Here is a 72,089-nt window from a genome sequence, read left to right as displayed (position 1 = left end):
ATACCTCCATCAGACTAGGAGATCAATCATGGTAAACAGGATCAGACAGAGGTATGGACATGTCCTCTGAATCAAATTTCTCGACAAATGGCTTTAAGCGATGTCCATTTACTTTAAACTCCTTACCATTGTCAGGATCTCTTATCTCAACGGCCCCATGAGGATACGCAGTGACCACAATGTAAGGGCCAGTCCAACGAGATCGAAGCTTACCTAGAAAGAGATGTAATCGAGAATTATACAAAAGGACTTTCTGACCAGGTGTGAATGATTTTCATAGAATACGTTGGTCATGAAACGCCTTCATTCTGTCTTTGTAAATTCTCGAGTTCTCGTACGCATCGTTCTGAATTTCTTCAAGTTCATTTAATTGAAGTTTACGTAGCGAGTCAGCGTTGTCCAGATTGAAATTCAGATTTTTGATCGCCCAGTACGCTTTATGTTCTAATTCCACAGGCAAGTGATAAGCTTTCCCATAGACAATTCTAAAGGGAGACGTTCCAATAGGGGTTTTAAAAGCAGTACGGTATGCCCATAAGACATCAGTCAATCGGATTAATCAATCCTTACGATCAGGGTTAACCGTTTTCTCTAAGATATGTTTGATCTCCCTATTGGAAATCTCAGCTTGTCCACTTGTCTGTAGATGGTATGGTGTGCTCACCTTATGAGAGATACCGTATTTCTTCATTAAGCTCTCGAATGGTCTATTACAAAAGTGTGAGCTCCCATCACTAATGATGGCTCGAGGCGTCCCGAACCACGAAAGGATGTTCTCTTTTAAGAATTTAATGACCGTGCGATGGTCATTATTTTAGCACGGAATTGCTTCGACCCATTTAGTGACATAATCTACGGCGAGCAAAATATACAAATTTCCAAATGATTGGAGGAATGGTCGCATGAAATTAATGCCCCAGCAGTCAAATGCTTCTATGATAAGGATGGGATTCAAAGGCATCATATTTCGACAGGACAATGCTCCCAATTTTTGACAACGCTCACAAGCCTTACAAAACTCATGAGCGTCCCTGAACATAGTGGGCCAATAAAAGCCACACTGTAAAATCTTGGCTGTGGTCTTTTTAGCAGAAAAGTGACCACCACAAGCCTGTGAGTGACAGAAGGAGATGACACTCTGATGCTCATCGTCTGGCACACATTTCCTTAGGATCTGGTCTGGGCAATATTTAAACAAATATGGATCGTCCCAGAAAAAGTTGTGCACCTCGGTAAAGAATTTCATCTTATCTTGTGCAGTCCACTGTCGGTATGGAACCTGTGGCAAGATAATTAGCAATATCAGCAAACTAAGGTGAATGAGAGACTCTAAACAATTGTTCATCAGGGAACATGTCATTGATATGTGTCACCTCATCAGAGGTATTAAGGCGAGAAAGGTAGTCGGCCACTACATTCTCTGCTCCCTTTTTATCTTTAATCTCCAAATCAAATTCTTCGAGTAGAAGAATCCATCTTATCAGGCGGGGCTTAGAATCATTCTTAGAAAGAAGATACTTGAGTGCCGCATGATCTGTGTAGATAATAATCTTGGATCCGATCAAGTAGGACCTAAATTTGTCCAAGGCGAACACTATTGCTAAGAGTTCCTTTTTCGTAGTCGAGTAGTTCACTTGGGCAGAATTTAAAGTTCTACTTGCGTAATGAATGACGTAGGGCCTCTTATCTTTTCTCTGGCCTAGAACTGCCCCAAGAGCATAATCAGAAGCGTCGCACATAAGCTCAAAAGGAAGGCTCCAATCGGGTAGCTGCATGATAGGTGCAGTGGTTAACATGCCCTTAAGCTTGGTGAAAGCTTCATGACATGGCTCAGTCCACTCATATAGTGCATCCTTTTGAAGTAGATTACATAAAGGACGAGAGAGGAGACTAAAGTCCTTTATGAATCATCTGTAAAACCCTGCATGTCCTAAGAAGGATCGCACATCTCTGATGTTCTTGGGTGGAGGTAGGTTAGAGATAAGATCGATTTTTTACCTTATCTACCTCGATTCCCTTCGACGAGATGATATGCCCAAGGACAATTCCCTTCTGAACCATGAAATGACACTTCTCCCAATTAAGTATCAAGTTCTTTTCTTCACATCTTTTCAGCACACATTTAAGACTCTTTAAGCACTGGCTGAAAGATGAACCGAAAACAGAGAAATCGTCCATAAATACCTCTAGATATTTCCCCACCATGTCAGAAAAGATACTCATCATACATCGCTGAAAGGTGGCAGGGGCATTACATAATCCGAATGACATCCTTTTGTAGGCAAAGGTGCCGTAGGGACATGTAAATGTAGTCTTTTCCTGGTCCTCAGGGGCGATTTCAATCTAATTGTAGCCCGAATACCCTTCAAGGAAACAGTAATAGGAATGACCAGCTAGCCTTTCCAAGATTTGATCAATGAAGGGCAAAGGAAAGTGGTCCTTCCTTGTGACGGTATTCAGCTTCCTGTAGTCAATGCACATTCTCCAACCAGTAGTAACTCTAGTTAGCACGAATTCATTATTGACATTGGCTACGATGGCGATCCCGGACTTCTTAGGAACCACCTGAGTTGGACTCACCCATTGACTATCGGATATGGGGTATATGATACCCACATCTAATAGTTTAAGAACCTCAGCCTTAACCACTTCCCTCATGTTTGGATTAAGTCTACGTTGTGATTGCTGAGTGGTCTTAGCATTATCCTCAAGATAAATGCGGCGAGTACAAATCGATGGGTTGATTCCCTTGAGGTCCGCTATCGTCCATCCAAGGGCTCCCTTATGCTCAATGAGAGAAGATATGAGCATACTCTCTTGTTCTTTCTCCAGGTAGGCAGAGATCACCACCGGGTATGTCTCATCTTAACCTAAATAGACATATTTCAAATCAGAGGGCAAAGGTTTTAGGTCAAGCTTCGACGGCTTGAGGTTAGACGGTAGATGCACTACATCAGTTTGAGGTAACTCTTCAAATTGTGGCCTCTACCGGTTAACTTCAAGTACCGGTGCAGTATCAAGCAAGGCACATGTCTCCCTAATCATGTCATCATCAAAATCATGGGAGTGAGCCAAACACTTCTCTAGAGGGTCAGAGGACAAGGTCAGAGGTGTCGTATCTTTCACTAAAGAGTCAATCATGTTAATGTCGTGGAAATCGTCATCATCCTCTAAGTTTCTGCCGTTATTGAAAAAAATGTTTGACTCCAATATCATATTCCCAAAAGACATAGTCATGACACCATTCCTGCAATTGATAATTGCGTTTGAAGTGGCAAGGAATGGGCGACCAAGAATGACGGGAATCTGAGTGCTCATGTTATTGATGGGTTCGATGTCCAGGATGATAAAATCTACAGGATAGTAAAATCTATCAACTTGGACCAACACATCCTCAATTATCCCTCTTGGTACACGAACAGAGCGATCAGCAAGTTGTAGTGGGGTTAGGGTGGGTTTTAATTCACCCAAACCTAACTATTTGTATACCGAGTAGGGAATCAGATTGACGCTCGCTCCTAAGTCAAGAAGTGCATGATCAATTCGATGGTCCCCGATTACACATAATATGGTTGGGCTACCGGGATCTTTGAATTTCTGTGGCACATCTTGCTTTAGGATGACACTCACTTTCTCGGTCAAGAAGATCTTCTTTTGAATACTCTGCCGTCGTTTGGTCGTGCATAAGTCTTTCAGGAATTTGGCATATGAAGGTATCTATTTTACAACATCAAGTAAAGGAATATTGACTTTCACTTGTTTCAACACCTCTAGGATATCTTCAGAGTTAGAGAGAGGTTTTGGTGCGACCAACCGTTGGGAAAATGGAGCAACTGGCTTTTCTAGAAGTTCCGGTTCTAATTTTTGTGGGGCCTCACTAGATCCATTATTGTTGTCCTCTTCTGGTTCTTAAGGCTTTTCGGGCCTAACCGGAAGGGTTTTATCAATGATCTTTCCACTCCTAAGAGTGGTGATGGATTTAGCGTGCCCCATTTGATTTGAAGAGATGGGATCACTTGTCTCGTATTGCGGTTTAGGATTGGGGAGCGGTTGTGCAGGAAGCATCCCCTTTTCTATAACCGTCATACGTGAATCCATCTTTTGCATAAAGTCTCGCATTGCATGGGTCAGCTCTTGCATGAAATTTTGAACCGGTTCTTCTTGAGGTTTCCCCTGATTTGGATTTTGATTAAAGAAACTTTGAGGGGTAGCCGTTTGTCCATTTCTCCAACTAAAGTTTGGATGATTTCTCCAACCAGGATTGTACGTATTAGATGTTGGTCTATTGAAAGGTCTTTGATAATTATTTACGGCATTGGATTGTTCATTCAACACTTCTCGAAAGGCGGGTATTGTAGGGCAATTTTCAGTTGTATGAATGTTGCAATCACAGATGCCGCAAACACTTTCATTAACCTTATCCTTCTTTCCTTCCATGGCCTCAACTTTCCTTATGAGCGTAGTCACTTTACACTTGAGATCATCCTCTTCTTTCAAGAGATACAATCCACCTTTCTCCTTTAATTGAGTCGGCCTAGACGTGGTGTTCGACTTTGGGTAATAGTCCCATGATTGTGTTTTTTCAGTAAGACTATCGAGGTAATCCCATACCTCGTCAACATTTTTATTAATGAATTCTCCATTACACATTGTCTCGACCATTTGGCGCATGGAAGATGTCAGTCCATCATAGAAAAACTTTGTAATGCGCCACATTTCAAAACCGTGTTGTGGGCATGAACTGACCAAATCCTTGAACCTTTCCTAACATTGGTAAAATATTTCATCCTCCTTTTGGGTGAAGTTCATGATTGCTTTTCGAAGGATAATTGTTTTATGATGTGGAAAGAATTTCTTTATAAATTCCCTTTGCATATCATTCCATGTGCCAATGGATCTAGGACGTAGTGAATGTAACCAAGTCTTAGCCTTCTCTTTTAAGGAAAAAGGAAAGAGTCTCAGCCTGACTGTGTCCTAAGACACATTTTGAAAATATAAAGTGGCTCTAATCTCATCAAACTCTTTCAAATGTAAATATGGTTCTTCAGATTCAAGCCCATGGAACTTAGGAAGGAGTTGGATAACCCCTGGCTTGATGTCCATATGTCCTGTATTTTCAGGAAAAATCATGCATGAGGGCGTACTCACCCCCGCTGGTTGTAAATAATCTCGTAAAGTACGTGGCGGGGGTGCTTGATACACCTCATTCTCATCCTGAATGTCCTCCACCACCCTAGGTTGGGGTAGAAGAGGTTGGTTTTCAGCCATCACTTCAATTAACTCAAGAGATTTCAAGTGGTGTCTAGTCCTGCGATGGATAGTCAACCCCTCAACCAATCCTCCTTCAGTCAAGAGACGTCGAGCGTTGTCGCGGGCCCACTTGGGCATGAAACACTCGCAGCCCTCAACCAAATTCAAAACCTAATCCTAAGGAAGGAAAAGAAAATTTAGAAAGAAAGAGAAAGTTGGAAAGAAATTACCAAGTTGAAGTCCCTAAGTTAAAGACCTGCAAAAGGACACAACAAGTCAGTTTCTAAAGAGAAGGTGTAGAATTAGAAAATCCTTAAAAAGAAAGATAGACGTAAACTAGTTTCTAAAAGAAGAAAGTCCTAAACTAGAAAATAAATTACTAAAAGAGAATTGGAAAATAGAAAGTAGAGAGAAAGCTTACCGAATTAGAAATTTCTACCTTAAAAGCCTACACAATAGGAAAGTTAGATTCTAAACAAAAATTCTACAAGTAGAAAATTTCAAAAAACAATTTAAGAAACAAAGTTAGATTCTAAAAGAGTTAAAATTAGAAAATTACTAAAAATAAAAATAGAAAGTTAATTTCTAAAAAGGCAAATAACTAACCTAGTTTCTAAAAACAAAAGAGGAAAGTTTCTAAAAATAAACTATTTCCTACAAATAGGAAAATACTTAGAATTAGAAAATTTCTAAAATTTAAACCCTAATTTTAAAAGTAGAAAAAGTAGAGAAATTAGGAAGGAATTACCAATTTAGAAACTTATGTCAGGATCCTACAAAACAGGAAAACAAGTTAGTTCTAGAAATCAAATAAAAACCTAAAACTAAAGTTAGTCAAATTCTAATCTTAAACTAATTCTAAACCTAATTAATTTCAGAGAATCGTAACCGTCAGTCCCCGGCAACGGCGCCAAAAACTTGTTCACTCCCCAAGTATAGGGTTGTGATATAGTAATAAACTCGGTGAGATCGAGGTCGAATCCCAAGGGACTGAAACCTGTACGTTATCTGAAACTAAATAGAATTAAAATTAGACTAAGATGAAATCTAAATCGAATAGTTTTTGAGGAATAATAGTGAAATATTACTCTAAAACTTAAAGAATTCAAAAGAAGGAAACCAGGGATTCAGAAGATCCACTTGTAGAGATCAGGGAGATCTTATGCCTGGGTCAAGAATTATGAAAATTAAACTGAACTTACTTAATCTAGTTTTCACGAGATGAAATGTATATGAATTAGAATGGATTCCATCACCAAACCATGCCCAGGAGACAAAGCAAACAACAGAATTAAACTAATTACCAACCAATCAACATGCTATGAAGGTTAGGAAGGGTACCGTCATCCGACCATGCCAAGGAGACGATGACGAACAACAGGACTTCCTGATATCATAATCACAATAAGGAAAAAGAAATATTCAAAGCCATTGCAAACCCATTGTAATTTCAGTCACAACAGGCCATTAAAAACTAAAAATATTCCCATAATAAAATTAAATAAAAAATTCCTTCAATCTAAACAAAAGGCACACGCATAAATTCTTCCATCAGACTACAAGCTTCAACTCTTAGCCCTAGCCAAGAGGTTTAGCCCGACATCATCCGGCTAACTCTTTTAAACAGAAACATAAGTACTAAAAACTAAATAATGAAAACTCTGACTATCTCTTTCTCTTGTGCAGCCATCCACGATTTGGATCCCGGTTCATGATCCCTTTACACTTTCTCTCTCTCTCTCTCTCTCTCTCTCTCTCTCTCTCTCTCTCTCTCTCTCTCTCTCTCTTTATAGAACTGTAGTCGGAGCAGAGTTTCCGCACTCTATGCGGAAGTTTTCCGCAGCAATGGGGTCGGCTGGGGCTTGCGTATCAACTTTTACGCAGTCAGTAAGTTACGCAACAGCCAGCGGAAAATGCAAACTCATTACGTTTAGTTTGAATTTTCAGGATGGTGGTCATCCCATCTTCCATTCTGACTTCATGGCTGGGGTCAGGACCACTTGATCGAGCGTGTGGACGGTCCGAATCATGGATCCGACTGTGCCCTTGATCACAGAATGGCCCACAGCGTCCGGTTTTCACGAATGCAGGGCTTACAAAAAATAGAGCACGCTGACGTGTTCGATGGGCCCCACGGAGATGTTTTTGGAAGAATCCACCCTGTTCATTGTATTCAGCTCGAAAAATTAGATGAAAATGGATAGTTTTTTACTGGATTTGGTGTGGCATACTGAGCTTTTTAGACCGCCGTCCGAATTGCGTTTGAACAATGAAAAACCGATTTACGCAATATTTTGAAATTATACCACCTAGGAATGAGATTTTTCTGCCCCACGGGACGAATGGACGGTCCAGATCGTTGATGCGGGTGATGGGTGGGGCCCACTACACAAAAATGGACGGATAGCGTCCGTCCGCTGTCTCCGTGTGTGAGATGGATCGGGTCAGCGGCGCTGACCGATTGTCTCGATCCAGTGTACATCGAGTGCACTTGTGCACTGTGCACTGGCAATATCAATGGGGTCCACTCGTGATGTATCTGTATAATCCTCTCCGTCCATCTTCTTCCCCTTTTAATTTAAGACGTTGAATCCAAAACTGAAGCGTATCCAGAGATCAGGTGAGCCCCATATCACTGTTTTGGTGACTGATCTATCAGTTGTGCCACTTCCAGAGGCATCCAATGGCTGAAATTTTACGTGTACGGTTAATTTATGGCCCTCAAGCCATGTATGAATTTTTGAGCCAAACAGATGATGGAAACCCAGTGATCTTGCATTTTGGCTGACTTTCAGGCCGCTTGAGCTTCAGTTTCTCAATTTTTGTGGACCCCTGGTGTGAAATTCCGTTGATCTCGGTCCCATGGAGTCCGTCCCTTGCCCTTGGTATCGTCAGTGCGTTAAATCTATGCTTTATCATCCTTTTTTTTCAGTCTAAGCTCGTAAGTACACTCTGCATCACAAACATGATTAAATCAGCCCTTAAACAGTATTATGCCTGTAGATCCAGGTAATAACTGAGGTTTAATATGCAATATTTGACCCTCAACAGTAGTACTTAGAGAAAAGGGAATACACTTACTTTTTGAAAGACAACAGGAAGAATAAGAATAATCCAAATCATTTTTATTAAGAGAAATATTCTCTAACATGCCAAACGAAATTAACTGAAGTAACCGATTGGAATATGGATGACCCAGGCGAATTAAAGTGCCACAGCTTCCACAATTTATTTCCTGAACAAATATCTGATGAAGATGGAGAAAAGAAACAACGAGCCAGAGTAACAGATAGATCAAAATCCAGCATATACAAACGACCATGCCGCCTACCCCTCCCAAGTACCTACCCCATTACCAAATCCTGCACAAAACAATAGTTGGGAAGAAATATGACTAAGCAGTTATTGGATGTGAGTTGACCAACTGAAATTAAATTGGAGGAGATGTTAGGGACATAAAACACATTACGAAGGGTGAACTAGCGATGAGCAGAAGGAGAGAAAGTCAATGATCCAACGGACTGAATAGGTAGTCTAGTGTCATCTGCATTAGAAATAGCCTGATTGCCGGTGTAGGGACGAATGTCACGAAAATGGGATACAACACCCGTCATATGATTGGAAACACCCGAATCGAAGAACCATGTAGAAGATGGGGATATACCTGACATACCGGCCGCAGAAAGGGCCTGAATGATTTGCTGGAGCATCACAGGAGTCAACGGAGATGAAAGACCTTCAACAGAAATAGTAGATGTAGAATCACTAACAGACAGCTCGGAAAGAAATAGTGGCAGCAGTAGCAGAAAGAGCACGACCACGACCACCACGTCCACGGCCGAAAGAATATGTATAGGCATGTGTACAGCAGTCCTGAATACCATGACCAGTCCGTCAACAATAAGCACACCATTCTTTGTATTGAGCGACAACATGACCCACCTTGTTGCAACCGCGACAAGTCAAAGGAGTGGAACCACGTATTGGTGTAGTGGTGGACACAGTAAGCACCATATCAGATGATCCTGGAGTTGAGGAAGGAAGAAAGAGAACTTTCAATCGCTGTTCTTCAGCCAATAAATCATTAATAACTGAATTCAATGAAGGAGTAGGGCTACGGTTTAAGAGAGCAGCCCGACAATGCTCAAATTCCGGATGCAGCTTCATAAGAAACTGTCAAACTTGTGCACTCTCGCGCATAGTTTGGAATATCTTAAAGTCATGAGGAAATGTTGGATCCATCATAGTCATCTCAGTCCAAATTGTGACAATTTTGGAGTAAAATGATTGAATATTGTTGTCACCCTGAGTAAAGTTAATGAGATCCTGATCCATGCGGTATAACCGGGCCGCATTACTCTGTTGATAAATTGTCTGGAGATGCTCCCACATTAACTTAGCAGTGCGATGAGGTGTGAGGCCAACAACAATGGACTGATTGACAAAATCAAGAATCCAGGTAATAATCCGTCCATTATTTATTTCCCAATCAGCTAATTTGTCGGCATCTGTGGAAGTGAGGATAGTAATAGATCCATCAATTAGTCCCCACAAACTAGGACCCTTGAGGAAGTTCTGAAAATGGATGGCCCATAGAGAATAGTTGGTACCATCAAAATTACAACGTGAGGCCTCTGTATGTGACGAGTTCTTGTCTATTGATTTGAAGTAATGTAAAGCACGCAAGGAGTTGCAGTAGAAGAAGGTCGTAGAAGTACTGTACAACAGGAGATACCCAAGGCGGAATAACAACAGCAATAGGAGCTCTGGATCTGGAAAAGAGAGATCGGAAGCAATCAGCAACAGAGGCAATAGGGGCGCTGGATCTTGATCTGGATTTGGAAAATCGAGCAGGGGCGCTCGATCTGGATCTGGATCTGGAAAATTGAGCAGGGGCGCTGGATCTGGATTTGAAAAATTGGAAAATCGAGTGGGGGCGTTGTATATTAATATAGAGCAGGAAAATCGAGCAGGAGCGCTGGATCTGGAGCAGGAAAATCGAGCAGGGGTGTTGGATATAAATCTGGAGCAGGAAAATTGAGCAGGAGCGCTGGATCTAGATCTGGAATATTGGAAAATCGAGCAGGGGGTGGCCGGACGCAGCAGGGATGGGGCCGGACGTAGCAGGGATGGTGGTCGGATCTGACAGGTGGTGGTGCCGGACGCAGCAAAGATGACCGGACGCAGGGATGGTCGGATCTGATAGGTGGTGGTGCCGGTGACGATGGGGTGGCCGGATTTGGATCAATAGAGCTTTAATACCATGTAAACTGGGAAGCCAAAAGGTTTTCTGTTTTTGAGACAACGCAATGGGGTTGAATATATAGAGATTATAACCATCTATATAAGAAAAACAATAAACTCAGAATTCTCTATCTATGGAAATAAACTATACAAGGTATATTAGTTATACATGTTATGTGAGCTATCTAGCGTTATGCACATGACTCACTGATTATATCTTAAAACAATCAGAATATCAACTACATCACTAAAATTACTTTAATATAATGATCCGAGTAGTCCAAACATTGTCCATGTAAATCAACCTTTTTTACTAGTTAACCACTCACATGCGATCCTATCCTTGTAGCCCATTGGATGCTTGAAATTTCATCATTTTCCGTCAAAGTATATATTTAAATGGGCTTATTATAATTATTTTGTCAAACATCATATACATAAACTAATTAGGAATATTAAAATTGATTTAATAATTAAATTCAAACTCTTGCAAATATCCTATACAATTTAAGTGCATGGCTACTTTTGGATCACAGAGGATTCTAAATCCAGTGTGCCAACACTACTGGAGAATTTTGGAATCCAAAGTATTCCAAATCCAAATGATTTCCAATCCAGTATTAGGAATCCACGGTGCCAAATGAGGCCTTAAATGCTTTCACCCAATAATCAAGTCCCATCAAATTCTGAGATTATTTTATTTTATTTTATTTAAATTTTTCGCTTGGATTAAGTTACAGTTCAAATGTTTCTGAAATTGTGACCTACTTGCTGAATGGACCAGATTTACTTTTAGGAGAGAAGATTGACATGGTCTGGACCATCCAGGTTAAAGAAATCTATCCCAAGGATGTTAAGTTAATGAGGTAACTTCATGATAATCGTTTTTTTTTTTTTTAAAGGTATTGGAATGTGAATTCTGTAATAAATAGTATCTTGTACTTTTCCTATGTCTGATTATATATTTATGTATTTATTTATTTTTGTTGAATGCAGAACATCAAAACTCTACAATACCTAAAATCTGAATATTGTAGATTTCATTCAAGTTTCATCCTTTCATCAAGATTTTTCAGGGGCTTCCACGAAGTCCTTTAGAATCAAAGCCAGGTGTTGGGGGGTTTTGTTAGAGAGACAAACTGATATGAAAAACCAAAAAAGAAAAACATGAATTTCAATGGCAGCTTGATTGTTTGGCTCGGAGAGCAGTTTTTCCATGCTAGATTTCAATAGCAATTTATCGGTAGTAGGCAAAAACAGGGTGCTCATGGTGGATAACTTGTCGGAAGAGGCAGATGATCGTTAGGATGAAGAATCAGTGAATCATCTATCCATTCACTGCCTCTAGGAAGATCTAGGAATTTTTCTTCAACAAGTTCCAAATTTACTGGGTTTTGCCTGCGTACAGTGCGGAAAGGAACCAGTGGTGCTTCCGCAACAAATCATATAAAGCTGTGGAAGTCTGTAAGCTGGTAGCAGATTTGGTTGAGGATTGAGTGGCTGCCTCCTCGTCTCTGCCTCATCTCTATGTGGGCTGGGCTAGTTGTATATAATCTCTTTGTTTTCTTCTTTCTTCTTTGTTTTCCATCGCTTCTCCAAAAATAAAAAAGGCAATTCATCATTTGGTTCAGAGTGCAGTTCTCAATGGAAATGTTAGAATGGTCTAAAGCACAAGTCTCTGTTTGTAACTTTCAAAATCTACATTCAACAGGTTTTCCTTTCAAAAACCACTGTTCACATGCACCCAAGTAAAACCTAGCGGATAGAAACCATTTTCAAAGCTGTGAAAAAGAAGTGCGGCAGCACAGCGCCCATCGCAACAAAATAAAATCACAACTCCTGCCAGTTTGGACTACATTGACTTCGAAAAATCATGATTTTTAAGATGCTGCATTTTATGGCAGGCACCTGGGCAACACATCATCAGTGCAGGGATCCCACAAAAAATCCTGTGGGAATTATATTATTCTGAGAGTTCCTAGAAATGATAATGGTGATGACGGTACATGCTACCATGGACCAGTCATAATTGCAGTTGTGTGTCCACATGAGCAGGTCCTGGAAGATAATGCTCAGCTTCCAATTGAATTAATTTCAGTAGCTTTTTGTCACAGAGAGCTCAAAGGCACAGTGTAGAGAAGATTATGGTCCAATGCCACAAGTTAAATACCCATTTAAATATAATATGGTAGTAATCAGTCTGCAATTTTCAACAAGGATTCATGGAAGGGGAATTTACAGGACAGCTATTGGAACATGCAGCTGAGGGGGTGTAGTGTCCGTGGCGGCTCAAACCTCCATTACACAAACCTTTCTCTTGAGTTGGGTCCTTCCCATAGCTCCATGACCATCGTTCAAGTCCATGAGATGCAGACAACCAGCACAAAAGTCGACAGCACCTGCATTTTTAGAAAATAAGAAAAAGAAAAATCAGGATTTGCAGTCCTTCCATAATAGATTAGTAAGTCCACTTCCATGACCTGGTTTGAAACTTACAAACTTTCCAGATGTCACATGGGAGATGGTTCATCTGTTTCAGACATTAACCCTTCCACAGCACTGCATTTCAGTTTCCAACCATGAAAATTGCCTAGATAACCCACAATTTGCCGGTTGGAGGAGGAACTGTTTGATCCTCAGAGCAAGGGTGTGTATCATATCCTTGGGCCTTGAGTCCATGGCTCAGCGATAGGCTGTTGCCACTTTGGGCCCTGCTATTGATGGATCATGCTTAAGAAAATGTCCTGACCCTTTGACTGGCAGCATATGCAACACAATACAACATCAGGAGGTACATGCTTCCCCTAGAAGAAAAAAAAAAGGGTGATAGTTGGGATCTTCAACAGTAATGGGGATTTTGGAGGCATAACCAATCCACAGCGAGGGCCATCGACAGCAAGTGGGCACCATCTGTATGGTCTAGAGGATCTAGTTTTAATATGTGACTATGATGCAGCCAAATTGCAAACTAAATTTTAATAGCGTAAATCTAAAAATACTTTTCTTACAGGCAATAAATCTGAAAATACTTGCCAACTCCAGAAGTCAAATTGATGATTGCAATCTTGATATTCAAGCTCAAGGAAGGAATGGAGAGCAATAAATGCTACCAACCATGCTAAAGGGATGAAGGTATGTTAAACTAAATCTCAAAGAAACCCTCTATTCAAACCATAATCCACAAAGCGGTCAACACATGAGTTTTTTTCCCGTTATATATGGTATAAAGGGATTTTTTACCCCCTTTCTTTGAATGAATAGACATCAGTCGCTGTTTACGAATTCATTTGTCACTAGGAGGTATTTGATGCAGGACAATTTTCCACTTGCTTTAAAAGCTCGAACCGATAGAGTATGGCAAATTAATTCATTTATCTCATAGCCCAGGCCCCACATCTCATAGGTTAGGACATCGGCTAAACCCTCATCGTGGGCCCCACTTCACATGGGTTCTGCTTCACACGAGCCACCTGCTTCACGTGGGTGAGGCCCGTCTCACATGAGCCACCCGCCTCACACGGGCCGCCCACCCTGAGTGTGCCCCTGCATCCCACAAGCATGCCCTTTCATTAATCACTCCCGGTCAGGAGTCTCGAACACGAGACCTCCTGCTCTTATACTAATTTGATGCAGGACAATTAACCACTTGCTCTAAGAGCTCGAACTAATAGAGCATGGCAAATTAATTCATTTATCTCATAGCCTAGGCCCCACATCTCATGGGTTATGACCAGTGTTTGAAATATCGGTATCGCGTCTTGGGATACGAATACGTTTTGCACCCTTGGGATACGGATACGTATCGGTTATCGCATGGGATATATCGGTTGTATCACGTAATGTATCGTTGTTGTTGGAAACATGGGGAAACATTAGAAATTGGTCGATTTTTTCAACGAAATTTCAGTGATTGTTAAAAAAAGACATCAATACACACTTACAAATCAAAACATTACAAAAAACAAGTGCACATGATAGGTTTTCTTTGTATGGGTCCAAATCTGTGTTGTCTTATTGAATTGATGCAAGTAAATTAAAAGTCTATCCATATAATTTATAAATGTAAGAAGACATGTGGAAACACAAGCAATACATTCAAAAGCAAAAGAAGAATCACTAGATTAGGTTACATACAAGTTTGATTTTGATTGTTTTTCAATTTTCCGCAACTCGGTCCTTCTCCTCCAAATCTCGAAATTGAAGCTCCTAACCCATGATTTTTCATACAAAACATGAAAAGTCATAGATTCGTAACAATTCGACACTAATTTAACATGATTTATAGAAAAAAGGATCGAAAATATTAAAAAAAATGCTCACCAGATCGAACAGGGGGGATATATCCTACTACTTGTGCATTTCGTATCACATAGGTGGGATACAAGATATATCGTGGGATGTATTGGTCGATATCGTCAATATTTAAAACACTGGTTAGGACCTCGGCTGAACCCTCTCGTGGGCCTCGCTTCACATGGGCCACCCGCTTCACAAGGGTGGGGCCTGCCTCACACGGACCGCCCACCTTGAGCGTGCCCCTGCGTTATATTAAGCACCTCTTCTAGAATGTTCTAAATATTGCTCTTCAAAACCATCAGCATCCTATAAAAGATATATCCCAAAGAAGGTCAACTTGCTACGAGAACTTATTTGGATAGCAAATTATGACAATATGCTAGTGTAAAAGCTGTTGGAGTTTGTTGGAGTGATAAAGTCCCTTGATATACATTGACACACCAAACTCTGACAGCTTAAGCTTTTGGGGCGTGTTTGGGCGTTGGGATTGGAAGGGATTCGGTGGGATGGGATTGAAAAAACATAATTACCCTGTTGACATGGGAAAAGAATAATTCCATGCTTTGTTGGTAATCCGGTGGTACATTGAATGGATATACTAACCATCATTCGAAGTTATTAAGAATAACACACATGTGTTATATCTAGACCGTTCATTTGTTTTGTAACCTCATTTTATGGCATGGGCCTAAAAATGAGGTAGATCCAAAACTTATATAGCCCTATTGAAGTTTTCAACGGTAAGTATTCAATCCCTGTTGCTTTCTATGGTGGGGTCCACCTGAGCTTTAGATTAACCTGATTTTTTGGCCCATGCTCTAAAATAATCTCAAAAAATGGATGGACGGTGTGGATCTAACCTACACATCATAGTGGGACCTACACAACTTGCTAACATTGGGTAAAATTGGCATCGGACCCAATGCAATTCCGTCGACAGCTTTTCCATCCTCCCCAAACATGGAGTGGAATTGGCACGGGACCAGATGCAATTCCGTCCCACCTAATCCCTTCTAATCCCAGTGCCCAAACACGCCCTTAGAGTAAATGGTTATTTGACATGGTATTAGAGCGAAAGGTCCTATGTTCGAATCTCGAGAGCAGCAAAATATGCCTCACTAATATATTATTCTCCCACGAGGGGTCAGGAAAATTAGGTCCGGCCCAGGGACCGGGAAATCAGGCCCGGTCTATTTATGGTGTGAGTGTCCCTCCACCCTTGTCAGTATGTTCCCATGCAGAGTTCCCACCTCACACGTGCAGGGGGTGTTGGAGTGATAAAGTCCCTTGATATACATTAATACGCCACACTCTGATAGCTTAAGCTTTTAGAGTGAATGGTTGGCACCATAATTATAATTTTACAGTGTTTGTTTAAGTACATAATCTAGAAGTCAAATGCAAATGTAATAGGAGATAGATAAAGGAATTTGCAATCATTACAAATTTACAATAGAAATCTCTTAATAAAACATAGGAATCAACGTATTTTCCTGTTGATTTGATATCTCAATAATATAAAAGTATCATCATTGCACTTTTACCATGCTCATCCAAACACAAGTACTTGTTTGCTTTGCACTTTTTACAATTCATTATAGTGGTAATTAGTTATCCAAACAGGCCCTGAAGGAAACACTCTCAATAAGAAAATGATAAATGGAAATGAAAGACTTACAAACATCCAACCGTGGAAACAGTCACATAAATGTCATGAATACTTCAATCTACTTCATTAATTTTCATAAATAATTGCACATGGTGACCAAATAAATGTTATCTCTTCGCCATCAACATTCTTCCCATAGACTTGTATCTTGCTTCATTATCGGTTACAATCTACATACATTCTCCTCTAATCCCATCCACCATCTTATCTATTTAGGCAAAAATACACTCAACATTTTTTCCTTCTTCCGAGGCATTGATTGATTTGTGGAACACTGTTCCCAAGTGGCAAAATACTATGAAGTTGATCATGTTACATCCAGTTGGACCAGTCCAACCATCACACACAATAGTGCATCCTTGATCTGTCATATTTGTCTATAGGTAACCACATAAGCCTTTACATCTTGCTTCTGTCCATTTCCCCATAATCTCTTTCGCTATAGGCGCCTTCACTCCTTTGCCTGCTTCCATCTTTGCATTGACCACCACTTGGCAATTAGGAACTTGGCAACATTTGGAGCTATCTTGCCATGTACGAATAGCTTAGCTGCTACCCTTCTAAGCTTCTCAACGGCAGTTCTAATCCGCATTTGTTTGATCTTCTTCTGTTTTGTCGTCTCCTTTCAAAACAAAATCAGATCACAAGAGGTTCTCTTGGGCTCCACAACGTCCACATCATCAACCGTGGGGGAACACATGAATAAGTCTCCTTTCAGCTGAAGGCACACTTAGCCCCACTAGCAACATAGAGTGTAGCATAGTCTATGTAGTGTGTAGCATAGGCTACATGCGACTTAAGTTATTTTCATAAGCTAAATAGTGTTAAGGCTAAGCTATAATTCATAGCATAAGCAACATGCTACACAACGTAGCTATTTAAAATACTGATTGGAAGATCTAGGGTCCTTACCAACTTTGCTCATCGCTACCCACGCATCTAACCCCCTTCTCCTTGATGGTAAACCTAATAACCAACCCCCACCCGACTCACTATACTTTATAAAAGGAAGGTGCTTCTACACAACCTTAGTTCTCCCAATGCAATACCTCCATCGACATTTCCCTAAAAGAGCCCAATTCCTTTCCACCATTTTTCCAAAACCAATATTCCGATTGATCTTCAACTTCTGCACTTCTTGCCAGTGGAGAAGGTGGAACTTTTGCACCGTTCCTTTCCCTTCCCATAGAAAGTCTATATAAATTTTCTTAACTTTCTAATCATCACTAGAGGCATCTAGGATGAGAAATGTAATAGTCCTAGAAGATACAAAAGAGCATATTAATGAGTTAATCCTACCACATAGGAATTTCTCTTCCACCCAGCTAGCTTGTTCTATAATATTTCAATCACCAGTTCTCATAAGAAGACGGACTTTGAACCACCCCGAATAGGAAGCCCACGTCATGGAAAATGCTCCGTTTGCCTCTCTTAATATGTTGCGTTAACTATCCCAAAGAAATTATTTGAGAGTGCCAAGACAATACCAGAGAAGGTAGACAATACCACTAGAGGTGTACAACACTTGGAAATGATTATTAGGGTATGTTTGGATAGAGATGTATTGCACTATAATGAATTGTAAAGGTGCAACGATTACAAATTGCAATACCTATCTCCTAGTTATGTCTATAGGTCAATAGGTAATTTGACCGAGAATTCGTATGTTTAGATAGGCATGGTAAAAGTACAATGATGATACTTTTATATTACTAAGATGTCAAATTGACATGCAAAATACACCGATTCCTGTTTATGGACAGGAGATTTCTATTGCAATGTATTATAAATTTGTAATGCTTGCAAATTCCTTTACCTCTCTCCTATTACACCTACATTTGACCACTAAATTGCGTGCCAAAGTACTAAATTGTGTTTAAACAAACATTGTAACATTAAAATGATGCCACTTTTACATTACAGTACTCTTAAATCCTGCTATCCAAACAAGAGTTCTTTAATATGGCAAATCAACAAGTATCATAATCAAGCCATAGATGGCAATTATGAACTAGGAGAAATTTCCATCACTATTAACTAACTCACAGGGTTCGCGAATAAACAAACAAAAAAAGACAAACAAGCAGAGGGGAACTGACTCCTAATGTTCTTCTACTAGTCTTGCAAAACAAAGTCATAAAACAAACAATTAGAAAGAACTTTAAGATTTTCTGAAGATGACAAATGTCTTATTTTGCTAAATCGACAACCAATTGTTACTCCTAAAAAATTGTAGAAATTGCTGATTACTGCATTCAGAAAATTTTGGCTCTAGGGAAACAATCAGCAAATACATAAATATTGGGATTCAACAAATTTCCCAAACAACAAATTGCATAATGCTATTGTTTCATCCATTGAGACTTAAGGCCTTCAGCAAATCCAATCTTTTTTTTTTTTTTCCTAATATTATTGTATACTAATTGCATTAACATAATAAAACAACTGCAGAAAAGTGGTGTTTGGTCGGAAGATCAGAAAAGAATAGAAGATCCATGGAATTATTATGGAGGCTTTTGTGTTGATGGTTAGTTAATTTTTTGGTTTCGAAAACCCTTACCAGATTAAACTGTAAAGGGCATCATTGTGGGAAAGTGATGTTGGCTCAAAAGATAAGAAAAACACAGAAAATCCATGGAATTATTAAGGACGCTTTTGTGTTGGTGGCTAGTTAATTTTCTGGTTTCAAAAACCATTACCAGATTAAACTGTAAAGAGCATCATTGCGGGAAAGTGATATTTGGTTGAAGATGAGAAAAACACAGCAAATCCATGGAATTATTAAGGACTTTTTGTGTTGGTGGTTAGTTAATTTTCTGGTTTCAAAAACCATTACCAGATTAAACTGTAAAGAGCATCATTGCAAGAAAGTGATGTTTGGCTGAATATTAGAAAAACATAACAAATCCATGGAATTATTATGGAGGCTCTTGCATTGATTGTTAGTTAAATTTTTTGGTGTCAAAAACCCTGACCAGAACCAGATTAAACTGTAAATAGGTGAATGAACCCTAAGATGTACCTGAATGTTCTATTGTTAGAATAATTCAGTGCAACAAAAATAAAATCTTCAAGAAAGAAGGGGGGAAAATAAAAAAGGAAACAAAAAAGGGAAAAAAAAAAAAAAAAGAGGCAACAAATCTGCTAACCAATACAGCAGATGCACAGCCGTCAATCACATTGAATATAGATACCATTTGTCCAGTATTACTAAATTTCTTTCTATTAGCAAAGGTAGTAGCACTTCAGTACTAGAGATAAGTGAAACGTACAGCCTAAAGTAGATAATAACATCCACAGAGTTTATCTTCAAACATTGGACACACTGGTTTCCCCTCCTACAGCAACAATCATTTCTTTGCCAGTTATACATTGAACTTTCAAAGGAAAGAAGCTCAGTCACGTACCCACATAGCCATATCAGAGGATGTAGCTTCAATTTGTGATGACTTCACCAGTAATCCCCACAAGAACACTTCCCATCCTTGAAATGATGAAACCGCTTATTATCCCTAACAATAAGCTCCCGCCCAACAATCTTAGACATGATCTTGATCGCATTATGGCAATCTCCACAAACACGGAGGTTCTTGATAATCCTAAGAGGGGTCCTTGCTGGAGTACTGATCAGCCCATATGCAATTGCCAACCGCTCACTGTGGTATAGCAAAGCCTGTTCTTTTGCCTCTTGATCAATGTCATGGAGCACATATCTTGTGTCTGGCACATAACCTGCCTCCTTCATCTGTCCACTCAAGCCCCTCTTCTCACTTGGAGCTGCCCTATATTCGTTCACCTTATTCTTCCCTTCAAGCATGTTGATTGCTGTTCGCCTCTTAGGCAGGGGCGTTGGGATCTTGGAAACAGCCTTGGATGGGTCAAGCAAAACCAACATTTCCTCTGCCCGGTCTTCAAGCTCAATGTCTCCATGAATCCGAGCGAAATTCATCAACGCCTCCCAAATTACTGATGTGGGCTCAACTGGCATTCTCTCAATAAACTCCTCTGCCTCACTAACATAGCCAGATTTTCCAAGAACATCTACCATCCCCAAATAATGTTCAATCCCTGGAGTAATCCCATACTCTTTTGTCATCGACTCAAAATGAATAAACCCTTCTTCGACAGCTTCAGCACTGGCACAGGTGGACAAAACCGAAACGAAGGTCTGCCCATCAGGGCGTACCCCCAACTTACGCATCTGTTCAAATACCTGCAACCCATCATCTCCCTGCCCATTAGATGCAAACCCATTTATCATCAAGTGCCAAGAATCCATGCTCCGTTCAGGCATTCTATCGAACACATGGCGGGCATCCTTCATGCTCCCGCACTTCCCATACATGTCAATCAATTTATTGTTGATTTGAAGATCAGCCCTGAATGGCGACCGCGCAAAGCAATCATGAACCTTCTTACCTTCTTCGAGAAGCTTCAAATCTGCGCAGGCGCTCACAAGCGAGAAGAAGACATGGGGATCAGTGCGGGCACCCTGGCACAAGAAATCAACAGCTTCCTTGATCTTCCCATCGCGACAGAGGCCCATCAGATCGACGTTGGACGGAGGGACAGGAGTCGCCACCTGATTGTCGACGGGGGCCGGCCCTTGAGGGGCCCATTGGTTCCGGGGCTGGTCTTGACGGTTCCATTGGTTCTGATTTCCGCGTTGGACGAAGCGAGGATCGGACGGCTGGGGCCGCTGCTGAGGGGGGTAGGTGTTTGGGGCAGCGGCGTAGGTGTTGAGGGTTTTAATGGGGAGGTTTTGGGCGGCGAGAGAGGAGATTTTTAGGGTTTTATTGGATTTGAAGAGGTAGAAGCGAGCAGAGCTTGGTGTTTGGAGTCTGGAGAGATGGACGAAAAGGGAGAGTCCAACGCGTTGGACCGCCATGAGAGTGAGAGCGCGAGAGTGAGAGAAACCCTAGAAGGGAGAACCCTAAAGGCCTCCGTATTTAAAGACGCGGATTGCCTACAGCTCCCACAGGGGATTCCTGCGGGACTCTGATTCGGTAATGACCCCTCAAGTACCGACGTCGGTACTGTTAGGTGCTCTGTGGGCCCGAACATGATATATCCGTTATCCACACCGTCCATCCATTTTTCCAGCTCGTTTTAGGGCAATATTCCAAAAATGGGGTATATCTTTTCCATCCCACCCTTGGATTTTGATTAGGTCACATAGACCTGGATGAAGGGTAAAACAGGAATATCAACTTGATCCAAAACTTTTGTGGCTCCCGGCAGGTTTTTAACGGTGAGCGTTCAGTCACTACTCTTTCCTATGGTGTGGTCCACCTGGGATTTTGATCTACCTCATTTATGAGTTCCTACCCTAAAATGATATTGAAAAATAGATGGACGGCGTGGATTAAACTCATACATCATGGTGAGTCTCACATATCTTTTCAAGTAGCATACGGTGCTGTGTGCTCCACTACTCATTCCTCTTCATAAACGTTGATCGGGTCCGCCTAATCTGCCCCGTTGGAAGATCCTACCTACAACCTTTGGCCTTCTTGCAGTTGAAATGTGGACCGATGTCCTGCCTCTTTTCATAGCTATCTATTTGCTCACTACAAATTGAAAAGTTAAGATTGCTCTAACGATGGAGACTTTTGGGTCATGGCCCCATCTGGGATGATAAGGCCCAACAGACCAACGATCAAGATTGAGAAATTTGCCATTGGGGACCCCACCTTTTATCCAGTGGTTTTTATGAAGCAAACGAAACTTAACATACCAACTTAGACCTTGCACGTACGGACACTCAATTTGAGGACGAAAATCCCCCTCCCTTTCACTGCGTTGCTTCCACTGCCGTTTCTTTCACCCCCTTTCCTCGCTCCCTTTCGAGTAAGAAAGACAAAAAACCCATTTTCTGTGGCCCCTTCCTTATCAGCATTAGATTGCATCCTCTCCATACATTAGCGTTTTGTCATCTTCTATCTTCTGAAAATGGTCGGTCCAGTAAAGAAAGCATGCACCACAGATATATTTTAAACTCAGTTGGGCCCACATTGAATGTATGTAGTATATCCACACCGTCCATCCGTTTTTCCATCTAATTTAAGGGGTTGAGCCCCAAATTGAAACATATCAAAAGATCAAGTGAATCATACCACGGGAAACAGTGGGGATAATGATTTCCACCGTTGAAACCATATTAGGCCCAACAGTGATGTTTGTTTGTTATCAAACCTGTTCATAAGATCATACAGACATGGATTAATAGAAAACACAATTATAAGCTTGATCCAAAACTTCTGTAGCCCCTAAGAAATGATCAACAGTAGAAGTTCAATTCAAAATTTTCATGTGGTGTGGTCCATTTGAACATTGGATATGTTTAGATTTTTGGGCTCAAGCCATAAAATTATCTGTTAAGTTTGCTCCGCTAATTTTCTAGTTTGCTCTGTTCAATTTCATGTTTGCCCCGCTGATTTTCTAGTTTGCCCCGCTCAATTTCATGTTTGCCCACAGAAATTCAAGTTTGCCCGGCTGAATTTCATGTTCGCCCCGCTGAATTTCTTGTTTCCCCTGCTGAATTTCATGTGTTCCCCCGTTGAATTTCATGTTTGCCCCGCTGAATTTCATGTTTTCCCCGCTGAAATTCTGTTTGCTCCACTGAATTTCATTTTTGTCCCGCTGAATTTCATGATTTTCCCCGCTGAATTTCATGTTTGCCCCGCTGAATTTATAGGTTCCCTCCCTTAATTTCTAGCTTGCCTCGCTGAATTTTCGTGCTTCCCTCGCTCCATTTCTAGTTCGTCTCGCTCAATTTTCATGATTGCCTTGTTTAATTTCTAGCTTGCCTCACTCAATTTTCATGCTTGCCTTGCTCAATTTCCAGGCTTACCTCACGCAATTCTATGATAGATAGCGTTGTTGAATTTAGCAAGCACCACATGAAGTCATTCGTAACTTTGAAACCTTGATCCATATAAGCTTACTCTCTCTAGTTGTTTATTTAAAAAATTAACGCATTGCTTACTCTTTATTTCCTTACGTTCTTTATCATTCTCATCTATTATGGAACGTGAGTAATCGGTCCTCTATTATTTAATCGAGTTGTTTATAATGGCAAGCTTACATGTACAGTTTCCAGTTTGCCCTACTCAATTTCTAGTTTGCCCCGCTCAATTTCTAGTTTGCCGCACTCAATTTCACGTTTGCCTCGCTCAAATTTCAGTTTGCCTCGTTGATTTTCTAGTTTCCCTCGCTAAATTTCATGTTTGCCCTGCTCAATATCTAATTTGCCCCGCTCGAATTCCAGTTTGCCCCGCTCAATTTCATGTTTGCCCCGCTCAATTTGCAGTTTGCCCCGCTGATTTTCTAGTTTCCCCCGTTGAATTTCCAGTTTGCCCAACTGAATTTCATGTTTACCCTACTGAATTTCTAGTTTGCCCCACTCAATTTCATGTTTGCCCCACTCAATTTCATGCTTGTCCCGCTTAAACTGAGATGTTCATTTGGGGAGATTTCCCTTCATGTATTATTCGGAGATTCCGATCTCTTAGAATTGTAACTCTCATATTATCAGCGAGGGAAGCTAGGAATTGAGCGAGGGAACCTAGTAATTGAGCGAGGCAACCTAGAAATTCAACGAGGGAACCTAGAAATTCAGCGGGGCGAACATGGAATTGAGCGAGGCAAACTACAAATTGAGTGAGGGAACCTAGGAATTGAGCCAAGGAACCAATGAATTGAGTGAAGAAACCTAGGAATTGAGCGAGGGAACCTAGGAATTGAGCGAGGCAACCTATAAATTCAGCGAGGCGACGTAGAAATTGTATGAGGGAGCCTAGAAAATGAGTGAGGCAACTTAGAAATTCAGCAAGGCAACCATGATTGCATTCTCTGTCTTTGAAACATGAAAATTGTAAGCCATCAGGGTGGATTGGAAGTTTTCTTGGCCCATTTGGGTGAGGTTCTTCAAAACCTTCAGGGTGGCTTGGGTGATGCAATTAGAAAGATTGATGCATTATTCGAGGTTAGGCTTTGGTAAGTATCCTTTTTCTTTATTCCAATCTATATATTTAATTTGTTCTTTATATTCTTTGAATTTGTAGCTATGGTTCGACCAAGTGTGGTCTAAGGCACTCTAAGCATTTGAAGGAGTGCAAGCAATCCAAGGTTGGAGTACACACAACGTCGCTAGGCATGGTATTAATAGATTTGCTTCTAAGATAACTTTGGTGGCATCTTCAAATGCCCTAATGGCTGTAGCTTTCCTTTTGAAAATTAATGTATTTTTTATGAGTTTTGCAATCATAACAATGCAATTGTTTATTTCATTTCTATCAATCTTTAAATTCCCTATTAGATATGGACTATGATTTTCTTGAAGTTAGAGCCATGTCTAGTTGATACTTGCTCAAGTTCTAAATTGAGTCTAAATAACTAGCTATGGACTATGATTTTCTTGAAGTTAAAGCCATTGTTCCACAGCTGATGGCCTCGAGTTTATGAAGGTGCAATCTTCTCTCCTACCCATTGGAAAGAAAGGAAGATGTAGTCTGATTTATCAACTTATGAAGCCATGGATCAACTTTTCAAGTTCGCACTTCTCTTTTGTGGTTTCAGCTAAACCAATTTCCCTGTTAGCTTTACCCAAATATTATTGGTTAAGAAAAGGAGAAGACCTTAAACGGTGTCAAGATTGAGTTGAGTCAACTTGGCTTTCATGACCAGGTAATCTCAGTTAATTCTATTAATCATCTGATTTTTCCCTCTGAATTTGGACTACTCGAATTTGTGAGAATTAGTTTACTTGCTTTTCCTTTTCCCTTCAATTCATGTCTGTTACTTTTTGTGTGAGAGAGATGGATACTACTATTTACCGTTTTGCATGGAACATTATCCTAACAGCATTTTCCTCCAGGGAATTTTTGTTTTCATAGCTCATTGTCACATGTTACATTATTGAATCCTCTTCAATCATCCAAAGGAGATACCACACACAAACCCTTTGCAAGAGTCAATGTTTCCATTTGGTTGGTAATAATACTTAGATCTCTACCTCAAAAATCAGGTAGTCTCATCCTCAAATGGACCAAAATGTACAAGTCAGCTGATGGTTACAACAATCTTTCTAGTTGTCATTTGTTTTATTCCCTTTTTAGTTAGAATAGAGAGGTAATTTCATCATGGCTTTGATATGCTCTTTTTACAGGATAATGATGAAAATACAAAGAAAGCTAAGGGAAAATGTGATATTTCAGGTGGCTTTGACATGCTTTTTTTTATAAGATAATGATGAAAATACAAAGAAAGCTAATGGAAAATGTTATATTTCAGGTATGTTGTGTCACAACCATTTTAGTTTTGTGTTGTTCAGTATAGAATTTCATACAGTTGGGAATAACTTGGATGATCTGATTTATAAAAGTTGTGAGTGTTAGGCAAGTGAGTTTCAGTGCTGCACCAAGGTCATGTATGGGCAGAGTTATCCTTGTAGCTTGTGTGACTACAAAGTCATGAAACTAGAAACCTTCATAAGTGTTCATTCCTCATTCAAATTTGTTTGATTTATATAGAGCTACCTTGTGGTAATGACACTCAAATTGGCCTTGCAGTCCACATCATGCATCTTGCATTCTGTTGCCTGCTTGTAGCAGACGCTGGATTGTGGCTCCATGTAAGATATAGAAGCAGAAATATATCAGTTCTATTTTATTTGCATATGGAAAAGCAGAACATTCTGCTGCTAGTGCTGAATCTTTATGCTGTGTATGAGTGTATGACTACATCTTGCTGTGCTGGAAACTTTCTTGTATTTATGGAAAAAAAAAAAGCAGAAATTTCTGTTGATGCTGTTGTAAGATCTATTTTCTGGCCATAATATTTGTCTCGCCTTAGTGAGTACTTGTTTTAATGGAAGAAACAATTTTCTCTCTGCTAGGATAGTGTATGGAAAACCTAAATCCACATTCGCTGTCTCATTAGCGTCTATTTGATAAAAATTAAGTTTCTGTGGGCTCAATTCCCATTGGAGAAGGAAGTTCTTTGTGGGTTTTCTTGATTTGAATGTAGTTCCTTGTTTGCTCTGCAACTATCAACACATACTACTTGCAAATTTTTCTATTGGTTTTGGCATCTAATGCAAATATACAGATCTACAAGGAATTTAAAATATTAAAGTTGTTCGTTATCTACAATTTACTGTAAATAGTGCTAGCTGAGAAACAAATTCAACTAATGATGTTATTAGGGAAGTGATTCATCCATGCCACCTGTGACCCATGTATACAAAATGAGTCCCAAGAGGACTCCACTTGATGTGCATGTGCACCTGCAACCTCCATCAGGATGTTCAAATGGACTGAGGCCCAAGACCAATCAAACACTAAATTGAACAACCAATGATCTATTTTAGAAAGTCACCTTCTATTATCTGCGACACAGTAGGTAGTTTCTTTCTTCTTCTTCCTTTTTTTTTGTGTGCGTGTGTTTTTTTTTTTTTTTTGCAGATATGAGAGCTATCTTTGCAGATTCAACAATTGTATGACAATTCTGGTAGAAACATACAGTATCTGGTTCTATTTGTGAAACATGCATCTTTAAATTGGGTTTTGTTTAAACCAATGTTTTAAATATCGTTATCGCGTAATGTATCTCACCCTTGGGATACGGATACATATCGGTTATCGTATGGGATATATCGGTTGTATCGCGTAATGTATCATTGTTGTTGAGAAACATGGGAACATTGGGAAATTGGTTGAATTTTTCAATGAAACTTCAAGGATTGTTGAAAAAGACATCAATACACAATTAGAAATCAATACATTACAAAAAAAATGCACATAATAGGGGTTTTCTTTGTATGGGGTTCTAATACATGCATTGTCCAACTGAACTAATTGCATGTATATTCAAAGTCTATTCATATAATTTATAAATATAAGAATACATGTATGGAAACACAAACAATACATTCAAAAGCAAAAGAAGAATCACTAGATTAGGTTATACACACGATTGATTTTGTGTTTTGATACAAAGATTGCAATTGATTTGCAAGAAATTGAGAAAAATTTTCCGCAACTTGGCCCATCTCCCCCAAATCTCTAAATCAAAGTTCCAAATCCACGATTTTTCATGGAAAACATGAAAAATCATATATTTGTAATCATTTGACACCAATTTAATTTGATTTACAGCAAAAAAATAGATCAAAAATCGACAATTGCTCATTGGATCGAATAGGTGGGATATATCGGCACTACCTATGTGTTTCGTATTGCACGGATGGCATACAAGATATATCGTGGGATATATCGGCTGATATCATCGATATTTAAAACACCGGTTTAAACCATACCCACGTGGTGAAGGTTACAGCTATGTATACAATTTGTCAGGAAAGATGCTTTGCATTTTTGGTAGTATAAAATTCTAGATATTCTTGTTTCCTTTTATTGAGGAGTTTCATAGAAATATGGAGAAAATGGCGGTTGTTTGTCCTTTTAACTCTACTGGAGGTGTGAGAAAGTGATTGAGAAGGTTGTGGTATCCACATGGACTTGTTGGTATCCATTTCACCTATAAGGATTAGGGACTGTCCATCAGGTCCAATCCACTCTTCCTTTCACTTTTTTTTCTTGGTCATATACCCATGTGCCTGCCTCTCTTTATAGTAATAGAAATTGTTCTATGACTGTCAGGAATGCTACTTGATTCCATACATGCTCCTTACTGCTTTCAAGTTAGTCGCAATCTAGTTTCTAGACGGGTATAATTGTAGGCTCCAAATAGATGTGAGTAGAATGGCCATTTCTGTACATGTCAAAAGCTTGACCTCGTACAGAGAGTGTTATATATGTTTCTTGAGGACATCAAACTTGGTGCTGGAAGTTGAAGAACTGGGTTGAGTTCATAACAATATGGGGTTGCAAGTACAGTACGGAAGAATTTGAAATTCTAAACACCGTGTTTCAGTTGGCTGCTTTTTGGTGTGTATTGAGGCTCGAACTGGTAATGAAGTGGAATGGGAACAGTATGTATTGGAATCTGAGGAATTTTAGAGTGTCCTTTGGCAAAATGTACAAGTTTTAGAGATGTCAATGATCGTGCATTTTGCTTTTAAAAATGGATGAGCTTCATAATATTTTCTTATTATAAACTGAAGCATGCTTATACAACTTCTGATTAGGTGGTTTAACTTGAGTTCTAGTTGTCTTAGGTGAAGTTACTCAGATGTTTTTCGTCCACACTTTCCATGTTTAAATTACTTGGAAGTTAATCACTTTTCCTTTTAAGATTTAATATTCCTACCAAATTTGTCAAGGATAAACATTTCCACTATCTCATACTTATTTGCTTGTGAAGCCGTGGTAAAGGGAACTAGAAATTCATTTTAAACCGCTACCATCAAATATTCAAGGATAGAATAGAGGTGTCTATGGTGCTCCTGCTCATTTACATTGTCGTGTAATCTTGTATTCTCCATGGTATTAATTTAATGATCATAGATTGAACTACACAGATTGATTTGAAGGACAAGAGGCGGAACGTGACGAGGGGCTGATGTTGTCATCTTTTTACATGTACATGTTATGGTTCCACTGATATGTGAGGTATGCTCCCCACCTGTTATATTACTGTGTGTATTCTCATTTCTTATGAGCTATCTTTAAAAAAGAGGAAGTGCCTTTCTGATTTTAATATTTTCAATGATTTGTTATATTTAGAATTTGTTGAAACACATTAGTCTGATCTTCTCTTTCCATCCTGGTAGTGTCTTCTCTTTCAATTTCAGGGTGAAGTCGAGCAAATTTCTCTAATGAAGCCAAAGGTCCAAGGGCCTCACGATGAAGGGTTTCTTGAGTATCTTGAGGATATCATTGGAACTAACCAATACGTTGAAAAGATCGAAGAATCCAATAAGGAGTAAGTTCTATTCTCTGGTTTCTCATGGTGTGAAATATAGTATGTCTTCGCATTCAAATACACACATCCATTTGTTGCCTGCTGGTCACATGTAGGACTGTCAATGAGCTAGGCCCAGGCCAAGCAAAAACAAATTTTTAATAGGACCGTCTTGACAGCTCAGCCCTACCAGTTTAGAGTCCAGGCTAAAGCCAACCCTGGGTCCGGACCATTGACAACCCTAGTCATATGCTCGGTATTTTTAAAATAATGATTCAAATTCTATTGATTTCAAAATGAGCAGCAATTCAAACCTCAGGGTGGGATTCTATAACACCTAAAAACACTATTCAACGGTGTTAGGTGCATTTTTAGTCTAAAAATTTATTTCATAGCATGTTTGGATGATGTCTTTTCTGAAAATTTGTTTGTGGGAACACTGTTTGGAGCATTAATTCAGTTTACATCAGGGGAATTCTATGTTTTCTTTGCATTTAGTTTTCATCCTTCTTCAATTGACTGATTCTTTGTTTTTATGTTGTAGAGTCCTCTAGTGGTGGTTCGCCCTCGAATAATTACAGATGAAGCACAGGAGAAGTTATCGGTATAGATGTCGGATGTGCAAGTGAACTACTGATACTCGCATCCATTTTCTATCTATGGTGGATGAAGGACGCACCTAGCCATATGCGAGTGCATACAGACTCACCAAGATTTGTATTTTCAGCATTACTGTAATTGTAATTGATTGAATAAAGGATTGTAATTGATTCATTATTGAATGAATAAATGATTATGCAGGTGGTAATTGAATGAATGAATGATTATAATTTTTTTACATGTAGGAAATAGCTACGGATATTAACCATAGCTCTAATTTGACAACCGTAGCTGTTGCCAAAGTAGGCATATTGCTACGGATCCGGTACAACCTTCCGCTACAAATAATTTCCATAGCTATATGTACTTTCATAATCTATAGCTACGGATTAAATTCGTAGCTATAGCTTTCAGACCTATTGTTATGCCACCTGCTACCACTACGAACTAAAACCGTAGCCATAGGTATTTATCCATGGCTTTTATAATTTATGACTTATGCTCAAAAATATCTGCGATAGCTTGATAATATCGACGGCCAAAATTTTCAGTTAGAACTCAATATTATCGAACAAGTCTCGATAATATCAAAAATTCATCAATTTTTTGAGTTTTGTTGCTGGACAATTTTGCATCATTTTCGATATTATCGAAGAGATGTATATTTTGATAATATCAATGTATGGTCGATATATGTCGATATGAGCTTCGAGACCTGGGCTTACTGGAGAAAATTACTAAAGTCATCGATAATATCGATGGTAGGTCAATAATATCGAGAACTTATGTCAATAATATCGATGATAGTGCTGGATCGGTAGCAATATGCCAAATTTAATAACAGTTACGGTTAACAGATTATCAGCCACGGTTAATATCCGTAGCTATTTCCTACATTTAAAAAAAAATTATAATCATTCATTCATTCAATTACAATCATTCATTTAATAATGAATCAATTACAATCCTTCATTCAATCGGCTTGCAACCTTGTGCATTGTGATTAGATAGACGCCTGCGACAGCTTCACTTTTTCTCATCAAACTTTGCCAATTCATGGAACCTACAACGTAGTCAAATAACCACAACATCAACATCCTAGAAACAAATTAAAACATTTGCTAGAAACCGGTCAGAGAGGTTGAAACCAGTGTTTTAAAACTCTGACCCTAATAAAGAATTTGAAGACCATAGAGAAATTTCAAGATCTAAGGTTCTATCTTTACAAACTTAAATTCAAGTGAAGAAAGATATCTCACAATTTTCTTGCCTCGAAATGCCTCCAAGAAAGAAGAAGAAACAACCGAATTGAAAGCACCATATTGGTAAGGTTGTACAGAGATGGCCCATAGCGCTGCCGTTGCTCCTCCATGGGCCTAAAGTAGAAGAAGATGTGCAGTATGAAATTAACACATGTTAACTGCATTCTATTTCTTTGATAAAAACTTAAAGGTAAAGCAACCCAATACACAAATGAGAATTGGAATGGCTACTTCCAAGAAAAGAAAACATACCCCTGATCATCATTTATTTGTCGTATAAAATCTAGTAAAACCTGCACAAGTATTGGATAAAATCATACAAGGTGATACTTTGAGGACTTGATTATACACTATGACATACACATGACACCAGGGAAGTCAGTCAATATAATTCACTTTGTTGAAGTCATGCATCGACCTGACCTGGGTATGTTCAGAGCATCTTCCAAATACAGACTAGACTTCAGAAGGCAGGTTGTGTTCAATGAGCCAACACCTTTCAAATCCTCACAAGACAGTGAATTCTCCAAAGAGGATAAAAAAATGACCTTTGAATATAGTGAAAAGTACTTTCATACTCGTTGCTCAGAAATGATCCAAAGTTTCTCTAAAACAGTGCTTCTGATTCAAGGACATTGCTTGTGTGATACCCCAAACTGACAAGAATAATGGATATGAAAAGATGCCCAAATAGAAAGCGCCAACAGAAGTATACATGGTGTGGCATCGGATTCATGATCACCATTCACCAGAATGTTAAAGTGAGCAGAGAACTGACTATTTCACCTGTGTCTATACTGAACTTTGCACCAACCTTTGCATCCATTCAATCAAGAGGCATGTAAACATTGATCTGTATAGAAAATGGAGTTGACCGTGGACCCCATCTTTCCATGAACCAAATTGTTCAACAGTGGGGCCCATCATGAGGAATGCTCAACTGCGCACCAATTCTCACCGGCCTGATTTTTGGGCCCAAAACCACAAGTTTGGGTTAGACATGGGTTGCATCAGTCTAAAGGCCTGACAAGTAGTCCCATTGTTGGGTTTGGTATTTGTTGTTGTTTTTAACAAAGTTTTAAAAAAATAAAGTCTAGTATATAAGGAGAAAACAAAATCTACCGCATCCTTTTTTTGGTAGTGCACCTTGTAGATAATGGGCACAAAAATTAGGCCATCCTTCATTAGGTGGCAACACATGTACCAAACAATTAAGAGCTCAAAAATTGCTGATGTTCCACATTCAACAAACATGTGTGGCCTGCTTGATATATATGAACTGACCTGATGATGGGCCTGGTTGAATGGTGACACCCACCTGATGCATTGTTTGAGTGTTTCACATGTGCCAGTTGGTAGGTACATGTGGTCACATTTAGGATTGACAAAATAGTTTGAAGCAAATCATACTGTGAGCCTCTTGGCATGGTGCATCTCAGGCGATCCACTTGTGTTTCCCAAGTTCTTTAAGCTATCAAATGTTCCCCTGTAGAAAGGATAAATACACAACTGAAAGCCAGTTACCTTCTTTTCAAAACATCTTTCCTTTCTCTTCTGCCGGAATTTGGTCAGGGCAGCCTCTCTTTGTGCAAACCAGTTTTGATCCACACCACTCCCACTTCCACCAGCGGCTACGCCTTTACCAACCACCCCATTATCACTCTCTGTGTTTAACCCTCCAGCATTCACAGCGATGCTGCTTCCATTTTGCACAATATACCTAACTTCCCATTCATGGATAGTTAAATTCTGAAATAAGACCATGGATATTTTCATTTCAAGTGTCCAATAAAAGCCTATCAATCTAATATTCAAACAACTTGATAGAGTTAACTTTTAGTTCATGATGCTATACAATGATGCTGGTGCATATGTGAATAAAAGCTTGCATGATGGTGACGTTTGCATGAGGATCAAGAGTGCCCGAAATATTTAAAAGTAAATTATTCTACAAATCCCTACAAAACAGAGCAAATAGAAAATATTTAGCAAGAAATTTATGTTATTCAACTTGAAATATGGAGCTAGGCAAACACTATCATTAATGGGTTGTAGGTCAGGTTTAAGTTGGAATTCTTGGCCCAACTTTGTAAAAATTGTCCTGCATCAAAACATACACATAAGATGTTAGTTTACTTGCAGTTAATCTTTAAGCATATTAGCCAAGCTGATGGCTTGCCAAATGTCCAAAAACATAGCAGCCAAGCACATCCCAACATATCAAGATTCATTTACAAGAATCAAGTTCCAAGGCATAAAACCGAACCCAAATTTGCACCAATGAATTTGTGCATATCTTATTACATTGAACTACTAGAACCATTTCTTACTTTACTTCAATTACTATTTTTGCTATTATATTTAATTTGTTAGGAGGCTTAGACTATTTCCAATATAAATACCTTTGTAAGAAAATAGTTTTCCAGAATTGTAAAAACATCTAATATTCATGATTTGGGGCAAAATACATGGACCTGTCAAATGTAAGAAGTAATGGTGAAATTTCAGCAATTAATCTGAAATTCCAGCAAATTTATTCAACATGGAATTGACAAGGTAGGTGATAGATGAAATACCCCAACGTTATTGTATTTCCAAAGCTTATGGACTCCATAATCAACTACCTGTGGCAAAAAACCAGCTCATGTCAACCAACAACTCTACACACCGTGAAATATTTGGATTAATTTCACTATGCCGTCAAGTTAAGGATACGAGAATACCTGCTAATTACATTTCCGCTAATTTACAGCCTTCCTTTTCTTCATTTTAGTATTCATGGACTAGCCATGCTTGATCGGACAAAATGCTAGGCAGTTAAGGAACAACATGTTCTAAGGATAAGCGTGGCTGAAATGAGGATATTGAGATGGACGATCAGTGGCGAGACGAGGAAGGATACAATTAACCTAACCACCAAATCAGTGAATTTACAGAAGTTGGAGAGCTGAAGATACCCAAATAAAAACTCTCCACAGATTTAAGTTGGAACCGGGTCTTTCTCTTTGCTCCATTCCCTTGATTTGCTACAACCACTTCATTCTCCATGAAAGTGGATTTCTCCACCGTAAGAATCCCAAACAGAACAGTTCAGAACTCAAAGAACCATAACAATGAAAAGGTGCTTGTTAAGATAGCGATTGAGTAAATAGCGAGAATCAGAACCAAATAACAGGGACATTAAAACGTAGCAGTAAATAAAGAAATTTACAGGGACATTCAGAGGTAATGCAGGCAACAGAGCCGTTGTCTGTTTTGGTTCTCCAGCCGCTATGTTAGTCAGACACCAGGCTGCTTCAAGCAACTGCAATATAACAGCAAAGAAATAATGAAAAATTCCCTTAAAGGTTGCGTTGTCCTTTTCTTTTCTTTTCTTTTCTTTTCTTTTTTCTTTTTCCTTTTTTCCTTTGAGGGGCATTAGAGAAGTAGAATATTGCACACAGCCACAGAAGCACAAGCACACACCGACAATATGAATGAACATTACCAATTCATGCACTCCCAAAAGCATGCAATTAACAGGAAAATCTTACTCCTAAGTTGTGAATGTTGAATAACTGCAAACCCACACACACCAGCCCATGTATTCTGTACCAGCCCATTCCAATACACAAACGGACCTGATATAAGCCATATACTGTTTCAGCACTAACATTGAAAAGCATGAGAAAGACCTGCAAGAGCTGGTTTGAAAGAGTACTCGAGCCGACATATGGCTCAAAGAGAATAAACAATAATGATCATCACTAATACATGAGAATAAACAATAATGATCATCACTAATACATGAGAATAAAAAACCATCAAATGGCCAATTATATAAATCCATATTTAAGATTAGCAAATACAAAACAGCTTACTTTGGAAAAGAAAGAGACACAGATTTCAGGAGCATGATACCATCTGGTTGCTACATAATCCTGCAAATAAATACAAATATAAGAAATGGGATCATGTGCATAAGTGCATAACACACATGACATCATAATCAAACAGACAATCAAGTACATAACATAATAAGAGAAATAAAATCTGATCACATTAAAATCCAAAAGGTCATATATTAATCATGGTCAGAAGCTGCAAATAACAGGCATCAAACACAACATGGAAAATAGCTGATGGAGCATCATTGAATGACACACATGCAAGCCCAAAATCACAAATCTTCAATTTGCAGTCCGCATTAGCAAGGATATTTTTTAGAATAAGATAGATAGATAGATATGATCCACATCAAATGACAAACAAAAGTGAGATGAAAATATGTAATATTAACTAATAATTTAAGGATGTGTTACCGAAATGGCATACATAAAGATGTTGGGAGCAAGCACCCAACATGAGCTCGAGGATATCAGGTTAGAACTGAAGAATCATAGTCAATTAGTCATGGGGTTATTCACCACGTTGAGAACATAAGTAAAATATATTTATTTCTTAATAGCCTTCTCCTCTTCACATTTCCACACCAACAACTTTTCATTTCCAAAGCTAAGTGAGAGAGAGAGGGAGAGAAGAAGGTCCCAAGCCTCAAAGTTTAGATTTTTCAGCTACCCCTTAGCCTCCTCCCAACCATCTCAAACCCCAAGTCTAGACCGGATTGATCATGGTGCAATCCATGTCTTAGCCTATTCAAGTTTAAGCCAAAGATCTTTTCATTTTACATATAAGCATTCATCATAACATCTATTCCCTTCTCAACCCTTCTGCTTCTCTAGACTTCTAGTGAACGCATGCTCTATGACTTGCCGTACACCGGATCCTATCACATTAGAAATTCCTAGTAATCTAGTCCATTTTTCTTACCTCTTTGCATAAGCATCATCACATTCGCCTTCTAGACACGTAGTTGGAAGTATGCTCTATGGCTTGCCGAAATCTCAGATCTTGCAGTATCAGAAATCCATGTGTGTGCCTAGTCTTATCTCGACCACCTTATTCATCCCTTGAGATTGTTTTACCATACAAGGTAGAGACCGTACATTCGTACGGGCAGAGAGGGTGCCTAACACCTTCCCTCTTTATAATCGAGGTCCCTTACCCGGAATCCCGGATCGCAGACCAGAAGTCAATCTAAGGTAGGAGAGTCTTCGAATTTCTCCAACCTTATGTATTCTGTGGGTTCTAGCCGACTGCGGGATTCTGAGATTAATCAGCTAGTGGCGACTCCAATATTCACAAATCAGCCCAATCACCCCCACCTTTCAAACCAAAAGCATCCAAATCAACATGGGCGCCAATTTTCAGTATCTAGAAGCTCCTCTATTGGGGAAGCAGATTGGCTGGTGACTTAGGGGCGTACATCAAGCCAAACCGAGTCGAGCTGGCCTCAGCTCGGCTCGGCTTGGCCACTAGCTGACCTCAGCTCGAACTCGGCTCGGTTCAGTCAGCAGATTGGGTCAGTTCGGACCGAGTTCAAACCAAGATCGAGTTGAGTTTTTCTATGTGGCATTTCCACAAACACCTGGACTGCACCTTCAAAATCCCATTGTCTGTAAAACAACAGCAAAGGTTGTTCAGGTATTTTATCAAATACCTTCCAAGCAACATAAAAATCCAAAAAAAAAAGGTATTTGTTTCATATAGATACCTTCCTTGCCACTAGCCACACTTCATTGAGTCATTTCATTAAACACTTGGTGAGCAACATCAATATCAAAGTAATTGACTCACCGAACTAGTTCGATCCGAGTTTGATTCGAGTTGGGTTCGATCAGAGTCGAGTCGAGCTGGGCCAGCACAAACTCATTTTCGAGTTCAAAAAATCGGCTCGAACTCAGCTTCGAACCAAGTCGAATCGGGCCTTTTCGATTTGAGTGAGCTAACCGAGCTAGCTAGGTTTGTGTATACCCCTAGCTGGTGTATCGCACACCAGCGATATGGCTGGCGTGGTTACGTGTCATGTGAAGACGAGCGTTATGGCTCCTCAATCTCGGAAATGGATTCGCTACTCCTCCTGACACCATCCAATAGCTGGTGGTCGGTGCTATGTAGGCCCCACCATGATTTATATGTTTCATCCATGCTGTCCATCTATTTTTCTAGATGATATATATCCATCTCAAATGTACCACATTATAAGAAATAGTGTTGAATAAACATCAACCATTAAAAACTTTTTGGGGGCCATAAAAGTTTTGGATCAAGCTTATCTCTGTGTTTTGCCTTCATCTGGGTCTTTATGACCTAATTAACATATTGGATGTCAAATAAACAGTACAGTGGGCCTTAGGAAGATTTTAATGGTGAATATCCAATCACTATTGTTTTCCAATTGTGTGGTCCCTGAGATTTATATCCCTCTAATTTTTTGTACGAAGCCCTTAAATGATCTATAAAAAGGGATGAACATAATGGATGAAACACATACATCATGGTGAGGCCCACAGAGCACTAACCACCAGCCACGGCCTGGAGGTAGGGGGAGTAGCAAATCTGTTTCCATCAATCTCCGCTGCTTAAGTGGTGTGGTCCACTTGATCTTTTGATCTGCCTCCTTCTTGGCTCATGTCTTAAAGTGATTGTCAAAACAAATGCGTTGATTGGATTATATATATATATATATATATATATATATATAGAGAGAGAGAGAGAGAGAGAGAGAGAGAGAGAGAGATGCCCACACACAACGAGGTGGACCATTTAAATTGGTCCAACTAGTTTTGCATTAAATGACAAAAAAATCACCTTTTTATAAAAATACGTGACATTGAGTCTTACATAAGTATAATAGAAGGTACATATCATAGATCCAGTTCGTTTATCAAATAGGGCTCACCAATAAAATTTTATGTACTAAAAATTAGTAAATAATTATCATCATTAGAACCACACATATAAGTGGAATTTATATTATTGGAATAGATTTTTAGCAACTCACTTATCTTGTAAATTAATATTATATTACTGATAATAATAAAAAAAATCTTTAATATACTTACATTGGACCCAATCTAATGAACGAACTAGATGTTTTAGACACGTGAGGGATGGCTCCCATATATCACACATGTACAACTTATTTAATCATCCCCTTTATTTAGAAACAGCCATTCTCTAAGTCTCACCTCATTTAATGCACAACTCCCCTTCTTTAATTATTTTTACGGACGTGGTTTGGACTAGGGCGCGGATTGGATTGACAATTTCGGGAGCCAAATCGTTACGAAAGTGACGTTACCAAGCTTTGTGAACCCCACCATGATGCGTGTGTTGTATCCATACCGTCCAACCATTTGTAGAGATCGTTTTATGGCGTGAGAAAAAGAATGTGATAGATTTAAAGTTCAAGTGGACCCACCACAGAAAACCGTGGGATCAGTCATACTCACCGTTGAAACATTTTTATGACATGATGTATTTTTTAGATCCAACTTATTCATAAGTTAACATAGAGATAGATGAAGTGAAATATATATATATATATAGAAGCTTGATCGGAAACTTCTGTGGCCCTTAAGAAGTTTTGAACAGTGGATGTCACTGTTTCCACTGTTTTCTATGGTGGGGTCCACTTGAACTTTAGATCTATCTCATTATTTTTATTATGCCATAAAACGATCTTTCCAATTGGATGGACGGTATGGATACAACACATGCATCATGGTGGTTCCACATAGCTTGGTGACGTCACTTCAGTAGCGATTTGGCTACTGACAATGTCAGTAACTAATCCGCGCCCGCTATAGTCGCTGCCACTAGACCGGTGGCTAGTGGTCGGTGCTCTGCGCTCTGTGGGCCCCACCATGAAGTGTTTGTTTTATCCATGCCGTCCATCCATTTTTACAGATCATTTTAGATCTTGATCCCAAAAATGAGAGGAATGTAAATCTCAAGTCGACCACACCACAAGAAAACAGTAGTGATTGAATACACACCATTAAAATCCTCATAAGGCCCACTGTCCTACTTATTTGACATCCAATCTGTTGATTAGGTCATGCTGACCTAAATGAAGGGAAAAAACAAAGATCAGCTTGATCGAAGACTTTTATAGCCCCCAAGAAGTTTTTAATGGTGAACGTTCAATCAACACTATTTCCTGTGATGTGGTCCACTTGAAATTGGAATATATCTATTTTTTGGTATCATACCATAAAATGATATGTAAAAATAGATGAATAGCATGGATGAAACAAATACATTATGATGAGGCCCACGGAGCACCGACCACTCGCCATTGGCAAGTGGCAGGGTCACTAGCCAATCCGCTCTCCATCTTTACGGCGCTGGAACTTCCAAGTCCAACCCCGCATGGAGTGGATTAGGTGCAACCCTATCCAAGCATAATAGGGTGCATCCCTTACCGTGGGGCTCACTTTGATGTATGTATTATATATCCATGCAATCCAACCATATTTTCATTTCATTTTAAAATACTATTAAAAGAATGAAATAGATATAAATCTCAGGTGGACCACACCATAGGAAACAATGGTGATTAGCCATTAAAAACATTTTGTAAACCATAAAATTTTTGGATCAAGAAAATTTTATTTTTTTATTTTTTCACTTTCCCATGATCTAGGTTTTCATAACTTTATCAATATGTCAAGTGGAAAATAAACGCTAAAGTGGGCCTTAGGAAGTTTTTAATGATAAATGTTCAATATCAAATATTTCTTATCGTGGGGTAGTCCTAGAAATTTATCTCTCACTTTTTGAAATCTTGCTGTAACTGACCTGAAGATATGGACCAATGGCTTGGATATACAATACATATACTGAGGTGACCCCACGGTGAAGGATGCACCATATTGGGTGAGGACCATGCCACACCTATTTTCGTGGGGTGTTTTTTTTTTTGGGAAATGCCCTTTTTCTCGAAATGATGAGCGAGGAGGGCACTTTTCTCGGAGCCAACAGCGGGACGGGGAGGCTAACATTGATTTTTTATAAGGCCCACCGTTTGATATATATATAAGATCCCCTCCGACCATCAGATTTGTAATCTCATTCTAGTTAAAGAGTCAAAATATCAAGCTGATATTTGATTCAAGTACGTCACACAAATAGAACAGTTGATGCAAAGACGTCCACCCTTAATTTTTACAGGGCCCACATTTATCGTTATGTGAAATCCACTCCAGCCGTTAGAGGCCACACAAAAAGCAATGTGTGGTACCAAAATATCATGCTTACATGTGATTCAAATAGGCCCCGTCAAAGGAATCATTTTGAATGGTGAGATTTTTTTTTTACACTATTTTCAATTATGTGGTCTACTTGAATAATGGATGGGGCTAATATTTAGACCCATGGTCTAACATGAGGTGACACACATGATGATCAGAGAAAATTTCATGTTAACACCATAGTATGTCCCATGACTTTTGATGTCTCCTTAATAAGATCCTATTAAAAGCCACCGAGAAAAAGCCGTCTCTCTTTTCCTTTTTTTTTTATTTATTTATTTAAGTTCACACCCGTGTCAGTACACATATCTCAAAAATCAGCCGTATACTGAACTCAGGTGGGCCATACCACCTAAAAGCATACGAAGACATACCTAAAACATATAAAAGCACTTGGTGGGGCTCACCTGAAATTTAGATGCGTCTGAAACTTAGTCTTAATCCTCGTCCAAGTGGGACACACATAATGGATGGGCTGTATTTGCAAACCATCTCAGTGGGCCCAACAAATGATTATGGATTTTTTAATGGAGGGTAACCCCTCTCAACTTCTGTATGTGGTGTGGCCCACACAAGTCACGGATTGACTTGATTTTTGAAACCTAGGCCCACCATGGAATGGTGCATCTGACTGATGGGGTAAACGTTCGACAAGCATCACGGTGGGGCCCACACAGCTCGACCTCATGGGAAGTTCCCAAGAGGTCGACCGCATAGTACCTTTTCCCTATATATATACAACTGTGGACCCCACCTTTTATCCATTGGATATTCTTGAAACGATACAAACTTAGAATACGCAGTTGGACCTCCTCGTACGGACGACAAATTCCATGACGAAAATACCCCTCCTTTTGACAGAAACGGATTGGGTACGCCTACTGCCACCCGCCCATGGCGGATAGTCAGTGGTATGTGGGCCTCACCATGATGTTTGCTTTTCATCCATGCCGTCCATATATTTTTTCAGATCATTTTATGGTATGAGACCAAAAATGAGGTATATCCAAGTCTCAAGTGTACCACATTACAGGAAACAGTGTTGAATGAGCGTCAACCATTGGAAACTCAGGTGGAGCCCACTGTGATGTTTGCGAGAAATCCTCCCCATCTAAGTTCATTCATAGGGTCACAAAGACCTGGATGAAGAGGAAAAACAAATTTCAGAATGATCAAAAACTTTTGTAACCCCTGAAAGGGTTTCAATGGTAGACGTTCAATTCCCCACTGCCTTTTACAGTGTGGTCCACTTGATAGCTAGATCTATCTTATTTTTCGTCTCAAGCCTTAATATGAGCTCGCCAAATAGATGAACGGTTTGGATATAACACAAACCTCATGATTGGACCCACACATGCAACACAGTTAAAAAAAAAAAAAACCAACAGACTGCCGCGGCAGTGCCGCGGCAGTCTGGCAGATTTTTTTTTTTTACTGGGAGAACTTTTTCTCCCTTACATTTTTCTCTAATACATAATTATATAAATATGTATATATAAGTATATAAAAATATTTTTTTAATCTTTTAATTCATTTCTTTGTTCATGTATTCAACAAGCATATCTCCTAAATTAAAATGATTTTTTTTTTACACACGCACACACACCCCCACACACTCACACTAGTGGAATTTTACCACCTATGGATACTTAAACGCTTGACCGGGTGTTGAAACTCCTAAGAGTCTACCACCCGAGGGAGAGTAAGGATCCAAACTAGAATGATATGCTTAACGTACTATATATGATTTTGGGGTAGGAGAAGTTAATTTAGCGGGGCAAGCATGAAATTCAGCAGGGCAAACATGAAATTCAACGGGGCAAACATGAAAATGAGAGGGCAAGCATGAAAATTAGCGGGGCAAACATGAAAATGAGAGGGCCAAACATGAAAATGAGCGAGGCAAGCATGAAAAAGAGCAGGGCAAACATGAAGAAGAGCAGGGTAAACTAGAAAATCAGCGGGAGAAACATGAAAAGCAGCGGGGGAAACATGAAAAGTAGCGGGGCAAACTAGAAAATCAGCAGGGGAAACATGAAAAGCAGCGGGGCAAACTAGAAAAACAGCGGGGCAAACTGAAATATGAGCGGGGCAAACTAGAAAATCAGCGGGGGAAACATGAAAATCAGCGGGGCAAACATGAAAAGCAGCGGGGAAAACATGAAAAGCAGCGGGGCAAACTAGAAAATCAGCGGGGCAAACTAGAAAAACAGCGGGGCAAACTGAAATATGAGCGGGGCAAACTAGAAAATCAATGGGGGAAACATGAAAATCAGTGGGGGAAACATGAAAAGCAGCGGGGCAAACTAGAAAATCAGCAGGGGAAACATGAAAATCAGCGGGGGAAACATAAAAAGCAGCGGGGCAAACTAGAAAATCAGCGGGGGAAACATGAAACGCAGCGGGGCAAACTGAAATATGAGCGGGGCAAACTAGAAAATCAGCGGAGGAAACATGAAAAGCAGCGGGGCAAATAGATTGAGTGTGGATTGTTTGTGTAGAACGTACACTAGTGACGTTGGGTCTCATTTGTCCACGTCATTTCCAAGGACTCAAGCTAACAAGATATGTCGGATTTCTCTCTCCCAAATAGATTGCGTGCTATGCTACATGACTTTTTAAAGGGGTAGTCCTATATTTTAGCTTGGTTTTTTAAAGAAAAAAATGAAGTTCTTTATGATGAATAATCACGTATATAATTAATAAAATCATAGATACAAAAAATAAGTCCTATATTGAAATATAATAAACTAATATAATAATGAAAATATTAGCATGCATACACCCGACCAACCCAATCAACCCGTCGAGCCCTCTTGTGTTGGGCTTGGGTTGAGAATTCCCAACCCAAGATTGGGTTGGGTTAGGTCAAGGTTTAGGTATAGGAACCTTGGGTTGGGTTAGGGTTGAGCACCAACCGGAACCAACCGGCCCGACTTTCAGCCCTAATTTCATGTTTGCCCTACTCAATTTCATGTTTTACCCGCTAAATTTCTAGTTTTCCCCACTCAATTTCATGTTTGCCTCACTTAATTTCATGTTTGCCCCGTTGAATTTTCAGTTTGACCGCGAAGTGATTGAAATTGACCACGAACTGAATGAAATGGATTTTTCACCATCGACCCGATGGAATCTTGGAAAATAACTAGGTTGGTTGGCTAAATTAGCTTCTCCTACCCCAAAATCATATGTGGTACGTTAAGTAAATCATTCTAGTTTAGGAGATATGCTTGTTAAATAAATAGACAAAGAAATGAATTGAAAGATAGAAAAATATTTTTATATACTTATATATACATATTTACTTAATTATGTATTAGAGAAAAATGCAAGGGAGAAAAAGTTCATGTAAAGAAAATACATCTTCTCTCTCTCTCTCTCTGTTGGCGTTTTCCAGGTATTTTCTTTACATGAGCTTTGATTTGTTTTCATTTTCTCTTGAAATTGAGGGATTTTTCTTCACCATCTTCGATTTTCGGTTGATGAAACCCTTCTCTCTCTCTCTCTCTCTCTCTCTCTCTCTCTCTGGGGTGAATTTTCTCTCATTTTCAAGTTTGCCCCGTTGATTTTCTAGTTTGCCCCGTTCATATTTCAGTTTGCCCCACTCATATTTCAGTTTGCCCCGCTCATTTTCATGATTGCCCCGCTCATTTTCATGTTTCCCCCGCTCATTTTCTAGTTTGCTTCGCTCATTTTTATGTTTCCCCCGTACGGACGAAAAATTCCAGGACGAAAATACCCCTCCTTTTCACAGAAATAGATTCGCTACTCCGCCTGCCACCCGCCAATGGCAGATCTTCGGTGGTCTGTGGGCCCCACCATGATGTATGCTTTTCATCCATGCCGTCCATATATTTTTACGGATCATTTTATGGTATGAGACAAAAAATGAGTATATCCAAATCTTAGTGTACCACATTACTGGAAACAGTGTTGAATGAGCGTCAAACATTAGAAATCCTCCCCCGTCTAAGTTGGGGCCCACTGTGATGTTTGTGAGAAATCCTCCCTGTCTAAGTTCATTCATAGGGTCACAAAGACTTGGATGAAGAAGAAAAATAAATTTCATAATTATCCAAAACTTTTGTAACCCCTAAAAGGGTTTCAATGGTAAACGTTCAATTCCCCACTGCCTTTTAGAGTGTGGTCCACTGGATAGTTAGATCTATCTTATTTTTCGTCTCAATCCTTAATATGAGCTCGCCAAATAGATGGACAGTTTGGATATAACACAGACCTCATGATGGGACCCATAAAAGCACAAAAAAAAACATATAGGCAGCCACGGCAGTGCCGCCGAACCGGCGGCAGTGCCGTAGAAGTCTGGCAAATTTTTTTTTTTTGGGGAGAACTTTTTCTCCTTTACATTTTTCTCTAATACATAATTATGTAAATATGTATATATAAGTATATAAAAATATTTTTCTATCTTTTAATTCATTTCTTTATCTATGTATTTAACAAGCATATCTCCTAAATTAGAATGATTTTTTTTTTTTACACACACACACACACCCCCACACACTCACACTAGTGGAATTTCACCACCTATGGATACTCAAATGCTTGACCGGGTGTTGAAACTCGTAAGAGTCTACCACTCGAGCAAGAGTAAGGATCCAAACTAGAATGATTTACTTAACGTACCACATATGATTTTGGGGTAGGAGAAGCTAATTTATCCAACCAACCTAGTTATTTTCTAAGATTTCCTCGGGTCGATGGTTGAAAATCTAGCGGGGCAAAGTAGAAAAACAGCGGGGCAAATAAGAAAAACAGCGGGGCAAACTGAAATATGAGCGGGGCAAAGTAGAAAAACAGCGGGGCAAACTAAAATATGAGCGGGGCAAACAAGAAAAACAGCGGGGTAAACTGAAATATGAGTGGGGCAAACTAGAAAAACAGCGGGGCAAACTAAAATAGGCCTACACTCATGCTCTATATAGCCCACTATGTAGTATGTGTGAAACCACCTCCCTCTATCAGGTCAAAACACTTATTTTCACCATTAGCTATAGGGTCCCACTGACCCTAATTCACTAGCTTCTTTTTCTTTTTCTTTTTTCGTTATAATTCCTACGGCATTTTGTGGGTCCCATTATAAGGTACATGTTATATCCAAACCGTCCATCTATTTGACGAGCTCGTATTAAGGCTTGAGACGAAAAATAAGACAGATCTAGCTATCACCTAGATCCATAGCTCAACTGGCAGACTGAGTGGAAATACCTCGTTTCAACGCTTGAGGTCTTGGTATCGATCCTAAGAGCGGGGCAAGCATGAAAAAGAGCGGGGCAAACATGAAAATGAGCAAGGTAAGCAAGAAATATGAGTGGGGCAAGCTAGAAAAACAGAAGGGCAAACTGAAGTATGAGCGGGGCAAACCAGAAAAACAGTGGGGTAAACTAGAAAAGTAACGGGGGAAACATGAAAAACAGCGGGGGAAACATGAAAAACAGCGGGGGAAACATGAAAAATAGCAGGAAAAATATGAAAAACAGTGGGGAAAACATGAAAAACAACGGGGGAAATATGAAAAACAGCGGAGCTCATGTTTTCAATTCCTAATAAAAACAAATCCTAGAAACTAGCACTATCAATAATAATAGTCCAACTCTATCATCTCTTTTCAAAATAATAACATCATTCGCAATAAATTCTTTTCCTAAAACCTAGGACCACAACTACCTACTTTATTACTAATTAAGTTCTCAAAAAATTAAATTCTAAGCCTTATTTTTATGACTTGCCTAAGGCCCCCAAAAATGTTGAGCTGCACTTGTTTAGACTTGCACCACTTTCGTGCACATACTCTAAAATGAGTTGGTAAAATGGACTGCCACCTAGCATGGATAAAACACATTTATCATGATGGGCCCATAGAGTTTTTCATGTTTCCCCCGTTGTTTTTCATGTTTCCCTTACTGTTTTTCTAGTTTCCCTCGCTGTTTTTCATATTTCTCCCGTTGTTTTTCTTATTTTTCATGTTTTTCATATTTTTTCCACTGTTTTTCATGTTTTTCCCACTGTTTTTCTTATTTTTCCCGCTGTTTTTTTATGTTTCCCCCGCTGTTTTTCTAGTTTGGCCCGCTGTTTTTCATGTTTCTCCCGCTGGTTTTCATGTTTCCCCTGCTGTTTTTCTAGTTTGCCCCGCTATTTTTCTAGTTTGCCCTGTTATTTTTCTAGTTTCCCTCGCTGTTTTCATGTTTCCCCTGCTGTTTTTCATGTTTGCCCCGCTGTTTTTCTAGTTTGCCCCGCTGTTTTTCATGTTTCTCCCGTTGTTTTTCTAGTTTGCCCCGCTATTTTTCTAGTTTTCCCTGCTATTTTTCATGTTTCCCCTGCTGTTTTTCATGTTTTTCCTACTGTTTTTCATGTTTCCCCCGCTACTTTTCTAGTTTGTCCCACTGTTTTTTTAGTTTGCCCCACTCATACTTCAGTTTGCCATGCTGTTTTTCTAGCTTGCCCCACTCATATTTCAGTTTGCCCCGCCTTTTTTTTAGTTTGCCCCGCTGTTTTTCACGGAAATACCCCTCCTTTTCACGGAAACGGATTGGGTACTCTTGCCACCCACCAATGGCGGATCGTCGCTGGTCTGTGAGCCCCATCATGATGTATGATTTTCATCCATGCCATCCATATATTTTTCCAGATCATTTTATGGTATGATACCAAAAATGAGGTATATCCAAATCTCAACTATACCACATTACAGGAAACAGTGTTGAATGAGCGTCAACCAATAGAAACTCAGGTGGGGCCAACTGTGATGTTTGTGAGAAATCCGATAAAACTTAGGTTAGGCTTGGGTTGAGGTCGGAGAATGTAGGACATCTATTTGGTAGTAAGGCTGAAAGTTGGGAGGGTTCAACCTGACTAACTTGTGACCGACCCCACATTGGGTTGGGCATGGGCAGGATGTAACGGGTTTTGTTTTGAGCTTGGGCTATACAAACACCAATCTGATAAAACTTGGGTTCGGCTTAGGTTGAGGTCTCAGGTTATCCGACCTAACCCGAACTCGATCAATATATTAGTTACTTATAAATTATAATTGAGTGTGGATTGTTTGTGTAGAAGGTACACTAGTGATGTCGGGTCTCATTTGTCCACATCTTTTCCAAGGGATCACACCACGGGAAACAATGGGCATAATGATTTCCACCGTTGAAACCATAATGGGCCCAATAGTGATGTTTGTTTGTTATCAAACCTATTCATAAGATCATACAGACATGGATTAATAGAAAAAACAATTATAAGCTTGATCCAAAACTTCTATAGCCCCTAAGAAATGATCAACAATAGAAGTTCAATTAAAAATTTCATTTGGTGTGGTCCATTTAAACATTGAATAAGTTTAGATTTATCGGCTTAAGCAATGAAAATATCTGTTAAGTTCGCCCCGCTGATTGTCTAGTTTGCCCCGTTGAATTTCATGTTTGCCCTGCTTAATTTCATGTTTGCCCCGCTGATTTCCTAGTTTGCCTCGCTGATTTTGTAGTTTATCCCGCTGATTTTCTAGTTTGCCCCGCTGATTTTCTAGTTTGCCCTGCTGATTTTCTAGTTTACCTCGTTGATTTCATAGTTTGCCCCGCTGATTTTCTAGTTTGCCCCGCTGATTTTCATGTTTGCCTCGCTGATTTTCTAGTTTGCCCCGCTGATTTTCTAGTTTGCCTCGCTGATTTCATAGTTTGCCCTGCTGATTTTCTAGTTTGCCCCGCTGATTTTCATGTTTGCCTCGCTGATTTTCTAGTTTGTCCCGCTGATTTTCTAGTTTGCCCCGCTGATTTCATAGTTTGCCCCGCTGATTTTCTAGTTTGCCCCGCTGATTTTCTAATTTCCCTCACTGATTTTCTAGTTTGCCCCGCTGATTTTATAGTTTCCTCCGCTCAATTTCATGTTTGCCCCTCTGAATTTCTAGTTTGCCCCCCTCAATTTCATGTACGACTGAAAGTTGGGCGGGTTCAACTCGACCGACCTGTGACCGACCCGACATTAGGTTAGGCTCGGGCAGGATATATCAGGTCCGATCTCAAGCTTGGGCTATACAAACACCAACCCGATAAAACTTAGGTTGGGTTTGGGTTGAGGTCTCAGGTTGCCTGACCCAACCCGAACCCAATCAATATATTAGTTATAAATTATAATTGAGTGTGGATTGTATGTGTAGAAGGTACACTAGTGATGTCGGGTCTCATTTGTCCACGTCATTTCCAAGGACTTAAGCTAATAAGATATATCGGATTTCTCTCTCCCAAATAGACATGTATACACTCGACCAACCTAATCAACCCGTCGAGCTCTCTTGGGTTGGGCTTGGGTTGAGAATTCTCAACCCAAGATTGGGTTGGGTTAGGTCAAGGTTTAGGTATAGGAACCTTGGGTTGGGTTAGGGTTGAGCACCAACCCGAACCAACCGACCCGATTTTCAGCCTTAATTTCATGTTTGCCCTACTCAATTTCATGTTTTACCCGCTAAATTTTTAGTTTTCCCCACTCAATTTCATGTTTGCTTCGCTTAATTTCATGTTTGCCCCGCTGAATTTCCAGTTTGACCGCGAAGTGATTGAAATTGACCGCGAACTGAATGAAATGGATTTTCGACCATCGACCCGATGGAATCTTGGAAAATAACTAGGTTGGTTGGCTTAATTAGCTTCTCCTACCCGTTTTTCTATCTAATTTTAGCGGTTTAGCCCCAAATTAAAGCATATCAAAAGATCAAGTGGATCACACTACGGGAAACAATGGGCATAATGATTTCCACCGTTGAAACCATAATAGGCCCAACAGTGATATTTGTTTGTTATCAAACCTATTCATAAGATCATACAGACATGGATTAATAGAAAAAATAATTATAAGCTTGATCCAAAACTTCTGTAGCCCCTAAGAAATGATCAACAATAGAAGTTCAATTCAAAATTTCATTTGGTGTGGTCCATTTGAACATTGGATAAGTTTAGATTTATCAGCTCAAGACATGAAAATATCTGTTAAGTTCTCCCAGCTGATTATCTAGTTTGCCCCGTTGAATTTCATATTTGCCCTGCTCAATTTCATGTTTGCCCCGCTGATTTTCTAGTTTGCCCCGCTGATTTTCTAGTTTCCCCCATTGATTTTCTAGTTTGTCCCGCTGATTTTCTAGTTTGCCTCGCTGATTTCATAGTTTGCCCCGATGATTTTCTAGTTTGCCCCGCTGATTTTCATGTTTGCCTCGCTGATTTTCTAGTTCGCCCCGCTGATTTCATAGTTTGTCTTGCTGATTTTTTAGTTTGCCCCGCTGATTTTCTAATTTGCCTTGCTGATTTTCTAGTTTGCCCCACTGATTTTATAGTTTCCTCTGCTCAATTTCATGTTTGCCCCTCTGAATTTCTAATTTGCCCCCCTTAATTTCATGTACAACTGAAAATTGGGCGAGTACAACCCAACCGACCTGTGACCGACCCGACATTGGGTTAGGTTCAGGCAGGATATATCAAGTCTGATCTCAAGCTTGAGCTATACAAACACCAACCCGATAAAACTTAGGTTGGGTTTGGGTTAAGGTCTTAGGTTGCCTGACCCAACCCGAACCCAATCAATATATTAGTTACTTATAAATTATAATTGAGTGTGGATTGTATGTGTTGAAGGTACACTAGTAATGTCGGGTCCCATTTGTCCACGTCATTTCCAAGGACTTAAGCTAACAAGATATGTCGGATTTCTCTCTCCTAAATAGACATGTATACACTCAACCAACCTAATCAACCCGTCGAGCCCTCTTGGGTTGAGCTTGGGTTGAGAATTCCCAACCCAAGATTGGGTTGGGTTAGGTCAGAGTTTAGGTATAGGAACCTTAGGTTGGGTTAGGGTTGAGCCCCAACCCGAACCAACCGGCCCGACTTTCAGCCCTAATTTCATATTTGCCCTGCTCAATTTCATGTTTTACCTATTAAATTTTCAGTTTTCCCCACTCAATTTCATGTTTTCTTCGCTCAATTTCATGTTTGCCTCGCTGAATTTCCAATTTGACCGCAAAGTGATTGAAATTGACCACGAACTGAATGAAATGGATTTTCGACCATCGAATCGATGGAATCTTGGAAAATAAATAGGTTGGTTGGCTTAATTAGCTTCTCTTACCCTAAAATCATATGTGGTACGTTAAGTAAATCATTCTAGTTTAGGAGATATGCTTGTTAAATAAATAGACAAAGAAATGAATTGAAAGATAAAAAAATATTTTTATATACTTATATATACATATTTACTTAATTATGTAGTAGAGAAAAATGTAAGGGAGAAAAAGTTCTCCATGTAAAAATAAAAAAAAAATAAAAAAAAAATAAAAAAGAAGTTCGGACGGCCGCGGCTACCGTGCCGCCGAACCTGCCGCCAAACCGGCGGTAGTGCCGCAGCCCTCCGTGGCTTTTTTTTTTTTTTTTTTGCCATTTTACTTTTGTAGGTCCCACCATGAGGTCTGTGTTATATCCAAACCGTCCATCTATTTGGCGAGCATATATTAAAGCTTGAGACGAAAAATAAGATAGATCTAACTATCAAGTGGACCACACTGTAAAAGGCAGTGGGGAATTGAACGTCTACCATTGAAACCCTTTTAGGGGTTACAGAATTTTGGATCATTATGAAATTTGTTTTGCCTCTTCATCCAGGCCTTTGTCACCTTATAAATAGGTTGGATGGAAAATAAATGTCATGGTGGGCCCTACAAAATTTTTAACGGTGAAAATCAATTTCCCTGCTGCTGTTTGTGGTGTGGTCCAGTTGATCTTTGGATATGATTTTTTTTTTTTTTGGGATAATGCTCCGAAATGATCTCGAAATATGGATGAACGTTGTGGATATAATAAATACATAGCTGTGGGGCCATGTAACTTTGATCTCTTTTGAGCCGTTCGTACAACTCTCGGTTTGAGGAGCGTCAGCGCTGTCTTCGAAAGGAAGGTGGGGGTATTTTCGTCCTGAAATTCCGACTCCGTACGAGTAGGACCAGGTGCGTATTCTAAGTCTGTATTGCTTCCAAAAAACCACTGGATAAAAGGTGGGGTCCACAGTCGTAAATTTCTCTATATATATATATATCAGGGTTCCACAGAGGAGGGCTAGGATGTTTGGAAGCGGATTGCCTAGTGAGTAACTCAGTACCTAAGTGGACCGAGTAAACTCTGACGTCATTCATATATTTTATCTAAAAATTAAGCATATCCAAATCTAAAGTGGACCACACCACCAGACACGGTGTGAATTCAACTTCTACCATTGAAAAGTTATTTGGAGCCTAAGAAGCTTTAGATCAAGCTGATATTTGTGTTTTCCCCTCCTTCATGTCTGTGTAATTTAATGAACAGGTTGGATAACAAATAAACATCACTGGGGACCTTAGAAAAGGCTTCAATAGTGGAAATCAATACTTCCACCGTTACACACGGTTTCTTGTAATATGGTACACTTAATCTTTGGGCTCAACCGTTAAAATGATCTGAAAAAATGGATGGACGGCGTGGATAAACCGGAAGCGGATTGGCTGGTGTACCAAACACCAGCTATATAGCTGGTGTAGGTACGTGTCGTGCGAAGACGATCGCTGACGCTCCTCGAGCTCCGAGTCGTACGAACGGTTCAAAGGAGATCAAAGTTGCATGGCCCTACAGTGATGTATTTATTATATCCACACTGTTCATCTACTTTTCGAGATCATTTTAGAGCATTATACAAAAAAACGAATTATATCCAAAGATCAACTGGACCACACCACAAATAGCAGCAGAGAAAATGATTTTCACCGTTAAAAAATTAGTAGGGCCCACCATAACGTTTATTTTCCATCCAATCTGTTCATAATTTCACAAAAACCTGGATGAAGAGGAAAAACAAATTTCATATTGATCCAACACTTCGGTGACCCCCAAAAGGGTTTCAATGGTAGACGTTCAATCCCCACTTCTTTTTGCAGTGTGGTCCACTTGATAGTTATATCTATCTTATTTTTCGTCTCAAGCCTTACGACTAGCTGGCCAAATGGATGGACGGTTTGGATATAACACATACCTCATGATGGGACTCACAAAACTTGCTGACGTCAGTACACCAGCTACATATAGCTGATGTGTGGTACACCGTCCAATCCGCTTCGTGGATAAACCACATCACGGTGGGCCCAAAAGACTTTACTCATTACGATAATAGCCTACTGAGTAACTCGGTGGTACTCAGTACGCAGTCCGATTTAAGTAAGTTTTCAATGATACGAGTTCAATCCCCGACTACTTCAGGTGGTGTGTTCGACTCGAGCTTGCAATATACCTCCCTGCCTCTTACCATTGTACTTTTTAGCCAGGACTATGTTGGCTATCCGGTCCTAATATCAGACCTCCTCTATGAACCCAAATTTGAGGAGCTTTTCCGCTTCTTTCCCTATTATGTGGCATATCGCTCCGGGCCAAGCGGTCTATGCTTCTGTCGAATCGGTCGGTGGTCGGGATCGACGTTTAGCCGGTGGCAAATGACCTTCGAAGCGATGTCAGGCATATCTTGATGGGACCATGCGAAGACATCAGCGTACCGCTGAAGAAAGTTCACAATCTCATCCCGCAGTGGAGGTGCTAGAGACGACCGATTTGTACTATTCGGGTAGGATCAGAGTTGTCGAGCGGGACGGGAACGAGATCCTTCATGGGACATTCCCTGTCATTTGAATCTTCTTGAGGGTCCAAAGAGTCGATGTTCATCGTTTGATGCTGAGCTCTTAATGCCATCGTGTAGCATTGTCGAGCTTCATGTTGGTATCCTTTGACCAATCTGGCACCATGCTCGATCAGAAACTTCATCACCAGGTGATTAGTTGAAACTACCGCTCACAAAGCATTGAGAGAAGGTCGGCCAAGAATCGTGTTGTAGACGGATGAGAAATCCACCACTAAGAAGTCGATCATTGTAGCTACTTGATTCTGCCCATCCTCAACGGTGAGCGGGAGTTGTATCGACCCTTTCGATATGACTTTGCTTCCTGAGAGTCCGAGCAAGGGAGTCTTAACGGCTCGAAGTCGAGACCGCCCAACTCCGATATTGTCAAATGCACTGGCGAAGAGGATGTTGGCCGAGCTTCTCATGTCCACGAGGATCCGATATACCTTGCGGTTAGCTATGGTCAGCATAACTACAAGTGCATCATCGTGAGGATGATGGATTCCTTGGGCGTCCTCTTTAGTGAAGATTAGATCGCAAGATATCACCTTCTGTTCTTTCAGAGGGTTGCTAGTGGTGAGGATCTGATGCTCCGAGTCGGGATGGCTGATGCTCCTGGTGTGAGCTCTCTGAACTCACACCGGCAGGCCCACCGAAGATGGTGCGGATTTTCCCGGTTGGTTCGTTGTTGATGGGCTGTTCATTCTTCAACTTGACTCGATTTTCTCTTTTGCTGACGTACTCCTGGAGATGCCAGTTGCAGATGAGCACTTCGATTTCCTCCTTGAGGTCGAAACAATCACTTGTCGAATGGTTGTGATCCCGGTGAAAATGACAATACTTTCGCTTATTTCGTTTGTCGGGACCGAACTTCATCTTACTCGGCCATTTGAGGATGTGCTTGTCTTGGATTTCCATAAGGACCTATTCGGGTGTCTTATTAAGGGGAGTATACGTACTGAACTTATTGTCGGGTCGCTTGTTCGAACGTTGACTTCCTTGCGATTGATCGTCCTTCCTCTTCTTGCTTCCGGTGGCTGAGTTGAGTTCTTCCTTCGGTTGTCGCTCTTTGGCCGTTGTTCTTTTCTGGACGGCCTTTCGTAGGCTGGAAGCTTCCTCAGCATTGGAATACTTCTGCGATCTGTTTAGAAGGTTGGCCATCGTCGTTAGAGGATTCTTGTTGAGTGAGAAGAGAAACTCGGGGTCCCTCAAGCTTCCCATTATTGCGGTCAAAGAAATCTCTTCAAAGTGCGCCCGCACTTGCATTGCTTCAATATTGAAACGCTTGATGTAGTCCTTTAATAGTTTTCCTTCATTCTGAAGGATATGGAGAAGGTGAGAAGCCGATTTAAGTCTTTCATTCCCTCCAATAAAGTTGGTGATAAAAACTTTGCTGAGCTGGGAGAAGGAACTGATCAACTGTGGTTTCAACTGCTTGTACCACTTCCGAGCAACTCCTGTCAGGGTTAGTGAAAATGCACGACACATGACTGCAGTGGACGCGTTATGGAGCTCCATCAAGACCCTAAACGATTCCAAATGCTTAGAAGGGTCAGTGGTTCCGAAAAACTGAACTATCTAAGGCATGTGAAATCTATTCGACAGCTGTGCTTGCATGATGTCGGCGATAAACGGAGGTTCAGTTTCCTCCAGTATTGCTTCCATTGGGGTCGGAGCATTTGCTCGATATGCCTATCATATATAGGGGTGCACATGGGTCGATTCGGTCCGGTTCCGGGGTGAAACCAGAACCGAACCGTTCCTAATGGTTCTAGAATATTCGGAACCGGAATTGGATCGTTAGCACCCTAAAACCGAACCGGAACTAAACTGTTAAAACTGGTTCGGTTCCATGGTTCTGGGCTTTTTATAATCCAGCCCAATTGCATGTTTTATTTTATAATCTAGCCCATGTCCATTCATGTTGTGATCCATTTGATGAATGGTTTAGATATTATATAAGGTGTGCAAAAATACATTTATAGAAACAATCAAATGGTGCATTATAAACCATAAATCATAAGTCAAATATGGAAACAATCAAAGGGTTCCTGGTTTGGTTCCACGATTCGGTTCCGCGGTTCGGATCCACGGTTTAGTTCTACGAATCAGTTCACGGTTTGGTTCGGTTCTACACACACCCAAACCGAGAACCGAACCGATATAATCGGTTCTTTGATTTTTGGAACCGGAACAGGAACTGGTGCACTCTAGAACCGGACCAAACCGGACCATTTAGTCGGTTCCGGTCTGGTTCCACGGTTCGATGTGCACCCCTAGTCGTATATCACTGATTTGACCATGTAAGTTTTTTAGCTCGGCTTCCCATGGCTCATCGCTTTAGGCCACAGCCTCAGTGGTACCTCAGAAGCCTTGCCACGCTTCTTCCTGTTCAATTCATGACAAAGGTCGGAAGCAGGCAGAGCTGTCGTACCGGAGATATGAGAAGGTGCTAGTCTAGCCGATCCAAGTTGTCGGCTCCTATGGGAAACAACAGGCATGCTAAAGGGCTGAGGGAGATCCTAGACCAGTTGGTCAGCTTCCCACCCGGTTCCTTGTGCGTGCCGGGGTTGTAGCTGCTCCAGCAACTGTCTTGTAGAATTCATGTTACTAGTTAATGCTTCGACCTGTTATTCAAGGGAGTTCAGCCATCTTCCCCTATTATGGGACCGTTGCACCTGTCTCGTAGGTGCGGAGTCAACTTGTAGCTAGAAGGTGGAGTCCCGATGGCTACTAGGCTGCTCCGCTGGTGTGTGGTCGACTGCAATGGAGGAGGCTTGAGCCTTCTTCCCTTCAGCCATTGTTGAACTTGCGATGTGATGTTGATTGCTTTTGATGTCTTTCTCACAGATAAAGCCAAACTATTGATGTGGTTTTCTAGTTAACCCATGACATCGATGGCTTTTGATGTCTTTCCCACGGATGAAGCCAAACTGTTGATGCGGTTTTCTGGTTAACCCTTCTTGGACCCTTGAGTACCTGCACAGAGAGCAAACGAGGAAGTCCCTGGTTGACGCAGGAGACCCTCCAATGCCAAAGTCAGGAATCCGGGCCTTTTTAGAAGTTGTATAAGGGTAGAGATGATGTGCGTGTACCTTTCACCATTAGGAGTCTCCGTATTTATAGTAGAATGGAGATCGTATCATAAAGGGATCCTCCCTGTTTAGTAGGAGCGTATTATAATTGGATTAGAACTCCGAACGTATGGGAAATCTCTTGAGATCCTTGGCGGGGGATCTCGGGATCCCGAACTGATCGTGAGTTAGTTTCTGCAATCCTTGGAGGAAAGATTGGATAGGTCTTCCTTCATGTTAGGTCGGTCTTCGTCTGGAGACCAGGGCGTAGTTGACCGAGCTTCGATTAAGGTCAGTTGGTGGAAGTTACAATGCAGAAGAACATGTCAACCGAGCTATAAGAAAGTCGGCACCATCTGCCGACTAAACCAATCAAAGGTCCTTGTGATCTCCAGTTTCTGTAGCCTTTAACTTCTTCATTATCTTTCCCGGAGAATCCATTCTGGATCATGCCAACCTTTGGGACGACCTTGCTCATGCTGACTTTTGGGACGCCCTTGGTCTTTCCGACCTTTTCCTTAGACAAACATCGGGTTTCTCACCTCTTTTAGCCATCGAGACCTGCCAGGTCTCAACCTGACATGCTTTTATAGGTTGATCCATTTTTCCCATAACAGTGATCATAGCTTTATTTTACCAGTGTTATGTAACTTCAAAAAATGATGTTATTGGATGGTTAGATGCTTGATTACATGTTAGTTTGCTAGTTACGGGTGTTAACCTAACCAAAGCTGATTTGTTAGGGTTGAGTACTCAATGACTTGGGTTGGGTAGGGTGGGGCCTCAGACAACTAATGTTGGACCAAAACCCAAGTTGAACCCCTAGCAAAAACAGGGGAGCCCATGATCTCAAGTTCCACGTAAAAGACATTTCTCTACAACCACTCTCAAACCAACACAACATGGCAGAGCCTATACGCCCAAAGTCCCAGATAAAAAGACATTCATTTTACATTGAAAATGGTTAAGGCCGTGCTTGGATGCTCAGCTGACTTTTGGACAACTCAATTTATGGATAGAAATACCTAATATTGAAGTTTGTGCAATTTCTGTTGAGTTGCAATTGGAATCAAAGTCCACAAGACAGGCTTGAATGAGCCTTGACTGAGTCTTTAGTCTTGAATTTTTGGGTTTTTACAGTTAGCAGGGTACTCGTATAGAGAAACCAAATCATGGAAATGAGAAACAAAATAGAAAAACCAACCATTGATTTCAGCGGCAGTTCCATTGTTTGGTTCTGAGTGCAGTTTTACACGGAAATGTTATAAAGATCGTCCACAGTCAAACGCACAACAGTGAACAGTGAGTGGTTTCTTCAAAACTTTAGAAATCTACATTTGAAAGGCTTTCTGAAAGACTAACTCTATTCATGTATTCTTGAGTAAAAGCTTCTGAAAGACAACTCTAAGAATGTGAGGTTTAAGTTACAGGTCAGACACCGATACCAGCATCCAAACCCACTTTTAAGTTCTGTTTTAGACTTTATTACTCGAAAATCTTACCAATACCGCAACGAAGAAAAAAGGACAATGCTGAAAAAGCACCCATCACAACAAAACAGAATTTTAATTCCAGCCATTTCGGACAATATGATTCAGAAAATCATGATATTAGGGTGTCTGCACTCACGGCAGGCTGCAGGCAACACATTGCTGCTGGGATTCTCCCACGGAAAAAACCCCAACTGCGGATAACTATTAAGTGGAATTTCAGCGTCTAGGGAAGAAACGGCACTTGCCTTTCAACTGAAATATATAGATCAATGCTGCGAATTTAATCTGTGGAGATTTTTTTTTTCAAGCAATTGCAGTCACTAGTATCAAAGAGAGCACAAAAGAGGAGTAGAGAATATTAGAGAAGATTATGGCCCATTGCCAGAATTTAGAAACTTCTTTAGATATTATATATTATTAATTAGTCTGCATTTTTCAACATGGATTTACAGGACAGCTTTTGGTTGGTGGAACATACATCCGAGGGGTGTGGCGTATCACGTATGTAGCCGCTCAAGCCTCCTCCATCACATGACCCTTGTCACTTGAGCCGGATCCTTCCCATAGCTCCATGAGCTCCTTTCTAGTCCATGCAATGAAGACAACTGGCCCCAGAGTTGACGGTACCTGCATTTAGAAAATAAGGGGGAAAAAAGAAAAGAAAAATCAGGATTCACGGTAGTTCCAATCATAGATGAGCACATCTACTTTGTTGTTGTTGATCAAAAACTTGTAAACTTCTTTGATGTCAGGCGTGCAATCCATTTCAGACACTAAAATAAGCTTAGCCTCTCCACAGCATTGCATTTCAATTTCCAACCACGAGAGGCTCGCTAATCCACAATCACCAAAGCACACCACCCACTTGAAGATTGCTGCGAGGCAGGATCCCTCTCCTTGTGGTGTTTTTTCCTCCAAAAGTTCTCTGAAGATGCTTTGTCCATCTTTTTCGGTTAAAATTTTTGTGCCGAGTGTTAGTGTGGAGATCAGTGGTTCCTTGTGCAGATGCCTTTAGTTGGCAAGCTACAGCTAATAAGATTTTTATGCTGGACATGGACATCTTGAAAGGAGGACGACCATGGCCATTCCTAATATTTGTTTCATGTGTTGGGAAAATGCAGAATCTGTGGACAATATCTGGCATCCTCTTTCACTTTCCACTAGCTCAAGATATCTTGGATCCTTACGAGGGTCAAGGTCGATTACACACCCCTCAAAACCCCAAGTGAAAAGTCCTTCCAGGCTTTTGCCTCTACAAAAGATAATGTGCGGTGACATTTCAAAGGAACAATGTTGTCAAAATCATTATTGTATTACTTTTCAAAAAAAAAAAAAAAATCATTATCGTATTGAAAATGGCATTTTGGGTTGAATCACAAATCATTTGGTACAGAAGCTCTTTTTTTTCATTTCTTAAAAAACATACACACACACACACACACTCTTTTTTTTCATTTCTTAAAACACACACACACACACACAAAAATTACAATAAATCAGGGAAAAAAAACTAATCAATCATACATTTTCCATCCATATGCACCAATAGATGTAATACATATTTGAGAAAATACATATGTTCTTTTGTATCTTGATTTTCTTTGTTTTCAGTTTCTTTCCTTCAGATTTTTAATCCAAAATCCCTGTCTCTCTCTCATGTTTTTTTAGGGGATGATTTTTTTTGATGGACGATTTTGTTTTATAAGAGTGCCTTTCACATGTTTTAAGAGCAAAAGGGTTTTGAAAAAATAGGAAGGGAAAATCGAATAGAAATGGAGGGGGAAAAAAGATTCTTGAAGTAATCTTGAGCCCATTTATGCAGTCCATGATTCGATACAGTTTGCGATTTGGAGATGCAGCTATGATTTGCAACATGTATTTATATGATACAATCTGAATTTTGACAGCGTTGGAGATGAAGGAACCAAAATAATGATCTTCCATTGTATTTTTATTTTTTATTTTTTATTTTTCAGGGGGGGGTGGGGTTCAAGAGAAAGAGAATCAAAATCCTTAATAAGTTGCTATCTCATTCCCAAGCATTCAGGGGTTTCTGGCTGAGAGAGAGAGAGAGAGAGAGAGAGTCAAAGTCCTTTATAAGTTGCTATCTCATTCCCAAGCCATCAGGGTTTCTGGCTTCAGATTTTTCTCTTGACTGGATTTTGATCATCCGGGTTCAAGAGAAAGAGAATCAGGGTTTCTGGCTTCAGATTTTTCTCTTGACTGGATTTTGATCATCCGGGTTCAAGAGAAAGAGAATCAAAATCCTTAATAAGTTGCTATCTCATTCCCAAGCATTCAGGGGTTTCTGGCTGAGAGAGAGAGAGAGAGAGAGAGAGAGAGAGAGAGAGAGAGAGAATCAAAGTCCTTTATAAGTTGCTATCTCATTCCCAAGCCATCAGGGTTTCTGGCTTCAGATTTTTCTCTTGACTGGATTTTGATCATCCGCAAGAAAAAGGAGTCCCCAAAAAAAGTTCGATAGCAGCTCCACAGTAATCCTGGAATTTCTGGGATTTGTAGCGAGGAATAATTAAGGAATGATTTGGTTGAGCTTTCTCCAGGCTGGATAACCATAGTGACTCATGTGCGTTGATAACACCTGTGGATCAAGCAGGTGCCAGCCAACCACCTTTTTTACTATTTCAGGGAGATTGAGGGCGACTCTAGCAGTGGCATTGCACGAGTTTCAGGAATTTGTATTGGTCCAAGTGAATTATCATTTGTTATGAATAAGGTTTATTAGACCAAGACTTCTTCCTTGGTGCCTGCTTCTAGACATGCTTGTAGGAAGCTATTTCTCATTAGCCAAAGGATCGTGAGACCTTCAATTGGTATTGGGAACATCCATTCTGTTAAATTAACTGACTATTGCATTTGCTGATCCAAAAAAAAAAAAAAAAAAAACACTAATCCAATCCACAAACAGAAATTCTTCATGCCAAACAAAAAGTAGAAGAATGAAGAGAGTTTCTGGACCAGTGAAAAGGCATGCAATATCAAATGTTTGAGATAAACAGAAAAGTTTGTGCGAACAGACGAGACCAGATCTTGGACAGAACAAAACCAATCCAATGAAATGTTCTCGATTATAGATAGACAATTCACTTGACATTCATCGAGATCCTACTTGAAACAGAATATATATGTATGCATATATAGATAGATAGGTAGGTGGGTAGGTAGGCAGGTAGATTATAGAGATTAAGAAATTGCTTCTAGTATCATCTAACAAACTAATTGGATTTGGCATCTCATATGCTCAAGAAAACATACCAGATAAAGAAGAGCAGGTTGAGGAGAGTGAGTCAAGATCCCTGCAGCTAAAGCAGTAACCAGGCCAATGGCATATCCGGAAACTGCATACCACATGTATTTGTGCCCTTTGGAGGAAGATGTGTCTACGGGGCTTCCTGAATCCCGAGTTTTGCGATGATCAAAACAAAGCACCAAAGCTAGAAGCATACCAGGAATAGCCTGCACATAAACGTAGGCACAGTAACTTGGTGACTCAGTGGGAAATCCACGTTTAAGATCAGTAATTATAGTTCTGTGTGAGAGAATGAAGATAGAAGCACTACAATGGCTTTATTATCTTACGGAGTCTATGTAATACAGATACAGTATACATACCATATCCACTGCTTCACTGTAGATGATGCCACTGCCTCACTGTACATGATGATGATGATAATAAAAATAATAATGGTAATAATATCACGTGCAAGCTATAATCGATTGCACTTGATCTGTCCTCTTCTGTACATAGCCAGTTGTGACGCATTACGCATACCATCTCCCTACCTCCCTCTAGTAAACATATGTTTATAAGTCTTAACTGTCCATTTAATGGTTTGGGATTAGGGAAATGGGCAGTCCATATTGATCATACCACAAATGGTCTGATCATTGACCCATCATGTGAGTCCCGTCCCACCCTTGGTCGCCCATCCCTCTAAAAATCACTTATGTCAGATGATGCTAACAGTCCATTTTCAATGCCTAGGGAAATGGACCGTCCATATTGATCCTACGACAAATGGTCTGATCAGTCTGATCATCAATCGAGACCATCCATCATGCGGGTCCCACCCTTGATTTCCCATCTCTCTCAGGAAATCATTTTGTTGGATGACCCTGATCGTCCAATCAATGCCTAGGAAATGAACAGTCCATACAGATCGTTTATCTAGATGAACGATGCTATAAACGGTCTGATCATTGACATATAATGTGTCGATTGATTGCCCAACCCTCTCAGAAAATCACTTTGGTTGGATAATCCTAATCTTCCAAATTCCAATAAATGCCCAAGGAAATGGACAGTCCATGTTGATCATACTACAAACTGAAAGGATCCAGACATCCATCTTTTGGCCCCACCTTTGATTGCTCATTCCTCTCCAAAGTCACTCATAGCCTTCCAATTAATCACAAGGGAAATAGACATTCCATATTGACCGCACTACAAATGGGGCAGTCATTGATTTAGACCCTCCATCATGTGAGCCCCACACCTTTAATTGCCCATGCCTCTCAAACTACCACTCTATTGATATTTGTCTGGGTAATCACTAGCGAAACGTGAAAATCCTAGTTCTTTTTTGGCACCTGATTATAGAGTACTGAGAATTTGAGATGCCTATTGGTCATTTGAATATCTAGATCCCAATCTCCCACAGACCCCCAAAAGCAGGGAAAAAAAAAAACAAGAACCACACCTCAAGTGGATATCGAGAGTCCTAAGAATCTAAAGCCCCCAACCCAAACGGCCCCTAAACGAAATCAAATGCCTTTTTTCTTTAGCAATTTCTTTTGAATTGGTCACTATCAAGGCTGATCCTATGATGACCTGGCTAAGAGTGGTAAACCAGACATTCCATTCTTGTAACTGATTCTCATCCATTGCATTAATGGAGAGAGTTTCATCCCTTCTTATAGCAAAATCATACTTGCTTATTTTTAACAAGTGATGAGATGTTTGTATACTATATTTTCACAAAGGGAAATGGAAATAAACTATAATCTTAAACTCTTAACCATCCATTACTTCTAATCCTAATCATTTATTTCAACAAACACTTGAAAATGACCAAAACACCATAAACCAACATAAATGCTTTCCGCAACGATAACTCAATCAAAAGATATCCAAGTCGCACAAAGCTGATTCAATATGTTTTCAATGGGAACAATTTCATGTCATTTCGACATTGTTTGATAACGGAAAAAGTGGGCCACAAAATTATTTACAAAAGTACACAAGGGGAATTTTTCAACAAGACATGAATAATCAGAACTTTAACTACTAATTAAATAATAAACTCTGTGGACTTATGGACCCCATTATCCAATGGGATCACTCATTCTGGCCCAGATCAAATCAAGGGAAGATCTACCATCGAGCCCTTGATTTGATCAAGATCCTTGCTCAGGCCAGTCCACAGGCCACATGTCATCCAGATCCTTAACTAGATGGTTGGACTTGTCGGATCTTTAATAAGGAGCACTGGACACAGATTTGGGCCTGACCTGCAATCTTAAGTCAACTGCATATGATCATTCCCTGCATGCACACACACGCGCAGACCCACAGATATATGGAATGATCTCATGCCACCTATAATGTAACTCTGTGGACCCCATCATTATTTGTTCCAAAAATCCAAACCATCCATCAGGTGTAACCTATGATTCTAGACCCAGGAACCAAAAATCAAGTCTGATCTACAACTCAGGTGGGGCACACCACGGGAAATAACAGAGAGGGCACACCATGTTGGTTACATGCCATCCAACCTGTTCATTGTGTACACCCCACATGGATTTAGGGACACCAAAAATCAGGTCATTCTGGAACTCACGTGAGCCACGGCACATGTTTTACTGGTTTTATGCACAATTTTACATTGTTCCTGATTGTGTGGTCTACTAGTTCGAGATCGGCTGATCTCTAGAATAATAAACATATCAACCATCACATGAGGAGCATCATGATGATAACCCATCTGACTATGTGTTTAAGAGGGTGATATTCAATAAGAGACCTGATCACCTACAAGCAGTCTTATGGCCAACTGTTCAGGACCTTCAGGCCCTCTGAATTTTTTTCCTGATTGTGTGGTCTACTAGTTCGGGATCCAGCTGATCTCTAGAATAATACACATGTCAGCCATCACATAAGGAGCACCATGATGATAACCCGTCTGACTATGTGTTTAAGAGGGTGATATTCAATATGAGAACTGATCACCTACAAGCTACAACCAGTCTATGGCCAATTGTTCATGCCTTCTGAATTTATTTATTTTTTCACTTTTGCGCTAAAAAATACCAGATATTTTTCAAGGGAAAAATGTTTCTAAAAAATGGATCATGGGTCAGGTCAGCCTAGAAGATCATTTCTCATTCTATATTGGGCTGAAAGAAACTTTTGAGATTTGAACATTAATATTTTGTGACTATTCTCTCCATATTTGTTTACTTAAGGTGCGTAACGTGCGTTTGGTAGCAGCCTTAGTAATCAGCCATTCTCTACCTTAAAAAAACATGTGAAATCAATGGCTACAAAGATGTCCCAGGTATGCATATTTCCCAACTCCCCTAGGCCACCCCATAAGGATCAAGGTAGCATAGACATTATTTTACACATACCTACATACACATATCTAGAAGGACAATTTATTTGATATAATTACTACTACTAAACATGTATATATCCGAGGTTCAGGGCACTTTCGTGTAGTATAGTTCTATGTATAGATTAAAGTAATAATAGGAAACTATGACATGCAGTTGCCTTCTTCTTCTTCTTTTCTTCCAATAAGCAACCAAATTTTATTGAAAAAAAAAAAGGACACTATCAGCAATGGATAAGCTTCCCCAACAGTGAGAGCCTCATAAGCAATGCCCTCATTGGCTAAGCTATCTGGCCAGGAATCAGCCTTCTTGGATATGAGATTAAAAGAAACAAAGGACCTAGAGAGCATACACATATTGTTTACAATAATTCCCATTGCCATGGTAGTTAAATATCTTCGTTATTCGTCTTTCAATATTCTTGTGGTATCCAACATGAAGCATATAAAGGGAGAAAAAAGCCCAAAATAAGACCATTTTTTTATGTAACCATCTGTGGCAAAAGGCAACATAGGAGTAGCACCGATGGGTAACAAGCTGAGGGAAATTAGTGGTTTGGCCATGTGCACTAGAAACCAAGAAATTCTCCGGTTTTAGAAGTGAGTTGGTTCAAGTTGAAGGCTATAAAAGGGCAAGAAGAAAGCCCAAAAGGGCATGGTAGAGGTAGTAAGAAAAGACTTGATGAGCTATCAGGATGTGGTCCTTGATAGAGTGGAATGGCAAAACAGATGAGCTACCGTTTAACTGAGGATGTGGTCCTTGATAGAGTGGAATGGCAAAACAGGATTCACGTAGCTGACTGACATTATTGAGGCAATTTCTTTCCACATAAGGTGGCATATGACCTTTTTGCCCTTCCATGACTGGATACATCATAGTGGGCACATACACGAGCTTGGAAGCCTAAACTACCTTCCTGTAGATGAAACTCCCACTACCTAGTAGGACAACACCTATGACAACTATGATTAAACTCAGATTGCAGGCAACAACCACAAGATTTAAATTTTCAATCAAGGCAAGAATTCAATGATAGAGAAGGATAATTCCAATAGCTGCTCTATGATGACTATAATACAAACATTCAGCATGTAACATGCAATTTTAGGCACTTGCTATGAGAAAAAGATCCAAATAACAGAAAAGCTAAAATCATTCCAAGCTCAAAGTCTTATCTACTACGATGTATTCCTTTGACATAAAATTTAGATACATATTGCACACCACCAAGATGAATCTAATATCATGCGGTCAAAAAAGTAAAATATTGATGCCAATTTACACATGCCTGCACATGCTACATGCTGCACAATACTAGTGAGATGACAACACAGGCATTGGTGGCATGTGGCATCGTTGTAAAATGAATATCATGCAAGGGTAGAGCATCTATGGGATGTATTGATGGCACATACCACTGTTGTAAAATGGATATCATGCGGGAGAGGAGCATATATGGAACCTCTAGATGCCCATTAGTTGTAACTAACTATGATCTATTCATCCATCCTAGATTGGCCAATCCAACCACCTAGCATATAAGCAAACCATGGCTGAAGTTCCTAATTATTACAACAATACTGTCCCAACAGACAATATCGATTATAAGGCAGCATATTACTCTCAAAACAACTATAGCAACTGTCTCAATCATCCACCAACATTGCCAGGCTTTTTGCTTGTTTCAGGGCAATTTTCAGGCCATAGCCCATCAAAGATGGGACAGATTGGTCGTCCAAAGAAAATGACGGGGCATATTGGTGTTGATGTACACATATCTATGCATGCATCACACATATTATATGCCGTGGGATAACAATGCATAGGCATCGATGGTGTGTAAGCACTATTGTCCAATGAATAGAATGCAGGAGTAGAGCATGTGTGGGATATATTTATGGCGCATATACGTCACCGTTGTAAACTGAATATCATGCAGGAGTCTAGCATATATGGGATGTATAGCTGCCAATTAGTTGCAACAAGCAATATAGTATCAATCATCCTCCATCATTCACGGACGATTTCGCCTTGTTCAGAGCATTTTTTCAGGCTATAGGTGTCAATATCACATACTCATGGGTGCATCAAGCATACTATATGCTGTGCCATACTAGTGAGATAACATTGTATGGGCATTCATGGCATGTAGCATCACCATAAAATGAATATCATGCAGGAGTAGAGCATATATGGAATCTATTGATGGTCTGTAGCACCATTGTAAATTGAATATCATGCAGGAGTGGAGCATATATAGGATGTATAGCTGCCCACTAGTTGGAAATAACAGCTCTATTCATCCAACCTAAATTGACCAATCCATCCAGTTGGCATATAAGTTAAACCAGACAGGAAGTTCCTAGTCATGCCAACAATACCGTCCAAACAGAAGATATTCACATGACCTCATTCCATGAGATTCCTAAGGCAACAAATTAGTCTTAAAACAACTATGGACAGTGTCTCAATCATCCAACACCATTGTCAGATGTCTTGGATTTCCTAATCAGGAGCAATTTTTTGGGTATAGCCCGTCAATGGTGGGACCCACAATTAAAGTACCAATCTGCTCGCCGATGCATCATGCATATGCTAGTCAAAACATTTTTGTTAGCTTTCCAGCTTCTCAAATAGCATCATTAAGAAACCAAATAACCCATATTTGGGGGGCGGGGGGAGAGGGAGACTTGTGAAGCCTTATATCTGACATGCCTTGCATTATGGTGTGATCCACAAATCACAATACAATCTTCAGTCAGTGATAAGAATCAAGATAGAGATTACATAAAACATTTGTGTTACTTACTAGCTTCTCAAATATCATAATTAAAAACCAAATAACCCATATTTGGAACAAAAATAATTTATGAGGCATTAAAGTTATATGTTATGGTGATCCACAGCACAATCTTCAATCATTTAAATCATTTATAAGAATCAAGGTATAACTGCCTTAGAAATGAAAGGAAAAATTACTTTACAGGGCCTGTTTTGGTTATTATATTCCAAAACAGGTTCCAAAACCATATCTCTGCCTAATCTTGCTTTTACTTAGAACTACCTTTCCGGTAACAATTTTGAACAGACCTCCAATTGTGTGACTTAATTGATAAAGATGCCCCAAGTTCACATACTAAAATGGAAACTCCTCTCTTTTGAGATTTGTATGAAAATGCCCTAAGTGGTGAACTGTGACATGCATGTATGATATCGGGATCACTCATTTGGTAGGCCCAATCATGAACGCTCCCTGACCCAAAAACCAGATCAATCACTTGTCAGGTGGGCTACACTTGCCTGATGAAAATGGATTGCTAGAAAGAAATTACCAATGGCATACGTTCACATACATATGTCACCCGCTACCAACCTGATGGGTGGATCAAGCTTGAGTTTCAGGGAGGGCACTTTCGTGTTGAGCCCCACCTGCTACATTGGTTGGGATCCAAACTGTTGATACTGTGGGTCCCTGACCAATGAACCAAAAACCCTCCTAATCAGCAAAACCTAACTATTTAATAGGTGACAAATACATGGCTAAGAAAGAAAATAATGGCATTTTTCATGTTCAACCAGAAAAAGGCAAACCTCCAAAGTTCATGGACCAGGGAAGGTGATGCCCATCATATCAACAGTTTGGATCACTGATCCATGGGCCCCAATTGTGCAAACCGAAGACCTGGATGTACAAACTCTCGGCCAAGTATCATTTAATAACACAGGCTTGAAGGGGTTGGGAAATGCAGGGAATTATGAGCTTTTGTATATGGGGAAAGGTAAAATGGCACTCTTTTTTTTCTTTGATAGAAGATGACCGACATTATTTTTTATTTTTTATTTTTTGAAGTGTAGATGGCTGGTACTATTAAAAGCCAAAAAAGAATTAGAAATAAGGAAACATTGATCTCGAGTCTCCCTCTTGTCACTCCTCTAGCTAATATGTCAGCCACCTCTAAGCACTTTTTGTAGCTAAAGAACATGTAGCTCCAAAAAACAGAATAAGAGTCTAACTGCAAAATTAAGTGAATTTGATCTCCAAGAGGCCACCTTAGAATTGTAAAATAGTACCTAAATGTTTCCATCCCTTTTAAAAGGCAATAGGACATCTAAAGATCACTCTTCAATCTGTAGATGCCATTTATGATTCCTTCTTCAAAGGAGTCATTTAAGATTCCTTTGAAGAATTTATCGACGAGAAATGGAAAGAACACCCGCCATGTGGGAAAATATAAGAATGCATGAAAGATTTCAGACTGAATAAGTGAATCACATGCACAAAGATCCTAGCCACGTGCGAGGTGGGCTGTGATGCTCAACATGAACATACACTGTCCTGAAAGCTAGGCTGGTCCACAGATTAGGTGGCCAACACATGCATGGTGAAAATGGACTATTAGAAATCAAATTACCAACAGACTCTGTTCAAATGTACACGTGAAACCCATGTAATGAGTGGTATTGGCCTCATTTATGGACTGGGGCATGTTCACAATGACGTCCACAGATATCATACAAGCGTGCCCCAGTGGCAAATGTCCACAATTCACCTCTTCAATCTCATATACAGTAGCTCGTGACCTTAGGGATTTACATCACAAAAGTCAACGAAGAACAGTTTCCATTCACACATAACCTTAGGGGCATTTTCGTCACTGAGGTCATACAATTGGAGGTCCTTACGATATGGGACCGGAAAGGAAATACTAGGCCTAGTTTGGGAGTTATGCCAAATGGCATTTTACCGAAACTTGCAGGGGGCATCAAATGTAGGAGCGAAGACCCGATCATTCAGGTGTCTTCATTGTGCCTCGGGAGTGCACGTGCTGCAGTTTTTTCTATAATCTCCAGCAGCACGACATTCTGGCTGCGCCAACACATAACGAAATGCTATTTTGTTCTGTAATGCCGTTTACATCCCAGCAAATGGTGTAGCATCCAAATGAAGCCTTAACTAAAAAAAAGCATGCTTAGGTCATACTACGTAGTTTTGGACCTGTTTTAGGGGGCATCAAATGCAGGAGTGAAGACCCGATCATTCAGGTGTCTTCATTGTGCCTCGGGAGTGCACGTGCTGCGGTTTTTTCTATAATCTCCAGCAGCACGACATTCTGGCTGCGCCAACACATAACGAAATGCTATTTTGTTCTGTAATGCCGTTTACTTCCCAGCAAATGGAGTAGCATCCAAATGAAGCCTTAGCTAAAAAAAGCATGCTTAGGTCATACCACGTAGTTTTGGACCTGTTTTTGAAAATGATAGTAAAAAACAGGGGCATCTGAGTAATTTTCTAAAAGAAAAATAAAAAATAAAAAAATGTCATACCATGTCACCAAGACCAAGCATCATGAACTCCACAGCATTGCTTCCTGGAACCATCCCACCCATCAGATTCCTTGGGAAAACTAGTTTCACGGGCAATTCCAGCTTCTTTGTTATCAACTGCAATCCTGGAAGACTCAAACTATTTGCTACTGTGTGAACTGGATTAGATGCCTGCTGTGTTGCGACCGACACCATAACATTCGCTCCAAAGAACCTCTCCGAGAAGAAGACCCAGAAAATATCATATACAAACAAGCAAACCAGAAGCAACGAACAGATCTTGATGTTTGGAAGTCGTACATGGCTGACGAACGCAATACAAATTGAAATGCCCAACAGATTGTTCAACACCCAATGCCCCGAAATGAGCCAGGCGGAGACAATTCCCGCACTCACCAGAAGCAAAATACCTTGTGTTCGGGTGAATGATTTCGAACAACATCGTGAAACATAAGGGTCTACCAACCCAAACTGTGACTTGACATAATGGACATAAGGTGAGAGACAGAAGAAGAGCGAGGAGGCTGATGCAATGGCTGTAAATGCGGTGACAAGTTGGGACACTGATGAGAACAGATAAAACATCAGGAGAAGGCTGCAAGAGCTAGCCACTGGGATCATGAGTGCTTGGGACCGATCTAATGTGATGGAAGCTTCTGAGAAATCACGGTTCCGCTCCATTTCTTTACCGTAATTCAATGCTCGTAATGCAGATGAGAAGGTCACGACAACAGCAGTAAGGATGAGCACCATGGAAGCAGGTTCGAGCAAATACGTGAGCTTCCATAATGGCTCCATTATCAAATATAAAGGGTTCTCTTCGTCTCAAAGAAAAGAAAAAAAATAAAAAAAAATCCTGCTCAGGGATCTTCACAACTTTGGCGTGCTAACAACACTGCAAGGTTCTCTGATTAGTTTGCTTTCTCAGTGTAAAATTCCTCAAGTGTTTGTTCTCCCGCGAAGAAGTAACTGCAATTTTGGCACCCCTCACAGAAAGAAACTTTATAAATACAGTTTGTTAGTGTACCTCCTACCAAAACTGGAAGGTTATGATGATTCTCAGAATGTGCAGCTCGATTGATAATCTCCTGAGAAAGAAAATAAAATAAGACTGAATGGCATTACTTGTCTATTTCCAGATAAAAGTTCCGCAACGCCCTAATATACTGGTCTTTAAAACCTATCAGCCATCAGAAACCAAATTCTTCTCTCCAAGTCCGAAAATTTAGGGTCTCAGATAGGAAAAAATGCATACAAAGGATAGAGAAAAGATCATCAAAATGAAGAAAATGAAAAATCAAGAACAAGAGAGAGTTTTTGACAAAATTTTCAGGAGAAATCTCTGCATTACGCTCTTAAATATAATGATGTAAGGCTTCCAATAGAAGCCAACCTAAAAAAATATAGATAAATCACAAAAAATAAGAACAATGAGAAGTATTTCCAAAGAAATTCGCAAAATTTCCAGTTCCACTCTCTAAATTTCCACTTCTAGAGTCACGAATCAACAGAAACTCAGAAAATAGCAAAAAAATCATTAAAAGAAAAAAGAAAATGAGAAATCAGGAGCAAGAGTAAGCAACATTTTCCCAACATTTTAAAAAATCGACGAAATTTCCATGTCAAATCTCCGTTTCTAGGGTTTCGACTAGGAAAAAACTCGAAAACATGCGAAAATAATCAAAATCTGGAAACAAGCACATCGCAAAGGTCTTCTTTATGGGAATCCGACAAAATTCCACAAAAAATCTCTGCATTCCTCTCTAAGCCAGACGATCTAGGGTTCTCGATCGAGAAAAAACAGAAAAACAGCAAAGAAATTCCAAACAAATCAAAAAAAAAAAAAACGAAATTGAGAGCTAGAACAGCCGATCTTCGATGAGATTTAACGAGAAAATGCGGGGATAAGAACAATACCGACCTGCATGTCCGAGAAACAAGAATTCCGAAGCTCCTTTCGCCATCAATCGACGAAATGGTAGCGAGCGGAAACCGAGAGAAATGAGGGTTTTGGGAGACTTGCTTGGACTCGCGGAGAGACTTTTGCCCGAAAAGCCTCTGAGAGAGAGGAATGGTGCCTTGCTTTTGTAGCTGGGCTTTCCCGGAAATAACGAAAACGCCACTGTAACTTTAGAAGGTCGAAAGTACCCTTGCTACTTTCTCAGAATATCGAAACAACCCCCCGCTTCTTTTGGTTGTCATGGAGGTTGTTGCAGACGAGGTTTCCTGGCCCCACATGGAGCTTTCTCACGTGCATACCTTTACATACGTCGCGCTTCTGCGACACGTGTCTGGGGCGTTAGCCAGGCCTGGCCGGGAGCGGATTCCGTACATCAGCCCCCGTAGTAATAGCCTGTGCAGCAAAGAGATCTGTGGGGCCCACCGTGACATGTGTTTGGCATCCGATCCGTCCATCTTTCATGAAAGATTATTTTAGAATGGAAAGCAAAAAAGCAGGCCGATTCAAAACTCTAATGGGCCACACTGCATGGATCAGTGATAATGGAAACATTTACCATTGAAATATTACTGTGGCCCACCGTGAT

The 72,089-nt window shown here is 40.1% G+C and overlaps 3 protein-coding genes, 2 long non-coding RNA genes and 1 other non-coding gene across 7 annotated transcripts; 1 reads left to right on the top strand and 5 right to left on the bottom strand.

Annotated features, from left to right (window-relative positions):
• The first annotated feature begins 4,720 nt into the window (after positions 1-4,720).
• Positions 4,721-4,827, top strand: LOC131232152 (small nucleolar RNA R71). The gene has a single exon (XR_009164763.1). It is a non-coding gene; the product is annotated as a small nucleolar RNA R71 (small nucleolar RNA).
• A 7,800-nt stretch (positions 4,828-12,627) lies between these two features.
• Positions 12,628-21,407, bottom strand: LOC131230252 (pentatricopeptide repeat-containing protein At2g15690, mitochondrial-like). Of its 2 annotated transcripts, none has more exons than XR_009163949.1 (2): positions 19,732-21,407; positions 12,628-12,893 (listed from the first exon to the last, which is right to left on the bottom strand). XR_009163949.1 is itself a non-coding variant. In XM_058226081.1 (2 exons), the coding sequence occupies exon 1, from the start codon at positions 21,345-21,347 to the stop codon at positions 19,911-19,913; it is 1,437 nt and encodes a 478-aa protein (XP_058082064.1). In that variant the 5' UTR covers positions 21,348-21,407; the 3' UTR covers positions 12,628-12,893; positions 19,867-19,910. The 2 variants fall into 2 exon arrangements, 1 of the variants encoding a protein (XP_058082064.1); XM_058226081.1 differs by having other exon boundaries at positions 19,867-21,407.
• A 9,435-nt stretch (positions 21,408-30,842) lies between these two features.
• Positions 30,843-32,952, bottom strand: LOC131230598 (uncharacterized). The gene is made up of 4 exons (XM_058226499.1): positions 32,713-32,952; positions 31,441-31,481; positions 31,186-31,302; positions 30,843-30,989 (listed from the first exon to the last, which is right to left on the bottom strand). Exons 1-4 carry the CDS (start codon positions 32,950-32,952, stop codon positions 30,953-30,955), a joined length of 435 nt encoding a protein of 144 aa, XP_058082482.1. The 3' UTR covers positions 30,843-30,952.
• Positions 32,953-33,082: 130 nt separating this feature from the next.
• LOC131231694 (uncharacterized) lies at positions 33,083-34,253 on the bottom strand. The gene is made up of 4 exons (XR_009164513.1): positions 34,146-34,253; positions 33,912-34,038; positions 33,765-33,812; positions 33,083-33,289 (listed from the first exon to the last, which is right to left on the bottom strand). It is a non-coding gene; the product is annotated as an uncharacterized LOC131231694 (long non-coding RNA).
• An 8-nt stretch (positions 34,254-34,261) lies between these two features.
• Positions 34,262-35,169, bottom strand: LOC131231695 (uncharacterized). Its single transcript, XR_009164514.1, has 3 exons — positions 35,049-35,169; positions 34,722-34,808; positions 34,262-34,492 (listed from the first exon to the last, which is right to left on the bottom strand). It is a non-coding gene; the product is annotated as an uncharacterized LOC131231695 (long non-coding RNA).
• A 22,800-nt stretch (positions 35,170-57,969) lies between these two features.
• On the bottom strand, positions 57,970-71,618 carry LOC131231860 (signal peptide peptidase-like 1). The gene is made up of 4 exons (XM_058228174.1): positions 71,465-71,618; positions 69,544-70,631; positions 60,856-61,056; positions 57,970-58,209 (listed from the first exon to the last, which is right to left on the bottom strand). The coding sequence occupies exons 2-4, from the start codon at positions 70,339-70,341 to the stop codon at positions 58,096-58,098; spliced, it is 1,113 nt and encodes a 370-aa protein (XP_058084157.1). The 5' UTR covers positions 70,342-70,631; positions 71,465-71,618; the 3' UTR covers positions 57,970-58,095.
• Between the last annotated feature and the right edge of the window lie 471 nt (positions 71,619-72,089).

This window comes from Magnolia sinica, chromosome 17 (genome assembly GCF_029962835.1).
Source record: "Magnolia sinica isolate HGM2019 chromosome 17, MsV1, whole genome shotgun sequence".
NCBI classification, from domain to species: Eukaryota; Viridiplantae; Streptophyta; class Magnoliopsida; order Magnoliales; family Magnoliaceae; genus Magnolia; species Magnolia sinica.
This window is presented reverse-complemented; position numbering and strand designations above follow the sequence as displayed.

Excerpts from the sequence above, each read along its gene's own strand:
- LOC131230252 (XM_058226081.1), bottom strand. The coding sequence starts at position 21,347 with ATGGCGGTCCAACGCGTTGGACTCTCCCTTTTCGTCCATCTCTCCAGA.
- LOC131231860 (XM_058228174.1), bottom strand. The coding sequence starts at position 70,341 with ATGGAGCCATTATGGAAGCTCACGTATTTGCTCGAACCTGCTTCCATG. Across the intron at positions 61,057-69,543 it reads TGCTTGGTCTTGGTGACATG|GCTATTCCTGGTATGCTTCT; the intron begins GTATGACATTTT and ends GTTTATGTGCAG. Across the intron at positions 58,210-60,855 it reads AACCTGCTCTTCTTTATCTG|GTACCGTCAACTCTGGGGCC; the intron begins GTATGTTTTCTT and ends TTCTAAATGCAG.
- LOC131230598 (XM_058226499.1), bottom strand. The coding sequence starts at position 32,952 with ATGGTCTTATTTCAGAATTTAACTATCCATGAATGGGAAGTTAGGTAT. Across the intron at positions 31,482-32,712 it reads AAAGATGTTTTGAAAAGAAG|GTTTTACTAGATTTTATACG; the intron begins GTAACTGGCTTT and ends ATACTTGTGCAG. Across the intron at positions 31,303-31,440 it reads CAAATAAATGATGATCAGGG|GCCCATGGAGGAGCAACGGC; the intron begins GTATGTTTTCTT and ends CTTCTACTTTAG.